Source organism: Leiobunum rupestre, chromosome 2 (assembly GCF_980474605.1).
Source record: "Leiobunum rupestre chromosome 2, qqLeiRupe1.1.hap1, whole genome shotgun sequence".
Classification (NCBI taxonomy): domain Eukaryota; kingdom Metazoa; phylum Arthropoda; class Arachnida; order Opiliones; family Sclerosomatidae; genus Leiobunum; species Leiobunum rupestre.
In genome coordinates, this window is record NC_143385.1 from 19,261,831 (window position 1) to 19,333,919 (window position 72,089).

Below are 72,089 nucleotides of genomic sequence, written 5' to 3' on the forward strand. Positions count from 1 at the left end.
ATTAAACGCCGATATTGTAAGAGTTTTTTTAGTATAATTTTAATGAATAATTTTTTTAAATATTAAAGGCTTGACGGCACTGTTCTAATTGAATTAAAAATAAAAACCTTAAATTTAATGCGTTAGTAAAAATTAGTTATTTATTTTAAATTAATAACTAATTTTTACTTACGCATTAAATTCGAGGTTTTTTATTTTTAATTCAATCAAGTAGCGTAAGGTGTTTCAACTTAAATGTATACTGTTCTAATTGTAAAAAACCACGAAGTTAAAGAGGTGAAGAAAGACTATGCATCGTGGGATTTGAGGGAAAACGAACCAAATTATTTCCATAAGTATTCAACAAGAAGAAAAAGGTTCTACTTCCTTAAGTTAATCCAAATACGCGGAAGAAATTCTGAAGACGTTCGGAATGAGTGACGCGAGGGGTGTAATATAAATTGGGAAAACAGGAAAAACAGCCGGAAGTAACATACGATGGTGTAACCACTTGCTAATTCCGGTGTACACTTTGGTTTGTATGACCATAATGACCAAATAATACCAAATGCATTACGGAAATATCACCTTTTATCATATATCTTATTATCGTGTAATACGTATAACAGAAATGTATTGTATATTACACAAATGTATTGTGAATAACACAGATTTAATGAGTTTCAAACCAATATTAAAGTAAACTCCTGTGTATTAAATATACCTTAAAATACTTAATTTTCTTTGATTAAACCAATAATTAAGTTCTAACCTGTATCGAGTTGGTAATAAATTGCTTGAACCTTTTGCGAAAGTTATTGCGTATACAGCGAACGTTGTCAGGTTGTATTGTTTCACTCTTGTTTTTCCAATATTTTACAAATATTGCAATTTATAATGTTCAGAAATATTTTTGGCAAGGGATAAACATTGCCGGATAGGCGATGAAAGGACGCCCGAAACGGATTATTCTCGAGTGAAATTGAAGGGCCATTACTTGTGCATTATATAGTATGCGAGAAAAACAAGGGTTGCCATGATAGTTAAAAAGGAATACTGGGACACCATGTTGTACATTCGGGATTCTAATGCAGATAAATTTGGGAAAAATTATACAATTTATCACATACCATATATTTCGATATGGCACTATTTGAATTAAAATAAACAGGAATTGTTGAACAGGAATTAATTAAATTTGTTTTGTTAAATCAGTTTTATTTTATTAATTCACAGTTTTGTTTTGTTGAGGAGCTGTTATGATTATTTTTACCCCTTCTTTGGAGACTTCTGAAACATCACTGAGCTTTAGAGAAATCATATTTCCGTTTTGGGACGGTCTCTCGCTTTTCAGCTGGAGGGATATAATTTTTCAATAATTATTGCTTGATGATTGACTATTTTTGATGGTCTTTTTAGCATTTTTGATAGTGGAGTGTGTAGTATCACAATTATTTGTGGTTCTACTTCCACCGTCCTTAAATATAATGAATAGTTCATCGCTCAGTCCACTGCATTCATTTGAATTTACATTCTTTGCTTCTTTTTCCTGTTCATCAAACGCTGATGAAATAGCCCTTTACTAACATTGTAAATTTTCATTGGTTTAACAAATAAAAATTTAAATTGAATTGTTATAAACTCATTGCTCCATGCGAGGATAAATTTCCATTGCACTTCTTTAAAGAAACACCTGCGAATTTTCCTTAATTCATAAGTACAAGACAACCAAATATCATCCATTTCACCCCTTTGTTCTTCTTTGAAATTCATCTGAGCCCATAAAAAAAATTCTTTCAATGATTCAAGTTGGAATTAACTGAACAATTTCACGAACCTGAATAATTTTATGTCCATAATTTTTAACTCTAGAATCGTTTATAACAGAATGACATAACTAATTCATTTTTTAAAAATATGGAACTAATGATTCTTTGGAAGTAAGTCTTCCCCGATCCCTCATTTTTATTCTAGAAAATAAAACTTCCACTTTCTTATCTTCAGTTTGATAAAGTTCCTTCGTCTTTTGCTGAAAAAGGCTTCTGCTACAAAGAACATCAATAAAAACTTGGAGAAGGCTTCGATGATTTGCCCTTTTGAATCACAGCTATCTTCCATGGCTTTATTTAGAATAAATAATTACTTTAAAAATTATTATTGTATAAATAAACGAAAGCTAATGTTAATTACCTAAAAATTTTAACCCAGTCCCTATTTTAGAGCCTTTTTGAAAACCAATCCAACAACTGTCCCTAAAGCCATCTGCTACCTCAATATCAATTAAAAAAATCCTTTTGGCTTTTTCGTCTCTGGAACGGACCCTCAGCCGCAAAAATTTAAAATGGATTATTGAGGCCATGTAAGTCCTCAACGATTGCTTTATTACTTAATCTCCTAAGCTTAACGGTTGGAGAGTTATTGACATCAGTACGGAATCAAGAAATGTACGGTTAACGTTTTGTGGGAAAATATCGAAAAATATATAAGGGCACCAATGTTGAGCTTATATATCCTAGTAATTGATGAATCATCTACCGTTCTACAATTTCGGTAGAGTAGCAGGTAATCACAAATATGGGCACTGCCAAAGTATCGCCTCCAAAATCAATATTGAGCTATGAAACGATTGACGTACCATTTGCAATTTTAATCGTAACGGTTGAGGATTTATGCTTTAAACTCCGCTTCTTCTATTAAAATTATTAAAATTTTTAAAAGTTTACACTACAGTAGGCACATGATTAACTTCAAGTGCACAATAATAATATTCGGCTATCGTTGGTGGGCGACCAATTTAATCCAAACAGAAACAGTTGAAGATTTATGAAAACCGTGGTGGTTGTAACTAAATGCTATAAAAAAAGCATACCAATAGAAACGAATGACTTAATCACGATTTTTTCTTGGTTTAAATGCGTCAAGTAATAAAAACTTCTATAGGCAGTTGAAACGCCATCTACTCTTTCCATGTACACGTTAAATTGTGTTAGCTTAACCACTTTCTTTTGGTTAGCGTAGTTAGTCGCTCTGTAAAACAAATTTGCAAGTTAAGCACCCGCCGAAAATATCGAAAGCTAAACGAAAAACGGTCAAAAATGGGCCCCTTTGCGTTCAGTGACAGAAATAAAGGAAATATTCTTAAAGAATATATTCAACTTTTTAACAGAAATTTTAATATTTCAAATAGCGATGGAATTTAGTTATATAATAAAATTTCAGGTTTTGAAGATCGATCAAATTTAGTATTATACTATTTTATCTAAGAAAACACAAATTAACAAACCGTCTTGTCTTGAACTTCGCTTAATATTTGCGCTCCTCCGTAGGATTATACAAGACCGGTCTTTTATTTGCACTTTATTCTAGTTTGCCATCCTGTTTCGAAGAAAAATCCAAAGTTGCCTATATCATTAGAGTCATATTGAAACTAAAACCAGTTGCCAAAACAAAATAGTACCTCTCCTCATACGAATGAGAGCTCATCGAAGGCCGCCTATACACATCTTACCAACTGTAGGCGTTAAAAATAAAGGGGCTAACATAACCTAACGAGAAACGCCTAAAATGCATTAACGATACAGTGAAATGTTTTACAGTGTTTAACTGCAATGTTATGAAAATAAATGGAAAATAGTTAAGATTATACTTCGCTTATGTTCAAATCGTTCTAATGTCTATAAATTTCTTAGCATAGTGCGAGTTTCCGGTTTTGGGATTGTAAGACATTCAGCTTCTCAATCTATAAACGCGGGTGCAATTCTCAGTAGATGCATTGCGATCTTATGTAGCAAATTTCGTAACAATCAGCAAAAAATAGTAACTTGCAATGGCGTAACACAAATAAGTGGGGTTATAAGCACTTACGCCTCACAACAAGAGGAGCCGGGATCGATACCAGTTTGTGGCATTGTGTTAAAACTAGTAAGAACTCCTTATGCGTAGAGTTTACAAGTTATCGACACACTGGCTTATTGGGTTTTCCCAGAGTTCTTCAGTTTCCACTTTCCATAAATACTTCTATATCCCCATGCTTCACCCCAAAGGTTTTTTATAACATTTTAATCTTAAATTTGCCGCAGCTGCAAAGGACATTTAGATATGTGTCTTATATTTTATGACATGAAATGCAAGAAATAAAATCAAATATAATATACATGGAGTCCACTAAAAACGATCCAGGGCGAATATCTCAGCAACCGTTTTCGGTAGCAATTTAAATTTTGTTATGTTACGTAGCTCGTGCAGGGGGCCAAAGAAGAATGATAACCTCGATGACCTAGAACCATGTCCTCAAGGTCATCCCAAAACTATCTCGAGAACCGTAAATGTTAGAAAGTTGGTTCCAATTAGAAAAGTGTTCCCCGTCACGTTTAATGTCTACATAGCGTGAAAATGATCGGATTCGATCAATAGTAAGTCGAGAAACCTTTTATCAAAATCACAAAGGTCGTAAAAGGGAAAATTGCAAGACAGCGCTAATAACTCCAAAATAAGTCCTGCTACAAAATCGAAATTTGCTAGACAATCGCAACCTAGTAGGAGATTTTATGACCTTGAACCATGTCTTCAAGGTCATACTAAAATGATCTCGATAACCATTAGGTATAGATGAACATTTCCAATAAGAAAGTTGTTCTTCGTCACATTTGATGTATCAGTAACATGAAAAAAGTTCAAAATTATAATTAATATCGGAATTTTTGCTCTCAACCTAATGGTTCTCGAGATAATTTTAGAATAACCTTGATGACATGGTCAAGGTCATACAATTTTCCGAACATTAAAATCTCCTACCATGATGCGATTGTCTAGCAAATTTCGATAATGTAGCACGACTTGTTCTGAAGTTATTTGCGCTGTCTTGCAATTTTCCCTTTTACGACCTTTGTGATTTCAAATGGTAAAATGTTTCTCGACTTACAATTGGTCGAATCCGATCATGTTCACACTATGTAGACACAAAACGTGACGGGGAACACTTTTTTATTTGGAACCAACTTTCTAACACTTACGGTTCTCGTGATAGTTTTTGGATGTCCTTGAAGACATGGTTCAAGGTCATCGAGATTATCTTTTTTCTTTGGCCCCTGCACAAGCTATACATAACCAAAAAAATTCCTAGAGAAAACTGTTTCTGAAATATTCGCCCTGGATCGTTTTTTAGTGGACACCCTGTATAGTTTTAGGGATGGGTCTTTCAGAAAATAGGAAATTAGGGTCTTTAATCGTTATAAGTGCATAAACATGTTTCGAAGACCATTTTACTTATGAGTCCGACGCCCGATTAAGCCTTTTGTGGAAAGAAAGCTTATCGGTTTGACAGTTTCAAGCACCAACCAAATGGCCTTTGAATTGGACGCAACAGAAACGACAATCACCCGAAATATGATTGGAAAACAAGATTTGGTAAATTAAGGACTAAACAGTTATCAACGACGTTGTCCGGGTAAATGCCACTTACGATGTTGGTGTTCTTTATTAGCATTTTTCCGAAGGTCACAATTTTGCGAGATATTCAGGGGAGCTCTCTTAGCATAAGTTAAGTAGAACGTCTTCTGAAATATTCGATGAATCCACGGCGGTTTTAGTGGAAAAAACGTAATAAACGTTAAGGCGCCTTAGAACATCCTCTACTTGAACAAAGGAAATCACTACACGTGTAAATGATCCCATTTCAGTACTTACAACGTAATTAGTTTTCTCTAGCAAGAGATGGCGAAATTCTTAGAGAGTGGAATGGAAATAAGTTCGAAAAAAGAGTTTCTTGTGAAATATGAATTTGGTTTTCCAAGTTCATAGCCAGATAACTTTGAATGTAATGACAATCGAAGAAACTGAAAATAAATTTTATTGTTCACTTCATATATTCCCTGCTCCTCAGCAGGGCCGGCGGATTATGTGGGTATGGTGGGTAGAAGTACTCACCCGGAATTGATGTCATCAAAGTCGGTACTGTGGGGATAGAGCCACGGCCATTGTCACAGAATAGCTATGTTTCCACTCTCATCGAAAAGGTTTTACAAAGAATAAAAGAGCCATGCCGCCTACAAAATAATGTGCACAATTTTCCCGGGACTACGTATTTTTCCTATCCCCTCCTTCATGAAGTTAGAACCGGCCACAATTAAAAATTCGTCACTGAGAGAAGAACCGCTTTCCCAGTTTTTCCCCACCTTCTTCTTCGCCCGATTGTAGGAGTGAGTCCGAGTAACGTTGTGCAGTGAAAATTCAGTTCCTGGTAAGTGGTCAGTGACACTTTTCAGTATAAAAATTAGTATTATATAGGCATTTCTTTATATGTAGGATAACCCAATACCCCCCCCCCCCTCGTCTGACTACCCACCCGAGATTAACACGATCCGCCGGCCCTGCTCCTCAGGCTTCCAAATTTAGGTTAATTGTTATACAAAGCGTAGTGACCTGTTAGTTCGGATGGAATGAATGGCTTGGCATCACCGTCCTAGGTATTCTTACCCTTCTATCGTAATTAAAATAAACTGACAGTCTTAAGATGACCAGTGCCTAAGTTGGTGCATTTACTATTAGCCCGTTTAATTTTATGGGTAATTCTTAAACACGAATCGAAGTTCTAATTTCTAAATATTTTTCATATGAAGCAACGTTGTTTCTCGTTTGTTCTAAAACAAAAAATTCTATCAAAAATGTAACCGAGAAGATACAAATACATTGGTTACCTTATAACCTTTGAGCCATTTGATTTTACCAAATATTTAGGAAATAACTAATAACGCCGAAAATAATTTTATTCTTCGAATATTTAATACGGTAAAAAAATGAATTTTAACAAGAATTACTCCTGTAATGTGCGAAAAGGAGGCACACTCGTGAAACTCGCATTTGACAAAACTTAATTTTGCATTTTGTGGCGATGCTGGTAACAACCTGTTCAGGCACCGGGGTAAAGCTTAACATATCAAAAATGTTACCCTTTGAATTGTATAGTCAAAGTCTTTCTTTTAACCTAAACTAACCTTCTTTTAATAATGCAATTTTATTAAATTTAAGGTTATTAGCTTCCGTAGTACTGAACCTTGTGTTAAATTTAATAAAGAACATTTGTTGTATAAATATTCTTTATGTTTAAGCACCTTTTTTAAATTGCATTGTAACGTAATTTTATGATTAACCCCTGCGAGCGACCTCTACTGGACTGTTGTTATTTATAATTTTCGATCCTTATAAGGTCATATTTTGGAACCGTCGATGACGTACGCATTCCTCTGGAGACACGAGGGCTATGACTCTTTCGTTTTCAAGTCGAAACAAAGGTTAGACGGCGATAATCTGTTGACGCGCGATGAGGTCGTCTAAAGATTGTGTACAATCCGACGCCTTCCTCGTTTTCTCCCAAATAAAATCTGTTGACGCGAAAGGATTGTGACCTGCGATGGTCTTATAGTGTAAATTTTGTAATTTGTTGCAGTATTAAATAATGTTCTTCTTAATTAATCGTCCTCAATTATTTCTAAATTCACTTCACGAACCGCTGCGTTAAGTTCCGTATTTTTACGCTTTTTTCAGTCGCTGTAAAATACATTGTGTTTAAAACTTGGCTCTCCCTTAACCCGGGATAATTATTAACATTTTCGGTGCCAAAACCCGGGGTAATTATTAACATTTTTGGTGCCGAAACCCAGGATAATTATTAACATTTTTGGTGCCGAAACCCGGGATAATTATTAACATTTTTGTTGCCGAAACCCGGGATAATTATTAACATTTTCGGTGCCGAAACCCGCGATAATTATGAACATTTTTGTTGCCGAAACCCAGGATAATTATTAACATGTTTGTTGCCGAAACCCGGGATAATTATTAAAATTTTTGTTGCCGAAACCCGGGATAAATATTAACATTTTTGGTGCCGAAACCCGGGAATCGTAGTGAGTTTTGGATTTATTCGGTTTGCAGCTTTGTGGAACATAATCGCGAAACCAGGGCGGAAACGGAACTCAAGAAATAATTAAAATTGCGAGAAAAACTAAAGGTGGGAATTACGAACTCGGTAGATGCGATAAAAAGTGAACTAAATTTGGCGAGTCCTAACGCGGAATATTTGGAGGATCATGTGGGACTACTTAATACTCGAGAAAAAAAGCTTATGGATTACGACGACAAAATTCAAGAGCTATTGTCCTTGGACGCGAAAACTATAGATGCGAAATTTGCCATAGATTATCACGATGATCTATTGCTTCATAAGAACCGAGCCATCCGATGAACAACAAAACACCAAGGCCAACGAGAGAATCAACAGATAAACCAGAACGTCCTCAATACCTTAAAAAAAAATATCCCATCGACATTTTAATCGGCGCTGATTTTATGGGGGAAATTGCAACTGGAAAACCAGAAAGGTTAGAGAAAGCATTAATCGCGTTGGTAACCACATTTCGGTGGACGGTTCAAGGACCAACTTAATTATTAGTGGATACAAAAAGCGAAGATTCAGTAGCTGTCGATGCAGTTATTTTTATGGAAATTAGCGTCGAGGAATCAGAAATTAATAAACAATTGAGTGCGTTTTGGGAACTCGAAACCATAGGCATCTACGATACCGGCGCTGAAGAAGACAACTACGTTATGGATCAATCAATTGATTTTAAAGAGGGGTGGTATGAGGTGGCGTTACCTTGGAAGGAAAGGCACGACCAGTTGGGCGATAATTTGTATGTAGCGACTAAGAGAACCCAAACACTAATCCAAAAATTACGGAACAAACCTGAAATATTCAATAGTTATCACGATATAATCCTGACGCAGCTGCGATCTGGGATAATTGAAGAGGTTCCGGAAGTTAAGGAAAGCGAAGCTAAAACTAATAACGAAGTGTTATACTACGCACCACACCACGCTGTGGTCCGAGAAGCTAGTAGTTCCACTCGTATTAGGGTAGTCAATGACCTCTCCCCCCACGCGAAGGGAGTTTCCTCGTTGAATGATTGTCTAAAATCAGGCCCGAGCCTTCTTAAAGATCTATTTGAAATCGTCTGCAGATTCACGGAGAGAAAAATTGCTATAACAGGGGACATCGAGGAAGCGCTTCCCCAGAAGTGTCTCAGACAAAAATTTATCGAATTTCGAGGGTACCCTTCGGGGCTTCAGCGAGTTCGTTCCTTCTTAGCGCAACTATTCAGCATCATGCTAAAAAAATTAATCGAATCAAACCCCATTGCGAGCGAAGCCCTACTCAATGATCTATCTATGGATGACTTGGTATCTTGCGAAGACAGCGTTAAGGAAGTCTATAACCTAGCTACGGAAACAGATTATATTTTGAAATGAAACTATTTAAAACGTTAGCTTAAATGACAATGGTTTTAAAGCTTTTGCAATGGATAAACATTTTGGAAATCCTTAAGGTAACTACAACCAAGGGGAAATAGGGGAGAGTGTAGCTCTTAAAACAAAAATTACCTTTCCATTCGCTTGTTACCTTGTTTGAGGAACTCAATCTTTTCAAACTCCCCCCCGCAAGCGAGAACCAATAAAGATGCGCGTAAGTCATGGCACCCCAACGTCATTCTTCTCGGGAATATAGTGCTGACCGAGGTAGTTTGGGATACGTGTATCTCTCGTTTTCTACGAATAGCACTCTAAAGTATAAGATATTTAACCCTTGGTTTCATGGCTTTTAATATTTACGTATTTACAGCTATCTTAACAAGCATGGTAGATATTTCTACTACTACCAGTTTTTAAAGTCACTCGTCTTTTATAAAGAATTGACAGTTTACCAAAACCCAGGAATATACGTTCCTGTAAATTGAATGGCGTCATAAAAAAAGTCGGTGCTCACAAGTGAGCTGTTGACTTTGGTGGTGAACTTGATTTCGTCAACGTCATAAGTCGTTGAGAAATCCACGACTTTAAATATTGCGAAAGTTTCCGAGATAGCCGAATCCACGCATCGCCGATCACAACTTGGCAAAATGGGTTAAGCTGTTCTATTCGACACTGGAACCTAAAACACTTTACTGTACAGTTCTATTCTCATGCTTCGCTTCAGTTATTACTTTTAAAGCACCCCCCTAGTTTTTACTAGTGAACAGGCGGTATTGTCATTAAAGGTATGTTCGATTTATAAGATAAAACGGGTTTTTTTTTCCAATAAATATGAACATCCTAAATTTGAATATACAAAAATAATTTTTATTAAATTTTTATTTTGCTATGTAGGATTGTTGGCGTAACCTTCTAATGATAAAAAAGTCACGTGACAGGCGTGAAGCGATTTAGTTATTGAAACAAAATTTGGCTTCTAAAGATCTCGGTCTGTTGTCTCTTTCAGACATAGTCCTAACATTTTTTTAAAATACTCAGCGATTCACGGATTATTATTTAATTTATATATTGCGAAGGAGTTCTTAGATATTACCCGTTAGCCTCAAAGACTGACCAGGGTAGTTGGTGACGTGTTATGCAAGAGCGAAACTATTTTTTTTTTAAATTTTGACGAAAGTTTATAAAACAATACACGACCAAACTTTATATAGACACAACCACCGTCGGAAATTCAAAGCCAAAATAAAAATGTTCGTGATTTCGAATCGTTTATAATAACAAAAAAAAAAACAATTTTTGTAGTTTTCTCTAGATTAATAATCATACGAATTGACGAGTGTTAACTAAAAATATAAAGCACCCTGTTCACCTCATGATTTCTCTTAAAGTAGCCACGCCCCTTAGCTTTCCACAGCCAAAGGTCTCTCAGAATCAGAAACCAGGTAGAGAAAATGACGGAAAGCAGTACAGCTTATTCACAGCTAACGTGAGTTCATACTTGAGAGCGAAAGAGCTCTTACGCTGCTCCTCGAAATTATTTAAAACTTCAACAACTGGGTGATTTTACCTGGAGAACCGATGCACAGCGAATCTCATTCTTTCGCTTTATTCCGGGCTGCTGAGAGCGGGACCGGTCCCCAGTTAAATATCAATTCCAAACCCCAAGAGAGCGTTACTACTGGAGCAGCGAAAGGTTTGGCTAAAGAAAAAGTGGCAAATAGATGACACGCCCGACACTGTGTTGCCCCTTCAGATACTAATGGGCAGTCTTCAAATACATTTTATTACTGAGATGCAGCCTTATTTATAGGATATAGCGGGAAATTTACATTTTTCGAGGTAGCTTGGATCGTTTTAATTTTTGTTTCGTTTTTACACTTGTGAATTTTAAAGTAATGTATATTTAAAGGTTTATAGTTATTCAACGAACATTTATATTTTAAAAAATACTTATTTGAGTTGAAATACAAAATTTTAACTAGGAGTGATAAAGGAATATAACTGACAGTTACTTTGCCTGTTGTCTCTTAATTAGTTTAGGTTTCCTTAAGTTGTTAATAATTTAAAAAAATTAAATTGTTAATTAATAATTTAGAGATCATAATGAACCGAATCCGATCGACACGAAAACTTGGTGGTGTTCACTTTCTTAATGTACTCCAGTGTAATGAGGTAAATCCCACAAAATATCTGGATGGGCTACGTAGCGTCAGTTGCGCCAAATAAAAACTCGGAGGAAATAAGGTAAGCTAACCCGATTCTTGAACTGAAGCTAAAGGGCCATCGCGTTATTAAAGAGAAATCAATTGAGTGAACACAACGAGTTACTGTTTATATGGTGCTTGTTTAAAAAATGGAAATTTTTCACCTTTACGACAGCAACAAGCGTTCCCCATGGCGTTCCCTTTTAACCAGGTAGCTTTTTTTGACATATAAAGGCTTGGCAAAAACACGACGTTCTGTATGCACGTGAAACGATTCCATTATTTCCATAAGCACTATATAAAAAATATCTCGTGTGTCTTGGCTCTCGGAAATTGTACTTCTTGGTGATTTCCTGAGAGGATGAATTACTGTGACAAAGACTATATGTGAATAATTTTGCGACGTGTATCGCTGCGAGTTTACCTCGAATTTTAGTGAATGTATGGGCGCTTTAGAGTTAAAAAGCACGACGGATGGATATTCGCGTACTTAGCCATACAGCTTTCTTTTCTGTCAAACTCGGCCAGCCGAAGTTTGAAAATTAAAATCTTCACCTGAAAACGGAATCTCTTTCACGGGGAAGAGCTCAGTTATTCACGTCGAAAATATCTGATCACGACTAATTACAAATAATACAATGTAATAACATACGACCACAGTTAATACAAGGGTTTAAGCGATTACAGAGCTAGTACAAAGCGATTTCAGGGCGATTACAGCGACTACTTAACGATTACGCTTACTAAAAGTTGAGTACAAAGTGATTACATAATCATTTTCAGTGGCGTAAATAGCGCCCCCACAGACCCCACGTCGCGGGGGGGGGGGCGAGAACTAGGGGCCCCCAAACGTTTATGATTAAAACCGGTGCTATTTAAAAGCCCCCGAGTCTTTTTTCGCCGGGGGGGGGGGGGACCCCGGATATCCTAGTACACCAATTACAGGAAGTGGCTAGCCCCTTGGTGCAAATGTGGGAAACTTTATGCGATTAGTTACACAGATTTTTCGTTTGATTTCAATTTCGGTATTTTTACATCAGACTTCACAGACGAGGTACAGCAGTTTGTTCCAAACATTTTCCAAGGCTTGTCGCAACCACGAAGAAGGCTTCAAAGGGGTTCTCAGCGTAGAGCTGGCCTACATTACAGACAAGAACTTCTTCAAAAAGAGGCCATTTCTGCTGAATCCGGATCGACACTTTCACTCGGTAGCGGAAGCCTTGTACTGCATTTACGTTGGAGCGGGAATTCCGAAAAATTTCACGTATTTCCGGGACTTCAATTCAGTGTAAGTGGCCCTCTAACTTCCTTATTTACAATAAACTTTTGTGAAAAAGATTATTAAATCGGGCTTACCACTTAATAAAAATCTGTACGCCTTTACCCGAAACATGAAATTTAATGCAACCTGCTAAAACCGTAATCAGTTACTTAATTTCTTTTGCACTGTCATAGCTACAGGCTTGTCCACCGGCTACAGCCCATTTTATAAAGTAGAATGTTTTACGGTCGATAGACGAAATTTTCGCGCTGTTGACTTAAACCATTACTACCATCATTTAATTAATTGGGACGTGTGCGCCTTGCCAACTTAGAGGTCAAGACGAAACGTTCAAAGAAGATTGTGCTAAATTACTCATTGTGTAAACACAGAAAAACCTTTACAAAGGGGCGCAAATTTGAAACATTATTTAAATATCATAATTCTAACTTTGAAAGGTGTTTTCATTAAACCAAATGTCTCGTCGAAATGAAAATACCCACCCAACCCTTAGAACAATTCCGTAAAATTTCATCCACTAGTCTGTGGTTTAAGCTATATTCTTATTAAATTTGGTGGTTTAGACTTTGAAAAACAGACAGATATTCGAGTCGCGTCCATGGGGCAGATAACTTTGTTAGAGGGTGTCCTAATAAACATGATTTAATCATTTTTAATCTTTGTACAGCAAAAGCTACAGATATAATTTTAATCCTAATAATCATTGGAGTGAGGTGCCCCTTGGTTGGGTCGCCTTTCCGCCCCAAATTTGTAGCTCCCTCTCCCAAAAAGCCCAAATATTCCAATGAAAACACGGTGCTACTGCTGCCAGTTCAACTACTACACGCATATCGTGCTATCGCCCAGTGCGGATTTGGTAAGGAGTGAAATAGGGATATGAAATGCAATTACTGCATCCGCAATAGATAGGTTAAGAAAACCTTCGAAAACGAGTACGGATAACATATAAGGGTGCAGTTTGTTCAAATCTACCATTTCCTATCACATTTCTAGAACATGCTCACTCTATCATGTAACTTAAATCTCCTTTTTTTAAATTTTAGAATAATTCGTATCAGAGAATCAGGGATTTTGTACAAATGGCAAGAAGAGTCGATGCTAAACTTGGCGGAAGATGAACAGCAGCTGAAAAGTGACGGTTACATTGGATTTTGGGATTTATTAACTTTATTTTACTACATTATCGCAAACTTTGTTATTTCAACATGTGTCGTTGTTTATGAATGGTACAAAACTTAAATAAGGGAAGATAATGTCTTGAATTGCGGGGTGAGGCAAATTTCTTATAGCGTAACTAAGACCCCGCTCAGCAGTCTTTTCCTATCATTAGGACTATTTTCTTGAAAATGTTTGATTGGACTCTTAATCATCGCTGTTTCTGCCCACGGCCAACTTTGATCTCTCGCGGTACAGCGGTCATCTCATTCGTTGACGTTTCTATGTTAACCTATGAGCAAAAATGTGTATGACGTGAGCACCACTAGCGAATTATTATTTTTAGAATAGTTTTTACATTGAAGTCAATATAACAACCAAGCGTGTCGCTGAACTCCTACACTTTATAGTACAGTTTATAGGGGAAAATCCTTGCTCGCGGAATTTCGACGAATGTGTTGGCCACTGTAGCGCGAGATATCAAAGTTGGCCGTGTCCTGCTGAACCGTTACTTACGCTCACATATTTTCAATATTTCTCGTACATCCGCTATTGATTGACAGGGATGTCATCAAAGTGTGCTTCTTATATAGAAGCTGCAAATAGGTTATACTTAACTACTAAGTGCTTACATGGTGATCTCGACAAAGTGTTTTTCTCAAAAAATAGCATAAATGTGAAAACTACTTTTCACTTACTGAAGATCGCCAATTAGAACATCCCCATGGCCAAAAATATGCTGCCAGTCTCAAACTTTCTTCCATTATTTATTTTTATCGTCCCTGAAGATAAAACAAAAAGTATTTAACTTCGAAAAAAATTCCTTTACTGTACAAGCGTAAAAGGTGCAACATAAACCGAAACTAATTATTTAAATAAACCTAATACAAATGGATGTATTATTCGTGGAAAGGTTTTTCTTGTTATCCTTCAAACATGATATTTCGAATATGAACACCTTGTGACCATGAGTCATGGAATCTGTAAATTAACCTATCACTTCCGTTATTATAAAGTGGACGAACGAGGAAATATCTGAACAAGATCATCAAGATGTCCGGCTTTCCAGTTACTCCCCATTGCACTTGCTATTGGTCCCTTTGTTGCGTGCTCTTCATTGAAATTTTATCAGGATGGATGTTAACATGGTGAAACCCTCTTCAAGCAAAAAGTTGATCCTAGAAGGTCAAAACAAATATTTATTATTAAATGTTTTTGCGTGTAAGTCTTGAAACATTCCAAACACAATAGTAGAGGGAAAGTAAGGGCGAGACATCGATCCCGGGTTCGGGTTTGGGTTCGGGATCGAAATCCGGGATTTAAGGGATGAAATGGGGGTAAAATCGTCAAAAAGTCAATGTATTTATGATATTTCTCGCGACGATTTGTTTTTTCGTATATCAACATATTGTGTCCAGGCCAACTTGTTCATTTATCTACGCTTATCTCGAAAGATACTTGAACGTATATCTTATCAAGTTTTATCGTACGTAATAAGATAAAATGATGTAAAAATTGATAACCTAGGCGACGCGTGCGTAGATTACCCCGGGGGACGCGGTTAATTTGAATTTAAGAGTGTTTTGACGTCATGGAATATTCGTTGTTAAAGTAGAATGGAAATATTTTTAAACTTCATTTTAATATCATTGTAGTACTTAAATATGCTTGGCACTTGAACCAATCTCACGAGTATTTCTTAAAACGAATATCTCGATCGCGTTTTATCGTACGAAATAAGTGGAAATTATGTAAGTTGTATGATTAATAACCTAGGCAGGAAGATAGCGCGCGCGTGCGCGGATTACCTGGGAGGCGCGGATTGCCCGGGCGCGCGGTTAATTTGAATTTAAAACATGGATTCCCTCTCCGAAATAATTCATGTACCCAAAATTGGACCGCAAGTTTTTTTCTTTTAGGGGAATCTCTATGGGAGTTTAACATTACAATAAAGCTAATAGGTCCAGTTTGGGGTACTTTTGGTCCGAAATGGGGTACATAGGGCCGAAAATGGTGACTTTGGTCGTTTTAAGGGTACTTTTGGTCTATTTTGGTCCATTTTTGGGTACATCAGAAAAGCAGTTGGAAAAACGAAGAGCCTTTTTTTCCACCCATCTCCAAACTCCAAAAATTTATTGCTATAATTTATTTATCCCTTCCGTAGGTATAAAATAAGATAAAAACCACTTACCTATATTTTAATTACGGTAAATTAAAAATACTTAATAAGTGTACTAAGTTACGTTTAAAAGAACCTTTTGTAACAATTCCAATATGTAAATATAGGTATAAGGATTGAAAAAATACTTAAAGTGGTTTTACTGATAAAATCTAAAGGAATTTAACTTTAAAGGGTATCTTAGATTATTGTTTTTAATTTTATTCAAGTTGAAAACGTATTAAGAGTCCTTCAAAGTACTATAAAAGGATTTTATTTACGAACTTAATTCATATTTTCTTCAAACTTTCAATTCGCTTTTATTACTATTTAAATACGGTAAAATATAATTCTTATACACAAATATAGTCAGAAAGATACTATAAAACACTAAAATTAAAATTAAATTAAATTTGTGTGGATAAGATTTGTAAATATCATTTTGAAACTAATAACTTTCACGCTTTATTTAAGTCAAGCCAATAAAAACAATTACCTATATTTTAAATACGGTAAAATATAAATACATTTCCGATATGTAAATAGGTAGAATAACACTATGAAAAGTTCCTTTTTCTTCTTTTAATACGACAACACACAACTCTGATACGCAAATATAAAAAGAAAATATAAAAACAAATTTACTCTACGTTCGATACATTAAAATACATTTCCGATACACAAATATAGATAAAGAAATACTATAAAATGTAAAAAGGTAGAAAAATACTACACATTAACCATTATGAATTTAAGCTTACAACATCCTTCACGTATAGAGCATAACATATATGTTCAGAGTTAACTTGTTTCCTCGTTATCTTTATCGCATGTGTTTTAAATAGCGTATGGAATAAGTTAAGAATGTACTGAAATGGTGTATGTTTAAACTTCGTAGAATAAAGAGTAAAACATATGTTCAGAGTTGGCTTGATTACCAAAGCGAATAACTCAGAGACGTTTCCGGTGTAGTCACGTAGGAAGAAAAATACTACAACACTCTCTATACTCTACATTCAACACGTTAAAATATACTTCCGAAATGCCAATATAGGTAGTAAAATACTACAAAATCTCTATACTTTACCTTCAATACGTTAAATTACATTCCAATATGTAAATATAGGAGGAAAAATACTACAAAAGCCTCTTTTCTTGGCGTTCAATATGTTAAAAAAGATTTCTGAAATGCAAATGTAGGTAGTAAATACTACAAAATCTCTATACTCTACCTTCAATACGTTAAATTACATTCCAATATGTAAATATAGGTAGTAAATACTACAAAAGCCTCTTTTCTTGACGTTCAATATGTTAAAATAGATTTCTGAAATGCAAATATAGGTAGTAAATACTACAAAAGCCTCTTTTCTTGGCGTTCAATATGTTAAAATAGATTTCTGAAATGCAAATATAGGTAGTAATTACTACAAAAGCCTCTTACTCTACGTTCAATACGTTAAATTAATGATATGCCTCCGATCGAATCGTTCATTTTTTCCTATTTAAATATACGCATTTAAATTAGAATTGCTTCTAGTGTTCGGCAGTCGATTAATTTTTATCCACAAATTTTCCGATTTATTTAAAAAACGTTGGTAAAAAGAATAACATTTTAACTTATTTAATTGTGTTTTTTACCCAACCAAGCATTTATTTGAATAAAAGTGGTATTTATTTAAATAACAAATAGTTAAATAAAAATTGTTAAATGTTTAAATAATCGAAAGTGAACAAGCCTGATGGTGCCCCGAGCCTCCGTCGACGTCTGAAATGTGAAATGGGGCACCGACGGGGCTGGCGCGGACGCTGGGGCACGGGCGCCACCCGCGTCTCAATGTCTGACTATCATCTCGCAGTTCCATACTGGGCTATTTGACCATCAAAATGACCAAATACACGTATATTTGAACATTTCCTTGACTACATGACTGAAAAATGGTTTAAAGCTCCATCTACTTGGTTACAAAATTTGTTAAATACTTGGCTTAAAGGCCATCTAAATTAAAGTTAGAAGAAGCTAGACAAAGATAAATTGTTCTGAAAAATAAAATTAAAGATATAAAAACTAACCAATAGTATTTCGAATACCAAATAATTCGACGTATTTGTTTTTGAAATAACTAAATAGTTTGCATATTTGTCAAAAAAAAAACTAAAAAAGTAATTGAAATTACTATTAATTTTACTTGCAATAGTAAAATACTAAACCAAATGTATAATTTATATTTTATTTTATTTAATAAATTTAAACTATAATACTAAACTTTTTCAAAAAAAACTTTTACAAACAAAATTTAAAATACACATTTTTAAAATTTAACTACACCAGCTCCAAGTCAGCTAGCGACTTTTTTTTTTAAGTAACTACTAACTACAAATAAAATCAAAGGATCTGCTATATTTTTCATGCTTTGCAAACAATTCATTAAAATCTCGAGTTTTTAAATATATGTAAAACACGAAGGAGCAGATCTTTTATCACAAATTTTCAAAAATTATATTTAATTTATTTTATAATAATATAGAGAACTCAAAAATTAAAAAACGAAAAATCAAAAAAAAATTACTTACTTCAACCTTTCTCCCAGTTATTAGTTTCGTTTTAAATTTGGTTTACGTTTTAGTTTTACTTTGCTATTCTAGAAAATTCCAAAATTCCTTTAGAGTTTATCAGTAAAACCACTTACTTTAAGTATTTTTTTTAATTAGTTCGGTCTAATAGTAGATTACGCACCTATAATCCAGGATGTTTTCATTTAAATTCAAATTATAACGAATTGAAAGTTTGAAGAAAATATTAATTTAGTTTGTAAATGAAATCCTTTTATAGTACTCTGAAGGGCTCTTAATACGTTTTGAACTTCCAAGTATTTAAATAAGAATTGCTTCACTAAATTATGCATTTGTACTTTAAATAATACCTGATTTTGAAATTATATTAGAATAATTATATTGTTAAACTTCTTTCATTTTTAAAAATGTAGTGAAAAATGAAAGATATTTTAATTAAAACATTTCTTAATTTCTTTATTACCTAAAAATATTTACAATATTTACAATTTTTATATTGTTTAACTTCTTTCATTTTTAAAAATGTAATTGCTTGACTTAAATAAAGCGTGAAAATTATTAGTTTCAAATGATATTTACAAATCTTATCAACTCTAAAGTCCATTTTTCAGGTATTAGTAAGTATTTCATACAAACTAACTTCTAAAATATGGATTTAGTTCGTAAATAAAATTCTTTTAAATTACTTTGAAGGACTCTTTATACGTTTTGAACTTGAATAATATTAAAAACAATAATCTAAGATACCTTTAAAGTTAAATTCCTTTAGTTTATCAGTAAAACCACTTACTTTAAGTATTTTTTAATCCGTTCGGTCTAATAGTAGATTACGCACCTATAATCCATGATGTTTTTATTTAAATTCGAATTATAACGAATTGAAAGTTTGAAGAAAATATTAATTTAGTTTGTAAATGAAATCCTTTTATAGTACTCTGAAGGGCTCTTAATACGTTTTGAACTTCCAAAATAAATTAATGTACTAAGTTACGTTTAAAAGAACCTTTTGTAACAATTCCAATATATATATATATATATATATATATATATATATATATATATATATATATATATATATATATATAAAACCGTGATAAATAGTAAAACCCACTTATTTTTCAATAAATACATTTCAGATACACAAATTAATTAAATAAAAGTATTTAAATAAGAATTGCTTCACTAAATTATGCATCTGTACTTTAAATAATACCTGATTTTGAAATTATATTAGAATAATTAAATTGTTAAACTTCTTTCATTTTTAAAAATGTAGTAGAAAATGAAAGATATTTTAATTAAAACATTTCTTAATTTCTTTATTACCTAAAAATATTTACAATATTTACAATATTTGCAAATTTTTATATTGTTTAACTTCTTTCATTTTTAAAAATGTAATTGCTTGACTTAAATAAAGCGTGAAAATTATTAGTTTCAAATGATATTTACAAATCTTATCAACTCTAAAGTCTGTTTGTTTTATTTAAAAAATAGGCTTGTTCACTTTCGATTATATAAACATTTAACAATTTTTATTTAACTATTGGTTATTTAAATAAATACCACTTTTATTCAAATAAATGCTTGGTTGGGTAAAAAACACAATTAAATAAGTTAAAATGTTATTCTTTTTACCAACGTTTTTTAAATAAATCGGAAAATTTGTGGATAAAAATGAATCGACTGCCGAACACTAGAAGCAATTCTAATTTAAATGCGTATATTTAAATAGGATAAAATGAACGATTCGATCGGAGGCATATCATTAATTTAACGTATTGAACGTAGAGTAAGAGGCTTTCGTAGTAATTACTACCTATATTTGCATTTCAGAAATCTATTTTAACATATTGAACGCCAAGAAAAGAGGCTTTTGTAGTATTTACTACCTATATTTGCATTTCAGAAATCTATTTTAACATATTGAACGTCAAGAAAAGAGGCTTTTGTAGTATTTTCTACCTATATTTACATATTGGAATGTAATTTAACGTATTGAAGGTAAAGTATAGAGATTTTGTAGTATTTTACTACCTATATTGTCATTTCGGAAGTATATTTTAACGTGTTGAATGTAGAGTATAGAGAGTGTTGTAGTATTTTTCTTCCTACGTGACTACACCGGAAACGTCTCTGAGTTATTCGCTTTAGTAATCAAGCCGACTCTGAACATATGTTTTACTCTTTAGTCTACGAAGTTTAAACATACACCAGTTCAGTACATTCTTAACTTATTCCATACGCTATTTAAAACACATGCGATAAAGATAACGAGGAAACAAGTTAACTCTGAACATATATGTTATGCTCTATACGTGAAGGATGTTGTAAGCTTAAATTCACAATGGTTAATGTGTAGTGCTTTTCTGATGTACCCAAAAATGGACCAAAATAGACCAAAAGTACCCTTAAAACGACCAAAGTCACCATTTTCGGCCCTATGTACCCCATTTCGGACCAAAAGTACCCCAAACTGGACCTATTAGCTTTATTGTAATGTTAAACTCCCATAGAGATTCCCCTAAAAGAAAAAAACTTGCGGTCCAATTTTGGTTACATGAATTATTTCGGAGAGGGAATCCATGTTTTAAATTCAAATTAACCGCGCGCCCGGGCAATCCGCGCCTCCCAGGTAATCCGCGCACGCGCGCGCTATCTTCCTGCCTAGGTTATTAATCATACAACTTACATAATTTCCACTTATTTCGTACGATAAAACGCGATCGAGATATTCGTTTTAAGAAATACTCGTGAGATTGGTTCAAGTGTCAAGCGTACTACAATGATATTAAAATGAAGTTTAAAAATATTTCCATTCTACTTTAACAACGAATATTCCATGACGTCAAAACACTCTTAAATTCAAATTAACCGCGTCCCCCGGGGTAATCTGCGCACGCGTCGCCTAGGTTATCAATTTTTACATCATTTCAACTTATTCCGTACGATAAAACTTGATAAGATATACGTTCAAGTATCTTTCGAGATAAGCGTAGATAAATGAACAAGTTGGCCTGGACACAATATGTTGATATACGAAAAAACAAATCGTCGCGAGAAATATCATAAATACATTGACTTTTCGATGATTTTACCCCCATTTCATCCCTTAAATCCCGGATTTCGATCCCGAACCCAAACCCGAACCCGGGATCGATGTCTCGCCCTTACTTTCCCTCTACTCACAATATTTTTAAGTATATATTAAATATCTATTAAACCAAAGCTAGGAACGACTAGGAATATACCAAATAGGGTAGAGATAATTAGCAAAGCGACACAATCATTGATCCTTAAATTTGAGCCTTGAAACTGTAACTGTAAACTGAGAAAATTTTAAATTGTAAAGGAGTACGGGTGTATAGTTCAGAATTATATATATTCTAATGGAAATATTTAAAATTTATTTTAAATATTTCCATGGATATAAAATAGGGCTGTGGGATAAAAAACTTCGAAAGAAAAAGACATACTACGATCGAGCTAAATTATTTTTCCTGATCAGGCACCATATTTTTGAAACGATTACTTCTGGCATTGATTTTCCGGAATTTTTCAACATTTATAAATTCTTAAAGTGAATAATGCAATTTAAGAGGGAAAACGGGAAAAGTGAGGGAAATTTAATTAAGGGACATTTTAATAGCAATGAAAGTCATGATCTAAATATCCAATGCAACTTTTGAGGATATGTTTTTGCAAAATTATTGAAATATAAGTAATTTTGTTATAAATAAAATATTAAATTTGGATTCATTGTCAGAATTATTCTTAATATTTTAAAAAAATTGTATTAAAACGCGAAAAACGGGATTTTTCATTTAATGAAATTATCGCCAGAGGAAAATTTTAGATACCAAATCTGGAAGCCATATGCTGTCGTAACAGTATTCTGCAGAATTTTTGTTTCAAACTACTACTCGCAAAATGTTATAACCTTAATTAATATGCTGTTTTATATGTTAAATAAAAAATTTGTAAAAATACATAAGAAATTAAACGATCAAAGGAGTTTGCAACTTTCTATGTAAGCTAATTCTCTTAATAAATTTAATAAACAGACATTTACTAAATTCTATCTATCCAAGTCTGCACTTATCATTTTTAACTTTTGGTTTAACATCAGTATCTAAATTTGGCACTCATCATGAAAAACTGAAGGTCAAATACCCGCTGGTAGTAAAAAAGAGTGACATTGGAGTTACATTAAAATGGCCACATTTATTTTTAGAAAGGCCTTATGAAATGTGTGCAGTTACACAGCAATAGCCTGTTTGAATTGTTAAAGGGACTTTCAAGAAAGACCTAGTCGAATTGAAATAAGTCATTCAGTCGTAACTTATAGTTCACAATGAACGGCAACGGAATAACATATTTTAAATTGACTAGCGAATCTCTTGAAAGTGTCTTCAATAAAAAAAATCATGACTTATCTTTTCTAAGCTAAAGGATAAGACACATGGCTCTCCTTGCACTTGCAGGCTCTCTCTATAGGTAGAGAATATCAACTCTTGATTGTGAAAAAAGAGGCTATAGCTGCACTTAAATTTTCTGTTAACTTTAATAACATTCTTGATTAAGTTGATTGCAGATCTCTTTTCTTCGTGACTTTTTACTAGTTTAGTTCTATAATTCGTTTCAGCAATATAAATGCTGTAATTTTACACGTAATCCTTTAAAATTTAAAATTTTCTCAGTTTACTGTTACAGTTTAAAGGCTCAAATTTAAGGAAAGAGTTTTAAAAAATATAAAAGGTGAGAAAATCGATGGAAATTATTTTAGAAATATATTTTGCTTTTTAAAATAATTCCAAAACATAACTCTTTAATTCTAAAGCATTTCCAAAATCTGTGCCTTCATAGTTCTAAGCTACTCCCCTTAAATCAACCTTTTGACTGCTTCGATAAAAGCATTTTTTATTTAATAGCTGCCCCTTATGCTCTGCCTCACAGGGCATATTTTCCTAAAATTCATAATTGAAAATAAAAGCCACAAGTTAGAAAATAAATAGGTTTTTTAAATATATTTTGAACAGTCATTTTAATATTATTGAATGCAATTTAATATACAGGGTGTTAACTAAAACGATACAAAGCCAATTACTCAAAATGTGTTTATGTAAGAATTTGAAATTTGCAGGGGAACAAATGTCAATGGAAATTTCAATGACCTTGAAACAGGTCTTCAAGGTCATTGATATATTATCTCGAGAACCATTAGAATAAGAAGAATGGTTGCAATTACAAATGTGTTCTACGTTTAATTTTAAGTCTAACCAGCTTGGATCCGATTTAATTTGACCACTGGGAAGCCGATAAATAATACACCAAAATCCGTAAGGTCATGTGTGGTATTCTAATCAAGACACGACATTTAAGAACTTTTAAATCAAAAACTACCAGATCTAACGGATCAAAATTATCGTGACACTCTAAACTGAGTGGGTAGTTCGAAATTTTGTATTTTATGGTGACCTTGAAACACTAGTTCAAGGTCATTCAAAATTTATCTAGAGTATCATTAGGAATAGGAGAATGGTTCCAATTAGAAAAATTCCCGCCAAGGTTTTCAAGTCAAATAACCTTTTAACCGAGGTAAATAAACTAACAAAACTCCAAAATAAACGTTAATTAATTGATTTAAGACGTACCAAGTATTTTTAGTAAGTTTTTTTATTTAAAATGTTTTAAACACAAAGAAACGAAATAAGTACTTGAAATAAATAAGCAACTAATACACGAGCCCAAGCATGCGTAGTAGCCAATGGAGGAATTTTTTAACACTTTATAAAATAAGTCAAGAATTTAAGCAAGCTTGAAACATTACATTAACATTGTTATGTTCATTATTATTTGAAAGTTAATCTTCAGTTTTTCATTATTTATTTAAATTATTTGTAAATAATTCTTACGTTAATTAGTTGCTTATTTATTTCAAATACTTATTTAGTTTCTTTCGTTTTTAAAACATTTAAACTTTAAAAAATAATAAAAATACTTGGTACGTCTTAAATCAATTAATAAACGTTTATTTTGGAGTTTTATTGGTTTATTTACTTCGGGTAAAAGGTAATTTCACTCAGTGGGGGACTGGGTCTAATATTTTGGGCTGCCAGAACACAAATGGCCACAGCTTTAACAACTATAACGCTATCATGTTTGAGGGGCCCACTTTATTAACGGTCCTTGGGTCATCATAAAATACAAAATTTCGAACTACCCACTCATTTTAGAGTGTCACGACAATTTTGATCCATTAGATCTGGTAGTTTTCGATTTAAAAGTTCTTAAATGTCGAGTCTTCATATTAGATCGGGTCAAAGCTGTTTAGACTTAAAATTAAACGTAGAACACATTTCTATTTAGAACCACCATTCCTCTAATCCTAACGGTTCTCGAGCTAAAATTTGAATGACCTTGAAGACCTGGTTCAAGGTCATAGTAATTTTATTTGTTATTTGTCCCCTTGCACTCTCTATGTAACCTGGAAAATTCAAATTCTTACATAAAACACATTTTGAGTAATTGGCTCTGAATCGTTTTTTAGTTAAAACCCTGTATTGCATATTATTTTAAATATTTTACCTAACCAATTATCATCATCATTTTCCATGTTATATCAAATTGAGTTTTATTTCCCATTAGGATTTAGAAAACAAGATAAAGGTGTATAACTCGTTCTAGTGAGCAAGTGAAATATATGCTAATTTTGGTAAATCTTTCAATCAAAACAGACCATTGATGTGATAGAGTATTATGTTACTATGTTTTTCATTGATTCAAAGATAGTGTTTATGGGTAGCATAGCATGATTTGTAAAGAGCTTTTAATCGTTTACTTTTATCTCAATTATGTATCAAGAGTTTTCCAACTCTGCCGAGCTTTCAAATAAAAACCAACCATGTGTTATTTATATTTACCAATTTAACTTGAAATTTATATTTACTAAGGTAATGTGTAATTTATATTTAGCAAGGTAACGTGCAATTTATATTTACCAAGGTAACGTGCAAATTATATTTACTCTTAGTAAATATCATTTGCACGTTACCTTGGTAAATATAAATTGCACTTTACCTTAAGGTAAAGTGCAATTTATCTTTACCAAAGTAACGTGTACTTGATATTTACCAAGGCAAAGTGTAATTTATAGTCACAAATGAAACGTGTAATTTATAGCTACAAAGGCAACGTGAAATTTATAGCCACAAGGCAATATACATAGAACGGGGTACAGTTACACAAACATTGTAAATGAAAATAGCCACTTAGGCAATTTAAATGTTTACTAATTTTTTTTAAAGCTAAAAAAATTTCTAACGCACTTAATGTAAGTAAGCACATTTCTCAACAGTACTTGAATGGTGGGTCTCTAGCCCTGTTCTGGCTGTACTACCTTACAAATGTATGGCTCGTACACTACTGATCTTCAAATAACTATAATTTCCGGCTACTCACTCTTTAAGCTTTTGAATAATTAAGACCTATTTACATAGACGATTAAGTTTGAATGCCCAAAACGTTTATTGTTATAAAAAAATATTCAAATATTTACTATACTTCATTACTGTAAATGAAATTCCCAAAATTAGCTGGGTAAAAAAAATTGTGGAAGATATAAAACGAAATTAATTTTAAACTAAATTTCACTTTGCACAAAATTCTTTCTGGTAGTACGAAGTACGTAATTTTTAACCTGGAATATTTGAACGGGATCTACGGGCTAATTTCCCTACGAAGCAAAGGCTTAACGGTTAAATTTTAATTACGATTAAACTGCAATTAAATTAAATACGATAATGATAATTTTTACGTAAAAAATACTTCCTTGCCTATAAATAATGAAATTTAAATAAAGATACCATAAGAAATGGTTTATTATTTCTAGTGTAAAGTTAATTCGAAGACCGGAAAAAAATTGATTTTTGTATTTTTCCGCGAAACTGTCTACGAGCTGATCAGTTGGCCTTCCATGTCAAAAATCGTACAATAACTCAATACCGTACAAAGCTTCTTATCTACAGTCGACTAACCTTCATTAAATGACGGGATTCCAATACGTTTTTCGCTGAAGTTGACAGTAGCAACAAAGCCGTTTGGCTATCTCTGTACTGTACACCAACGCTGATAAATTAATATTAATTGTACTGCTAGTCAATTATTGTTGAAAGTAAGAATAATGCCGCTAGGCATCCACAATACTGAATCTTGGGCATGAAAAAAGCTTACTTGAAAATAAAGTCTAAATGTTTTAGCTACCCGACTATGGATTTTCCAGCGCTTTGCTTCATTAAATTTCGCCATAGGAAAGTGGGCTGAGGTCTTAGATGACTTGCTCTATCGAGCAAGTTAATGAGCGAACTACATGTGGTCCCTCATTCTACTTTGTCTACTACTAACTTCTGTTTTGAAGACAGGGTGAGTGGCCTCCTGTGGCCTTTCCACACCTGGAATCGCGGAGAATAAAATATTAATTGGTGGAAGAAGTCTTTCGTATTCCTTTTTCCACAGTGGTTGACCTGATTTTAAAGGTGCTCAAGTGCGTGTTTCTTAGAGAGTGCTTGTCTCTATTAAAGCTTCTGAATTAACCTATGCGCCCTTTAAATTATGCCTAATAAGAAATATTTGTATTTAATTTTTTGTGTAAAATATTATATTTTAGCAAAAGTATAATACAATTATGTAAACAGTGTAGTACGGGTGTTAATAAAATAAAAGGTATATACCGGTACTACAAGCGGAGCATAAAAGTCATTACGCCTACTACAACGGTGGTCTCATCCCTTACGCCAGCATCCACCGCCCGGACAATTGACAATACAGTCCTAGGCAGTAGAACCCTACTTGTGACGGTCTCAGCCTCAACGCTAGCTACTCAGTAGGGATTGCAATCCAGCAGGGTTTTCAATACAGCTGGATTTTTGCTGGACCGACATCAATCCAGCTGGATCCAACGCGGATCCAGCAATTTATATATTTTTCAAAAAACAAAAGAATTTTATCAAAAATGCACGCCAAAATATACCTCTCCTCGGAAGTTTTCCGTGGATAACTAACAGGAGTTTTTTGGAAAGGCGATACTAGCGTCACCTGGCGGTCGTACTGTACTAAATAGCGTGACAAATTTAAACATATCCTGTTATTCCTCCATGGTATGTCTACGATATTATTTATTTGCAATTAGTAGACGTGGCAGTCATTGGCTCAGCTGTAAAAGATCGGTTTTGCCCTGATGAACCTTTTACAAAGTTCATGAAACTGCCAACGCGGTGAATACATTTTGTTAACAGTCACTCCAAAAAATTGTAAAATCCTTGGATCCAGCAGACCGAAAAATGTGCTGGATCCAGCTGGATTGCTGGATGAGGGATCCAGCAATTGCAATCCCTACTACTCAGCCCGTAAAAAGACGCAGAATTGGGGCGAGTGGTTAGCACTTTCGCCTCGCAGCAAGAGGAGTCGGGGTCGATCCCAGCTTGTGTCACTAGGTGAAAACTTGGAACAACTCCTTCTGCGTTGAGTTTACACGTTCTTTCCCCACTGGTTTAAGGGGTTTTCCCCCGAGGTCTTCGGTTTCCACTTCCATAAAAACTTGTCGAGGGTTAACGGTAAAAGTGAGTGTAGGGAGCTGTTGGCTTGAAGGGCTTGCATTGTAACCCGACCACCTAAATTAAAGGCTTTAACAGTCGCTTGATGACTTAGGCCTAAGGTGGTGCCTTACGTATTAGCCTAGCAGATTATTGCTTCGCGCACAGCGGAGTGATAGAGATTAAATGATCTTGCCCCTCTAGCCGACACCTTACCTGTGTTGGTAGAGAGACAAACCCTTCAGAAATGGTTTTGAAAGGAGAACGACAGGCACACTGCAACCCACGTAAACCCGTATACAGCTGGTAACAGAGATCCCGGTGTGGCTCCAAGAGTACCAGAAACAGGTTCACAGCTCATCCTACGGAGACCTGCTGCCCCACATCAAGTTTCCGGTCCCTTCCGGACTGAAGTCGGAGATGGAGATAGGACTATTTGATCACGGATAACATATCCCAGTGTACCATCGTCCTTATGGGTTACAAGAGCCGAACCCTGACTCCCCGGTAAAGCCACCAGATATGGCATACGGTACCTGTTAAGGGCCTGTAACCAAGTAATATAGAAGTGATAAAATTTTGAAAATAGTTCACTATCAGCGCTGTGAAAATGAGGGGCTATGAATCTAAAATCACCGGGGCTTGCCAAACAGTTATGCATATTGGGTGTCATGCACTTCCCCTTGAAGAATTTAGCAATAGGGCCAACGATAACGTGGTTTTGCCCAGGCTCAGCAACGTCATTGCAGAGTCCAAGTTCCAGAATTACTTGGATACTTTACTTTTTATTAAAATGAACGCCTCTATTAGCTACAAATGGTAAATGCGTAATCTTGCAGAATATTAAATGAATTTCATGGTATATATTCCTTTGATTTTAGCTGATATTTAAGCTTTTATATCAAGATTTGGATTGGTATCACCAAGAATATTGATACTTCACAAGAATGATTGCATTGATATAAGCTCCATGGTTCCGTAGGTTGGCGGAAGGAATAACGACACGGGCGTGTGCTAAAATCGATGTGGAAGATGTCAGTTTCCGCGAATCAATGAAATAGCGGAATGATTGGGTTTTAGGGGATCGGAGGAATGAGGTTTACTGTTCGAGCATATGTTAAATTGAGAAAATTGCTTAAAATCTGCAAATCTGGGGAAAATCGGTTTGTAGTTGATTTTTGCGTGATCAGCGCTTGTCATCATAGTGACGTAAGAAGTTACTGAGAGATGTTATTTCTAGCGTTAAAAGGAACCACCTATGGACTGCAATGCAAAATATGATAAAATTAGCGAATAAGTAGATTAGTCCATTATGAAAAGGGATAAAAATGCTAAACCCTTAACAAATTTGAAGAAATTTAAAAACTTACAAATAGCTCGTACAGATAGGTCTTCGAGCAAACCAAATGACCAAACATCTTTTATGTAAAAAAACAAAATAAAATAAAGTCACTTTCACCATTTCATCTGAGCTGTCTTAGAAAATGTGTTGCCCATATTCCTTTTCCATACGACTGTTCAAACTTTTGGCTTGACTTTTCTTTGATAATATTTTATTTCTCCCACCTCCACGGTCCAATTGGTGCTTCAACCACATTTTGATAACCGTATCAATGTCATATGTTTTGGTTTTTCGAAATCCACTCATTTCTTGAAGAGCAGCTGTAATTAATTACAGTTCGTAAAAAACAAGTGGATACAAATTATTTTTTTGTTCAGTGTTTCAACCTACCAATAATAAAAAATTTCAATTTAAGACTAGAGAACGCAATAAACCCCTTTTCCCGCTAAAGTTCATTTCTTAAATGAAGTCATGATTTAAAGTGTGTCTTAGAACTCTTTGAACGGTATCTCCTACAGTCCATTGCCCGCAAGGGGGGGCCCCCTAAACGAAATGAAAAAATTGGAAGGTCGTTTTCCCATATGAACGAAAATCGAAAGTTGGAGTACAAACTCGTAATTTTTCAGAAAAATACCGATCATTGTCCGATGTCCTCCCGAAGTAAGACCATGATATCGGGCAATGATCGGTTTTTTAAATTTACCCGAAAAATTATGATTTCTTTTTCCTTATTCTCGAATTTCTTCTACGAGTTCGTCTACGCTTTTCGATTCCGGTGGACCATAGATATATGAAACGTATATAAAGGTCTAGATAAAATATTTCAAAGGGAGTTAATAAGGAGGTGACAGCTAGCAGAAACGCGTAATTTCTGCAGGCTATCCTTATAAGGCGCTTTCTATCGGTAAGAAAGCTCGTGCTATCGTCGCGAGAGCCATTGTCTCCTGCTTGAAAATTATACTAAAAGTCACCAACAGATGGTGTCTAAAGCCTGCGGAAAGGTCAATCACTTAGTACTAAAATGCTAAGAGAGCTCGCGCTCTTGGTCACGTGCTTTCCTCGGTGTCTGCTAGGTGTCAATTCCGTATTTTATGTTAGGCTTAGACGCCCCGATATTTATCTAGACCTTTATATACATTTCTCATATCTATGCGGTGGACTCTGCGCTCGACTCTGCGCTTATTTAAGTTCCTGCTTGACATTTTCTCTTTTGTTTTAAAAAATTAGGTAACGCAGGGAAAGCGACGTAGAATATTCTAGGTTTAAACAAAACTTATTTTGTTTCACTTACCCTGGATAGAAATTAACTGATAGAGCCTATATTTAACTTAAATATAATTTCATTTTTAAACTAACAGATAATAAACTCTAGTAACTGATTATAAATAAACGAAGAAGCAAAAACCATATGAAATCCAGTAAATATATTATCTTTTTCAAAATAATAATATATTTACCGAACCTCTTATGGTTTATGGCTAACTCATTCGTTTTTTTTATAATTGACACTAGTAAATTATTAGAGTGCAATATTTGTTAGTTAAAAGATGAAATTACTCAATACATTAAAGTAAATAAAAGGGAAAATTAGTTTTGTTTAAACTCAATACAAAATAAAATCACCGTCACGTACTCTGCTTTATTACAATTATAGAAAAAGTACGAAATTCGACTCGTTTTCGGTTCGGTAGTTGGTACTCTTCAGAGTCTTCAACGTGAAGGAAAAATTGTTATCCGAGGTACTTTTTGGTTGAAAAATCAAGTTGAAATTATGATTTTCATAATGACTGCTTAAAACGCGCTAAAAGTGGTACTTTACTGAATTATTTCGTAAAAAAATCGAAAACTATTTGTTCAAATGACTAAAGCAATGGTGAGGCCGAGGCTGCGGAAACCGAGGCTACGGACGACGCAGTGACTAATTTGGATTATGTTTCAAATACCAATCCGACGATTGAGGATCTCCTGAAATAAGATAGTAAGTCTTTAGCTATTGACTATTCTGGCGATATTGCAATATTGAAAGAACGAAAATTAAATTCTGAGGAAGATTTGGATATATTGAAAAGGGTGTGGAAACCTGAACCAAATTTTAAATTTCCCGCAACGTCCGCTGCGAGTCATAATCGAAGTTTTCAATATAATTGATTTAAAAAATTTTAATGGCTTTTGTATTCCAAAGTTTAAAACATTGCGTATTGTAGATATTGCGTTTTTTTTGCTCCTATTAATGTTGGAAAAAACCCATCCGAAGATCCAGGTCAGTTAGTTACGCAAGGTTAACAACTGGAAAAGAGCTTTTGAAAAATTTAATAATCATCAACACGCGCAATATCATATAACGGCCGTTTTGACGTACGAAAAGCTTCGCGATATACGAGACGGACACTGTACTTCAATTGATCGACAAATTGATTTCAGGGTGACCATTCTTCCTTTATTTTATAATTTTTCCTATATTTCAATGCTTTCCTTTATTTTCCTATAATTTAACCAATTTTCCTATATTTTCCTATAATTAGATATTATTTTGTATTTCGTGCGGTTTTTACGAATTCCCCGCGTGCCTAGTTCGCTTTTTGTAATACAGATGTACTTAATGCCTTTGATAAAATGTAAACTGCTTCTCTAAAGAACTGCACTGAACGGAATTAAGAATATCGTAGTCTGCTTAATTAGAGTTTCTTTTATATTAACACAAATTTAAATTTTATTTATGCAAATTTTCCTATATGTTACTATATTATCAAAGTTAATACTCCTATATGTTCCTGTTTTTTTTTAAAGAAAATACTCCTATACTCTCCTATAAATCGACTGTTGAATTTCCTATATTCCTATAAATTTTTTGGGGTTTTTCAGTGGTCACCCTGTGATTTAAGCAGTGCATCTCAAGCAACAACTAATAGAAAACGATTAGAACCGATAATTAAAACAGTAATTTTATGCGGTCGGCAAAATATTTCCCTAAGAGGTCATCGTGATTATGGTGAATTTTCAATTGAAAACGAACCAGTTGCCAATGAAGGTAATTTTCGAGCTTTGTTAAGAGCAAGAGTCGATGCGGGTGACGAAAACCTTATCGAACATTTCAAGTATGGTGGTAAAAACACAACGTGCATCAGCTGGAACATTCAAAACCAAATAATAAATGCGTGTTACGATGTAATTTTGAACCGTTTGGTTATGAAAATTAATTCAGTGAAATGTTTTACCATTCTTGCGGATGAAACTTGCGACATATCTACAACGGAACAATTTTCATTGTGTGTGAGATATATAGACGAAGAAAACGACATCAGAATTTGTTAACAATTTTTACAGTTTGTTCCTGTAACTAGTACAGGTAAAAACTTATCTGATAAAATATTAGAAAGCTTTACCGATTATGGAATCGATTTGTCGTATCTACGTGGGCAAGGGTACGACAGAGCAGCGTCAATGAGTGGAAAGTTTAATGGTGTTCAGTCTCACATATCAGCGATTTACCCACAAGCGTTGTATGTTCACTGCGCGTCCCACAGTTTAAATTTGGCAATATGAAATGCCGTTTCGGTGACCCAAATACGAAATTGCATCGGCATAATTGAAAAAGTGTACAATTTTTTTAATACCCCAAAAAGACAAGACGCATTGTTTCAAAATATTTATAAATATACACCTGAATCTAAGAGGCAGAAACTACGTCGAGTGTGCCCGACTAGCTGGCTAGAAAGACACGAAGCAATTATTACTATGGTAGAGTTGTATGATGCTGTAATACAGTCTTGAAGCAATATCGTCTTCTTGGGACGATGAAGACTCGACCTCTAACTCAAAACTTTTGATTAATTCTTTGTGCGAATTTAGCTTTATGATATCTTTATATACCATACAAAAAGTATTTGCGTATACATTACCATTGTCTAAAATAATGCAAAAATTTGATAGTGACCTGTTAAATGCCCTAAGTTTTGCTGATGACGTTGTGGATCAAATAAGTATTCTTCGTGAATCACCGGAATCTTCGTTTAAAGAAATTTACGATGAAGCGTGTTTAAAAGCTAATAACTTCAATTTCGATATTAAAAAGCCAAGGACTACATCGAAACAAACATTGAGATCCAATGTTCCATCGGATTCCGTCAAAAAATATTTTAGGAGGACTACTTTTTTACCATTTTTGGAACTTAATTATTAAGTAAACTCCAGGAACGTTTCAAGCGACACCGGAGCATTTTAAAAAACTTTTTAACTCTTCTCCCTAAAGAAAATATCTTAGCAGAATGTGAAATAAATAAATTTCTTGAGCTTTGCGAATTTTACGAACGTGATTTGTCTACTACGAATTCAGCGGTGTTAATAGCAGAAATTAAATTATGGCACAAAAAAATTGAAAACCCTGTTTCAAGCCACACCTGCAAAAACGCTATTGACGCGTTATCGAAATGCGATAAAATTATATATCCTAAAAATATTTGTAACACTTCCGGTAACATCTTGCGTTAGTGAAAAGTCATTTTCAACGTTACGTCTTTTAAAGACTAATTTAAGATCAACCATGACCCAATCTCGATTGAAAGGAATGGCTATGTTGTATATACATAGAAGTTGTCCAAGAACTTTGTAAAAAGAACCGAAAACTAGACTTTACCATCTAATAAACTTTTATAAAGATTTTAGGCTTTGTCTTTCATTAAATGTCTTCAAATTATTTCAACTTAGTTTACTAGACCAATCAGGCCCCCCCACCCTAAAAAATCCTGGGTGCGCCACTGCTACAGTTTTTTCGCCCATTGAAGCAAGATGTGAAATCAATGTGTAAAATTGTATATCTTCAGTTCACCTGTGCCAAAAGATAAGATTTATTACCGATTTAAATCTCTGAGGCCAGAAAACTTCGTGTAGACAGTGCGCCGGAACATTTCATCTTTAGCACAGCAAACTGTTTCAATGAAATTATATGTAAAATTATTGATACATAATTCAATTTTAAGATACAATTCACATGATGAATGCAAATTGGAATTAGCAGTAGCTTTAGCTGTATTTTTCTGGTTAGAACGTTTCCCGATCGGACATAAAATTTACTTTGGTATGCTATAAATTTGAGAGCTCTAATAAGAGTACTATATTAGAAGATCATTTTGGTAAATATTTTAGTACCTAGTGAATGACTTGAGTGTGGAGTGTTGAAAATGTTTTGAGTTGCATTTCCACACTTCACGTTTTCTAGATTTTTGATAATATTTGCTTGAGATCATATTGATCTAAATTTTTTAAACTAAATTGAAGTAGTTTGCCGTTTTCGACTTGTCTGAGAGTCGACCAGGTCTTATTACAGTAACTCAGCCGACCCCGAAATGCGTAGTCGTTTTCTAGTTGGCTCATTGTCGAGAAGGTCTTATAATAGTATCTCAGCGGACAAATGAAATGGTTGGCCGTTTTTGAGTTGGCTCAGAGTCGACAAGGTCTTATTAAGTATCTCAGCCGACGAACGAAATGGGTTGCCGTTTTCGAGTTGGCTCAGAGTCGACAAGGTCCTATAAGAGTATCTCAGCCGACCACGGAATGGGTAGTCGTTTTCGAGTTGGCTCAGAGTCGAGAAGGTCTTATAATAGTATCTCAGCCAACCAACGAAATGGGTTGCCGTTTTCTAAATGGCTCAGAGTCGACAAGGTCTTATAGTATTTCAGCCAACCACGAAAAGGATAGTCATTTTCGAGTTGACTCTTGTAGAGAAGGTCTTATAACAGTATCTCAGTTGACCACGAAATGGTACCAGTCGTTTTCAAGTTGGCTCAGAGTCGACAAGGTCTTATAACAGTTTCCCAGCGTTATTTAGTAAAGGCTACCAAATTATAAAACCCTTTTTGAATAAATCTTTATATACAACGATAATATTTTTTTTCTCCTGAAATTTAATAGAATATGTCAGCTTACACACTCTGCAACTAGCGTCACTAACCACAAGCTTCTTTTAAACCTTGTTTAAGCTTCTGGAGAGTTCAGCATAAACAAGGCACTTGCCTGAAAAAGTGGCGTAGTCCTGTTATCCCAGACGTCTGGGACGGCCTTGTAAGGTCAATCACCAATCTCCTCACGGTTATTTCCTCCCGTTGCCGTGGCCTTGACATATATATCACCCCTGAATAATTGGTGATTGGCTAGTCCACTGAAATGTTTCATACTCTTAAAAATAAATATGGAACTTTTAAAACCTGTCTAAAAAAGAAATATCATATTATAAGCCTGTTGTTAGGCATTATATTTCAGTGTTTGGAAAATATGTGCCCTTTAAATGTAACTGATTGGTAAGTATTTGAAACATGTAAGGTGATTGTATTGACGAAAGAAAAACACTGAATTTGAACTTGAACTTCACTAACGTTTTTTTTAACGTATAACATGAAGAACACACAAAAGTGCTCTGTTTGAACGTTGGTTGTTAAATAACTGTTTCAGTTTATTTTTAACATAAACCACAAACCAGTCGTCTCTTTGGAAAAATTGCCTTTCTTTAGCATTAAACGTCTACGAAATTAGTCATACAGTCGCACTTCACAGTACTTATTCAAAAATATCGATTTATTAATAGATCCTGCTCCTATTTCTTATTATAACTTAAAGTTGAATATTACTTTTATACCATTCGAGGATCGAATTAAATTTCTCTATTCAAAATATGGACACATTGACAAAATATCAAATCAAAACTTAATTACGTGGCCTTTCCTTCCAACAGAACATTTAAAGAGGATGCCACCCCTTAAATATTTAAAGATCTCAAGTCTGGTTGTCTCTCAAACGGGTTAACGAAAATGAAGTGCCCTATTTTGTGGGATTGCGAGATGTTAGCGCAAAACCTTAAGATTAAGTCTTTCATTGAATTTTGACTCAATCCTGTATCTTGCACACTTGACGCGGAATAAGTAGTTCTGAAAATTCACCGAGTGTCACAAGCTGAAACCTGTTCCGTATCGGAAAAGCGTTAAATTGAGCCTCTTACCCTCTCCACTTTTGGCTATGTGCGAATGAATTTCCAATCTGCACAGATAAAAATTGATAAATACCAACTTTAAAAAATTGTGCACCCTATCAGAACGAGTTCGTTCATGTGTTAACCTGAAAATATACATTAAATGGAACTAAAAGGCAAGCAATCCTTCAAAAATCAAATTTTTAACAAAACTGAATTTAAGATGTCGTTCAAACTTCCAAAGCACTTGGCTGGACCTTAGTAAAATCAATCTATAAATGCAGAGCTATGGGCATCGGTGCGGAATCAAGAAAGTTTTGATTGAGGTGTCATTTACAATTTTGGCGGTGACGTTTAAAGAGTTATACTTTTAACCCCGCTACTAGTACTAAAATAGCTAAAAATCTATAAAATGCACACTAAAATAGGTACCAGACCAAATTCAAAGTTAATGATCGCTCAAAAATATTGCAACCATTTTTAACCAATCATTAGATGACTTATATAGAACGTGGTGGTGGTGGTTAAGTTCGATGTAAAAAACAAGTTGAATCGAATAGCTTTATCACGATTAATTGGTGGCTGAGCTCTCATTATGAGCCAAGACACATAGAAACAAATGTAGAAAGTTTTAACGGCGTCTACACTTTCCCTGTACACGTTAAACTATACGAGATTTATCACTTTATCTTCGTTGGCATAGAAAGTAGAAATTTGCAAGTGTGTTAAATGTAAAGCATGCGCCAAAAATATCGAAAACTTAACGAAGCAAGTTGAAAAACCAAAAAAGTACCTCTCCTCGGACGAATGCGAATTCGTCGAAGGTCGCCTATCCAGCCAAATGGGTTATTAATAAAGCGGCTAATATTACTTAAGGATAATGTATTAATGAAATCACGATAAAGTTAAAAAAATAACAGCAATAAACTGTAATGACGTGGAAATTATGGAAATATTTCGTAATTTTAATCGTTCCTTAACACAATGTAGACATAACTGGCTTATACTCGAAAAAAATTTTTGAATAATATTTGCAATGCGAGCTAAAACGTCTTAAAACAGGTGCCTTCTATCAAATTGAAGCGGTATCGATTCGTGTCCGGCATGAATGTAGTCTTTGCCACCCAAGCTAAGGTTTATTTTTCGCTTATATTTTGTAGGCTCGTTTTCCTGAAATGCTCTATTCCGATGGATTAATAGTTAAACACACGCCTTCCATTCAGGTGAATCGGGTTCGAATCCCTACCGCAGCTTTTGGGTTTTACAATAAAGCTCAATTTATAACTGTAGGATACAGTTTTAATCGGTTTAAAACGATTTAGCACGGTTCATGCAACTCCTACGAAAGCAAGGAAAAGTGTGGACAAGGCTTAAGACCTATACCGTAAACACTTAATTGGTGGAAGCCCTGCTACTAGGCTCAGCTGATATTTCAGTTAAATAGACTGGTTTATGATTTGTGTGAGTCAAAAATGTTAGGCATTTTCAGATTTCTATACACTTAAAACCTATCTTTAGTATCCTAAACAATTTTTGTCCCTTCTTGGAGTAATAAAAGACAGCCAGCTAGCGAAATCATTTTCTTCCTTAGCGTAGCTTAGCTTTTCACAATTTTAAAATATATTTTGTAACTAATTGTAAGCCGCTTTTTATCTGCTGGATAAAATTAAAAAGATAGCAAGAAAAATAGAAGACTTGCTGGTATTCAAAAGTAACAATTCGTTATACGCGAAGACATAAATACATTTTTACGTTCTTTGTTTATAAAATTTTGCGTAATGTTTAGATTGTTTATGACAAAGATACTACGAAATGTTTATCAGAAAATTTTTTTGTATCGTGAGTTCTAAGGTTAAGTTAGCTTTTAAGAATAAACTGTATAATCTATGAATTATAAATAAAATGAAATAAAAGAAAAAAAATTTGGGAATCCTGTAAAAACTATTCTTTTATAATCGAATATTTAAAACTTGAAACTATTTTAGAAAATAACAAATATACAATAATTATGCAGAAGCCTTTTAATAAGTTCTTTATTGTTTAATTCCTATATCTGATTTCGGATATTTGTAAACAAGATAGAAATGTTTTTGGTGAAAAATGCCATAGCAGATCCAATTGGAACACGTTGTTTATGGCACAAAATCACAAGGGAGAGCATTTCCGAGTTGAAACAAAGGTGGAAACACCTACGCGTTGCCGGGAGTAGTGGCGTACTCCTGTAATCCCAAGCGTCTGGGAGGCAGAGTTTGTGGATGGCGGTGTGAGGATGACCACTAATATCCCAACGGGTAGTTGTCATACTTCCACCACGAGTGTCCCGTCCCTATCCCCAAGAATCCCCCCGTTGACTTGGCCGTAACACATGTCTCAAACCTGATTAATCAGATGGACGAGCGGACTGAATTGTCTCACCCGTTACAATCGCTCATAACGAGCTAAAAAAAAACACGCACGCGTTTTCTACTCTATCAATATAAACATAGTTAATAAACTATCATTATTGTGAACCTTGCAAAATATGCACTACTGAAGTGTATAAAGATACGAAAATAATTGTGGAAGTTTGATGATTAGGGTGTTTGCGTGTTTTGAAGTAAAGAACTAATAGCGAAACACTTTAATAAAGTTGTGCTAGGATCAATATTATCATATGCCTGAAAACTATTTCGTGCAGGCTATTGTTCACGTTCAGATTATTTTTTCTTTCAACGTTCATTTTCAAGAAGTAGCTAATGAAGACGAATAAATTAAGTTTCCATTTGAATCTAATGATATAGGCCACTTCGGAAATTACTTCGAAACAAAGCTCACGCTAAAAAAGCGGCATGCGAGAAGAAAAGTATCATTAAAAGACTTGCCTTTTATAATCCAACAACGAAGCGCCACGCTTAAGCCAAGTGGAAGACGAGACGACAGGTTTGTAAATTTTGGTTTTCTTACAAAAAATAAAAGTTATAATTTCAATTTGATCGATCTTCAAAACGTAAAATTTTATTTTATAATCAATATCTATAAACTTTTCGACCAAAATTGAGATTTCAGTTCAAAAGTTGAAAATAGTATACTTCTAATATTTTTTTGGTTTCGTCCCTGCTGATATGTTTCTTGTGTGCACGTAAATGGTTCAATTTAGCGGAAAGGCTCATTCTCTTCCGAAAAATAACCTATTCCAAATTATTTATTATTTTTAAACGGTTAAAGGAGTTACCAATGTAAGATAATTCTCTTAATGAATTTATAAAACATACATTTACTAAATTCTGTCTATACATCAGTATTTAAATTTGGCACTCATGAAAAACTGCAGTTACAATGCAGTAGCCTGTTTAAATTGTTAAAGGGACTTTCAAAAAAGACCTGGTCGAATTGAAATACGTCATTCAGTCGTAACTTAGGGTTCACAATGAACGGCAACTGAGTTACGGATTTTAAATTGACTAGAGGGTCTCTTGAAAGTCTCTTTAATAAAAGAAAATTCATGACTTATCTTTTCTAAGCTAAAGGACAAGACACATGGCTCTCCTTGCACTTGTAGGCTCAGGTAGAGAATATCATCTGTTATTGTGAAAATTGAGGATATAGCTGCACCCAAAATTTCTGTTAACTTTACTAACATTCTTGATTAAATTGATTGAAAATCTATTTATTGATGACTTTTTTGTCTATAATGAGTTTCAACAATTTAAATGCCCTAATTTTACACGTTATCCTTTACAATTTAAAATTTTCTCAGTTTACAGTTACAGTTTCAAGGTTCAAATTTAAAGGAAGGGATTTAAAATATCTAAAAGGTGAGAGAAATCGATGGAAATTATTTTATAAATATATCTTGCTTTTTAAAATAATTCCAAAAAATAACTCTTTAATTCTAAAACATTTCCAATATCTGTGCCTTCATAGATCCCAACTTCTCCCCCTTAAATCAACCTTCCATCGGCTTTGATTAAAGTTTTTTTTATTTAATAGTTGTCCCTTTGCTCTGCCTCACAGGGCATATTTTACCTAAAATTTATAATTGGAAATAAAAGCATATGTTAGAAAATAAATAGGTTTTATTTTAAATAGATTTTGAACCGACATTTTAATATTATTGAATGTAATTTAATATATTGAATATTATTTTAAATATTTTTCCTAACCAATTATCATCATAATTTCCCACTGTTATGTCAAATTGAGTTTTAATTGCCCATTAGGATTTAGATAACAAGATGTAGGTGTATAACTGGTTCTAGTGAGCAATTGAAATATATGCTTATTTTGGTAAAACTTTCAATAAAAAACAGACCTTTGATGAGATAGTGTATTATATTAATATGTTTTTCATTGATTCAAAGATAGTGTATATGGGTAGCATAGCATGATTTGTGCAGAGCTTTTAATCGTTTACTTTTATCTCCACCATGTATCAAGAGTTTTACAACTCTGCCGAGCTTTCAAATAAAAAACCAACCATGTTTTATTTATATTTACCAAGGGAACGTGTAATTTATATTCACCAATGCAATCTGTAATTTATAGCCGCAAATGCAAAGTGTTATTTATAGCCGCAAATGCGCCGTGTAATTTATAGCGACAAATGCGCCGTGTAATTTATAGCCGCAAATGCGCCGTGTAATTTATAGCCGCAAATGCAACGTGTAATTTATAGCCACAAGACAATATAAATAGAACGGGGTACAGTACACAGACATTGTTAATGAAAATAGCCATTAAGGCAATTAATATGAGTATATATTATAATTCAAATCGAAAAAAATCTAACGCACTTAATGTAAGTAAGCACATTTCTCAACAGTACTTGAATGGTGGGTCTCCAGCCCTGTTCTGGCTGTACTACCTTACAAATGTATGGCTCGTACACTACTGATCCTCAAATAACTATAATTTCCGGCTACTCACTCGTTAAGCTTTTGAATAATTAAGACGCCTTTACATAGAGGATTAAGTGCCCAGAATGTTTATTGTTATGAAAAATTATTCAAAGATTAACCATACTTCATTACTGTTATTAAAATTCCCAAAATTATTTACACAATGCTAGATGTATACACCTGAATTAAAATTCAATAATAATTTTTTTTTAATTCTGTAAAAAATCAGCTGGGTAAAAAAACTTATGGGAGAGATAAAAAAAATTAACCTTAAACTAAATTTCACTTTCCACAAAATTATTTCTGGTTCTACTAAATACATTATTTTTAACCTACAATATATGAACGGCTACGGTCTAATTTTCCCTACGAAGCAAAGGCTTAACGGTTAAATGTTAATTACTATTAACTGCAGTGAAATTAATTACGATAATGTTAATTTTTACCTTAAAATATTTTATTACGTATAAATAATGAGATTTTAATAAAGTTTCCATAAAAAATTATTTATTATTTCTTTTGTTAATTGCGAAAAACAACGGTAACTCGAAGACGGACAAAATAAAATAAAATTGTTTTATTTTCAGACTTAACTTGTTCTGCAACTGAGGTTACTTGCTTTTGCCGATGACTCCCATTTTTTTATTTATTTTAAATGTAATATTTAAACCAGCTGATTTAAAAATACTCATAGATTTAGAGAATAGAGTTAGTTTTGGAAAATATAAGCGTAAAGTATTATTACAGTTGAATTAATCATGTAAAGAATTTGAAACTACAGTACATTAAACTTTCTTTAATAGATTTTTTAAATCCCCTTTACTTATTTAACGGTTCAATCAGAGAACCATTAACCTAGATCTTGTACTGAATTAAAATAACTCGTAAATAAGCAATATCAAGGTAAGGAAGGTCTATAAAAACCCGAGCATTTGGGCCAAAGCGGAAATTACGCCGCAACTGCAGTTTGTTGGAATTTGTTTTATAAAAAGTTGGTAAGCCAAAATATACCTCTCCTCGGAAGAGTTTTTAATTTTCACTGAAGCGTAACTCTATTCGTGGTTTTGCGGTAGAACGCTCACCTGTCGAGCAAGAGGGCTCGGGTTCGAATCCCGGCCGATTAAAAAATTATACTTCACCCAATGACAAAAAGAAGGCGCTTTTGTAAAAACATTTTCCCTGATTCTAAGAAACTGGGTACGCAGTGATTACCCTTTGCCCCGAAAATGCGAACGCGTTCGCAGGCCTGACCCACAGACAGATAGACCCACCCACAGACAGACACGGTGGTTGTATAACCCCTCCTAGGGTACAAAGTCCCCTCGGAGAGGTAAAAACGAAATTTACGGATTTATAATTTTTACTTATGCGGTTTGATTGTAAATCAAATGCATTTTAAATGTGAAATCTGTGGTTTGATTGGAAATTGAATGCAATACAAATGTAAAATCTGTGGTTTCAATAGAAATTGAATACATTTTAAATTTGAAACCTACGGTTTGATTGCTAATTGAATGAATTATAAATGTTTAATCTTTGGTTTGAATAGAATTTGAAAGCATTATAAATGAGAAATCTACGGTTTCATTGAAATTGAAAGCATTTTAAATGTTAAATCTACGGTTTGATTGAAAAGTCTTTGGTTTCAGAAATGTAAAAATTACGGTAGTTCCTCAGTCTAAATTATAATAATACAAGACCATTATTTTAAATCACTAACGCACGAACAAAATATAACTTTTATTATTAGGATATAGCTGGTATGCTTTAAAACTCATTTTCTGAGAAATGTAAAATATGAAGGTAGATGGTATAAAATATTAACTCTGAGTGAATTGAGTGAAACCACTTTGGTGCCAAGACTTGAAGGCTTCGGGATCGTATCGAGCAGGCAATTTAAGGCACTTTAGGGTTTTAGACAAGGGCTTCAAACGCTTAACTGATTTAGATCGTAAATATTCGGATCAGGTTGATCTGTTACAATTCCTCAAACGACATTGATTTCTTATGGTAACACCTTCATTATCTTATACAACCGATATGAACCGATCGCCTATATTTAATTTCTTAAGATTCCGTTAGATTTGACTTATACGTTTAATATCGAAGAAATAAAAAAAATTTTGCAGTTTTAAAATAACGAAATAAATTGAATCGAGGGATAGATAAAATTGATAACTTTAGGGCATCCGAAATCAGCTCTCTTTATGTCTGTCAGTTTACATCGAATTCAGATTAATTTCCGAACTTTGAGACACTGGGTTCTTTTAGTTTTAGATTTGGTTAGGTTCCATTTAAATTCCCCGCCAATGCGTTAAATCTTTCAGTTTACTTTCGTGGGTGCCTCTCAATTGACAAAAATCCATTCCGTTTACAGTCAACGTATTCTCGTTTAAACGTTATCGTGGTTTAATTTGTCAAACAGTCTTAATCACTAGGTAATTGTACACATTAATATTTCGTTAGATGAAAGAGTACAAAAAAGACGAAAACCTAATCAGTTTCTTTATTTTTCAGAAAATTAAAACCTATTAAAAAAATGCCGAGCGAAATCGACTGCTGTAATTACACCGAGCTAAAGATAGCGCATGTCGTCGTAAGTATTTACAATAATATAAGGGCAACTAAGCATAGCTCTAGCCATCTTTACATGAGAGCGTTGGTAGAACCTACACGTTCATGAAGTTTGTTTTTAAGTTGGTTACGCCGGCATTCATTTCGACGGCTTAATTAAATTAAAATTTTTCCCTGAGTGAAACGAGCACCACGTCGACCCGTTTTGTCAGTGCCAGTGGCGTACCTAGACCCTTTGAGCCCCAGGGCGGGTCACGAATTTGCCGCCCCTCCCAATTTCCAAAAGGGCCAAAACGCAATGTAAAGTATATAATATAATATAATATTATATTACTGTAAATAAGCGTACAATATTGTGCAAGTTAAACATTATGGTACGACCATGGACATTGTATCTTTAAAGATACAGCGTCCATGGTACGACCAAAATTTTATCCTAAGAATATTGTTTTGTACAATAATTATTGTACATCTGGCAACGCTGATTTCAAGGCAGTCTAACAATGTAAGTTAAAGTGAAGTAGAGTAGAACTCGTAATTCGTTAAGATGTGATAAACGTATTTAAACCGAACAAAATTGTTTGCACTCGTTTCGATTTTCGTGCTATAAAGGTTTTAAAATTATATTTCCACATCATAGCGTATGTAGACACGTATTATACGTGTCTACGTATAATTATACGGTATAATTAGTATTTAGTAAGAATTAAAACGGATGATATATAACGGTATATTAGTATTTATTTATGTCGTCTTGTGTGGTCGTGCACACTACTACATCATAAAAATATGGAACGTTTGAAGTTTTGGTTTCACTTTAGATCAGTGTTGCCAGATGGTGGGAAATTTCCCATATTGTTGCAATTTTTTTGGTTAATTTTGGATCTGTTGGAAAATGATAATTTCTTTTCAAAAACGTTGATTTTGTGGGAATTTTAATTTCCGCGGGTATTTATCCCATGTTTTTTTTTAAATTTGACTATCAACAGAAAGCCCAAAATTATCTAGAGCTTGATATTTTCGTGAATCTTGTGATTCCATAAATAATATAAAGGAGGTGCCTCCTAATACTGCAATCAATCAATGCATAAGCCTAACAACCAAAATGTTTAAACATTGCAATTTCAATAAAATTTAATTTGAAAAAGTTAATTTTTCAAAAATTTGAAAATTATGGCATGTTTTCCTTGGGGGGGGGGGGGGGCTAAATATTGGTTTGGGAATTTGTGGGAAATTTACTAGCCAGCAATGGGAATTTCAACTTTCAAACACTGGCAACACTGCTTTAGATTATATATCGATAATATTTTTAGATTTTAGATTTTAAACCAAGGGTTAATTCAAGATTAATAAACTTGGTTAACAATTTATTATATGTGTTTTCAATGTCATGTAAAATTAATGAAGTAAAAACAAATACAGAAAAAAAAAGAACTTACAAACTTAAAAGTCAAATTTTTTTCTTGAGTGAAAAAGCCCGCCCTTAGAAAGTGCTGCCCGGGCGGACTGAAACCCCCCCCCCCTAGGTCAGCGAGTTTGTTAATCGCTCGTGGTAAGAAGTTTTGGTGATAGATAATTCTTCTAATTTCAATAAATATTAATTGGTGTAGTGTGCTGTTCTAGAGAGTGATTAATTGGAGCTATTTTGAAAAACTGTTTAAAATACCGTTTGGAGAATTGAATGAAAAACTCTTTCAGAAAACGGACAAAAAAAAATTCAATCAGAACCAATTAAGTTTTATCTGTAACCGACTTTTTTGGAAACACATTATTGACAGTCAGGCTAAAGCGTACCATTATTTTGATTTGAAAAAAGTGCAGTCACTTGAATACACAAATAAATTCCCTCTCACTGTCCGATTTTTCTGATTAAACATTTCTCTGACATATGTTTTTTAAAGATTTGTACTGAAACAAACTGACTTTATATTCGAAACAGTTCCCCTTCGGCAGTTGAGTAACAAAATCAAATTTCTTCTAACTGTAAAGCAAAAGTTTTCAGTGCATTTAATTTTAAAGTGAATAACTTCATTATAATTTTTACCTCATTTTCAAGGATTTGTATTTTATGTTATCAATCTAGCGAAATGTTAAAGTAAATAACAACGCTATAGCGTAGCGCAAAAAGTTCTTTCAGATGCGTGGAAAACTGAATTTAAAACATTAAATGTTATTCATAACTAATGCATGGCGCCACCAATGCGTCACAAATGGCAAATGTGGGGGATATGAAATGGCGGCTCCTTTCGAAGACGCTTTAACTTTTAAGACGGTAAAAGGTGCTCTTGAGATGTTTCGGTAAATATTTATTATTAAATCTTTAGATTTATTGGTTTTTAACGCTGTAAGTTCGTACGAATTTTTAAGTTCTGACCTAATTATATTCCTTACGATTGCGAAATGTTGAAAATGACGAAAATTTTATTGCGTACGATGCAGGAATGTTCGTTGTTGATAAAGGCAAAATCGAAAACTAAAGCCAGAATAGCTCAATAAATTAAAGTTGTTTTTCTTCGGAGTTAAATATTTAAAACTATTTCAACTTCACAGAATCCATCTGTTCGACTAGAATTGGACCAAAATAATTACGTCGTCAATACGGAAGGCTACGAAGCTCTATTCTTCTCCACGTTAATGCGCTATTTTAATGTCAGGTTTGTATCACTAATTCACTATTAAGTGTTCTATACGATAAATCGCTGAATTATTGGTTAACAGAATTTGCTTTCTCAGGATTAAAGTTCAATTCCCGTTGGATAAACAGTTCGGATCTAAAAATGATTTGGGAGAGTGGACTGGGATGATTGCCATGCTCCTCAGAAACGTAAGAAATAAGTTGCTTTTGTATTTAACGGGAATCTCTATAAGTTTTAAGTAAACATTACCGTCATTAAGTGAGGTAAATGCTATTTGCTTTGAACTGCGATGTTATGTACTACGAGTTACATATTCGGTGCCGACCACGTTCTCGGAGCAAAAAAACGCTTCCTAAAATTAACTTCACATTAATATATCCAAGGAAAGCTAACTAAGAAATTAAAGAGGTTAATTGTTTAATATAGTTTAAACTGTAAATAAATTTAATGTTTACTAATTAAGCGAATTATTATGTGGCTGATTTAGGTCTTAATACTTCCTTTTACCGAATAATTAGCTATGGAATGTAAAAACCGCAAACCCAAAGCAAAAACCTTAAATACTTTATCAATAAATTTAAATGGTCTAACGTAAGTTAGGTGTTCCGATTTTTTTCCCACAAGCCCTGGATCCTCTTGCTGCAAGGGGAAAGAGCTAGCCAATCACCACCCTAAATGAAAATGTGCTCAGAGCTGGATCAAATTGTATATTGATTTAAAACATAATAAACCACGACAATTTTTTGGAACTCATCTGTTCTTAAAAAACAATGGATTTCACTTTAACTGAAACCACACTAAGACGTTACAATTTCATCAAACAAAATTATTTTATCGTTAAAAAAGCCCTTAGGAACGAATCTTAAATAACAGATTTCATTTCTTTTAAAATTATCCTGATAATAGGTCCGTGGCGAACACTTGCAAGAGGATTTTATTTAATTGTTTTATTATTAAATGTAGGAATCGGACTTGGCGTTTTCGTGCATATCGGAAATTTACGAAAGATTTCGAGTCGTCGATTACTCAACACCTTATGATGTTGACGAAATCAAGTTCGCCACCAAAGCCAACAGTTTCATTTTGAGCACGGGCCTATTTTTTGTGACACCGTTTAATTTAGAGGTTCGTTTATTTCTAGCCTTGTTTAAACGGCCAATTCTTTATAAATTCTTTATTTATACGAGTGGTATAAATTTCTGCCATGCTTATGTAAATTGCTGTAGGTAGTGTTCTAAGGGTGATTTAAAAAGGAGTTTAATCAAAACTTTATAAAATAAGGTATTTTATAAAATAACCCTAAAGTAAGAGAAATAAATTAAATTAAATAAATGTTTATATTATTTCAGATAATTGTTACATCAAGTATTTGCAAAATTGGAATTCATTGCAAAGCTTTGAAAAAGATGCTAAAAACCATTCATTTTTAATCTTTATATATTATAAACGCTTCTTGGAATGCTAGTTTTTCTGATAAGTACTTTATTTTTAAGTTTATTTCCTTTTTTTAGGTGTGGTTACTTGTGATCATTTACATATCTGTTTACGAGTTCACGAGATTAAAAATGGATAAAATAATAATTGTTTTCAAGGAAAAATCAAACCAAAAACTAAACGGAGGTAGTATTGATTAATGTTTAAATAATCTCATGCCTTAATTTTAAATTTAAGCAGATAACACTTTTTTAAAAAAAAGAAGCTGAAATTATTTTACCCATCAAAAATTAAGTGTGTTAAACTTTTGGTAGAAATGCTTCACGGTTCATGGTTCTACCTGCATATATTTCTCCATTAATGTAAATCACTGTGAAATTGGTGTTTTGTCTTGAAACGTAAATTAAAGGATTGCGGGTTCGGAGAAAGATAGATCTGTTCTACATTAATTTTGATTCCAATTTATTCACCTTTTAACTTAATTAAAAAAACGCAAAAATAATACAATGTTTGTCAAATTAACGGACTCCCGAGCCTCCTGGTCTATCGCGAGATGATGGGAAAAGACCCGATGGCATGTCTCTGGTCCCTTGGGCAGGTAGCAAATCCCTGGCGTGGGATTTCACCTGCACTGACCCTCTAGCGCCATCGTATTTGGGATCTTCTTCGTCAGCCCTCTCTGGGCAGCCACCCAGACTGAAACAAGAAGAAATCCAAGAACGAGGGCCTAGAAAATCGATACCTATTCAGAGCCGTTGCCATCGAAACTCTGGGTTCTTAGAATTTTAAATTTGGTACTTTTTGAGTAAAATGGCTCGATCAATAATCTTAGTAAAGATTTACATAAAAAAGTAATAGTAGGCTTATATAATTGAAGAAGTTGTGAGTTTTATGATAACGTTTCCGACGGTATATGTCCTGATATGCAGTTGAAAATGTTGGAAATTTGAAAAAGTATAACTTCGACTAAATATCCGTCCCTAAAGAGGCCCTTTGCGGCATAAGGGGAAATAGATCTGGCTTGAAGAATTTGGAAAAAATGTCCACTGCTTTACCCAAACTTGCTATGGCTGAATGCTCCTTGAAAAAATACGGCAAGAGGTTTTGTCTGTTGATCTACATGTAACTGAATTTGGCTGTAAAATCTGTCATATTTTGCGCCCTACGATGATTTATTCTTCATTAGTGTATTCGTCGAAGGCGGTTACTAGATTCACGGCAATAACGTTTGTTCCGGGTAAGCCATGGCATGTACGAAACACCTTAAGACCACTTAAACGCATTCACTTGAACTGTGAGCAATTTTACTGTTGTGACTGAGCGCTGTTAATTGAGACCCATTGAGAGAGGGAATCACAAGAGGCTAAATACAATCGCTATTCAAGTAGTTGAAAAGGCAACAAACCTTTTTATCGTTTAAACAAAAGATTTCCTTGTCCGTCGTCGTATATACATATTAGGCGTAAACAAAGAAATTAAACGTAGTGTTTTTCTAATGTTAGCAGATATTTTAGTGCTGTTATTTAGATAATAGAGTTGGCTACCATTTGTACATGTCCCATACAGTTACCAGCTAACATTCGTTCCCCACTCGTGGGAAATTTAGTTATCAAAAATAAACATATTTTTCGAAGGTCAGAAAGGCTTCCTAGCTGAACAGTGTGCATCAAGTGCAAACGATCGAGAAGCTCACGATGCCCAAAACGCATGCTCGTTTCTTTGGAATCAAGTGTCTGCTTATGTGTGGTAGGGAAATACTTGATTATTGATGAAACACATCAATCTCTTTGATATGCCTGATCATTTTAAAAAAGCAAAAGGGCGAAAAAAATTGCATTTTTGAGGATGTAACAAACAGTTTGATTCTCAAAAGGCGATAGTTATTATCATCAAATGTTGCGTCAATAACACGTACTGAGAAGTTAGCTCTATTAATTTGAAATAAACAGTAACAAATTAATTCAAATTGGAAAAATATATCGATAGATAAGATCTGGGAATGCACCATGAAAACCCTCTTAATCAGTATCATAAGCAAAGCATACTTCCTTAAAGTTTCGGCTCTAGATCACATAAGAAAAAGTTTCTAAGATACCCAGAATTGTTTCTTCATCGAATTTCTTTGGATAGTTTAAAGTTTTCTTCAAAAACTTACCCAATTGAACATAACTTATCGTTCGACGGTTGAAATGAGAACAATGAGTGACTGATTTGCTAAGGTTTAAGATTAGGTGCTTCTCAGATGTGCCGTTAAAAGGAGTCCGAAAGTATCTCGTGCCAGTGGCTGTACGACATGTACACGAACATGTTTTATTAAACTTCTGGGAATACTTCTGAAAAACATGTCTAATACAAATATAGTTTTTAAAAAAGGCTTATTAAAAATATCAAGTGTTTTTGAATGAAACAATGATGTTATTTTAATCAATTAAGCACTTTTTATTCTTATGCAATACAATACCTGCTCAACGTATTTTTGAATTTCTATCTTGATTTGATGTTCTTTGTTTTTTTTAATTTGACAACACGTCATACCTGGGGCAGACACTGCACTCAGTTTGCTTCAAGTTTCCTGTCTGCTGTTGGAAGTTTTCCTGATACCTTTCTATTGCGCAATGCTTACATCAAATGTGAGTAGCGTGTCATCAGCCGCTCCCTTGGACACTTGGGAACAATTGGAACAGGAAGCTAGTTTGGGAACCATTCGGGTTGTTTCTGATCAAGATGGATATCTCTACGATCATATCGTCGTAAGCAATTTCGTTATCAGGGTCAACTAATATATTAATCAAATAAGATCATTTTGCATAACAAATCTTTAATTAATGGAATAATTTTTACGTCATGTAATCGAAATTTTCTTGGAGAAAATAAGTAGTGGTAAAGGATGGAAAATGATAGTCGGACCGCTAAAATATCAAGGATATTCACTTTCTTTTAAGCATATTTCTTACTAAAGATTCAGTACGATGGAAGCTAACAACCTTAAGTAGTAAGGTCGACTTCGAAGGAAAACAATAGAATTGCTTTACTAAAAGAAGGTAAGTTGAGCGTAAAAATAGGCTTTGACCATATAAGTCAAAGTGTAATATTTTTGACATGGTAAGCTTTAAACCGGCGCCTGCACAGGCTGCTACTAGTTCCGATGCCAAATGCAAAATTAAATTTTGTCAAATTCCCGTTTCACGGGTGAACATCGATTTCGCACCTTACCCCTTTAGTTATAGTTCATTTTTATTGAAATATTTTTATTTTAACTTATTAAATATTTTTTGAACAAAATAATTTTCAACGTTATTTGCCATTTCCTCAATATTTGGAAAAGCAAATTGCTTAAGCGTTATTATTCAACCAATGTTTTCGATTCAAATAACCGATTTTTCTGAGCATAATTTGTATCTTCTTCAGTTTTGAAATAATTATTTTATCTTATTTATAGAACAAACGAGAAACAATGGTGCTTCATATAAATAAATTATTTGAAGATAAGAACTTTGAGTCGTGTTTAAGAATTATCCATTGAATTAAACAGGCTAACAACAAATGCACAAACTTAAGTAAAGATCCTTAGTTTAAATTAGATTGAAGGGTAACAATACGTATTAAGGTGATGCCCAGTCATTCATGCTACCCAAACTCACGGGTCACTAAATTCAGTATAACAATTAATCTCAATTTGGAAGCCCAGGGAGCAGGAAACATTTGAAGTCAATGTTATTAGGGAAATCTTCTCAAGAAAATTTATTTTCAGTCTCTGCGACGCTCATCGTCTTTTGCTAATATTGCAAAAATTGTCGAAAATGAGAAACAAGACCAGTTCCAAGGTATCGATTACTACGTAAAAAAAGTGTCAGAAACGCCCAACTTCGCTTACATTCAAAGCAATATGGCCATAAAGATAGCCTGCTCTCATTGGAACTTGGAAGACAAAATTCATATTTCACAAGAACCTCTTTTCTTCGATCTTATCTCCATTCCACTCTCTAAGAATTTCGCCTTCTGTTGCCAGAGAAAACTAAACTCGTTGTAAGTACTGAAATGGGATTATTTACAAGCGTAGTGATTTCCTGTGATCAAGTAGAGGATATTTAAAGGCGGTTTAACGTATATTTCGTTTGGCCGCTAGAAACGCTGTGGTTTTACTTATAGGTGAAAGTATGTAAATAGGGTAGCGCGGACGTTTTCCTTAGCCTAGGGGAAGATAATTCATTTGGCCAAGATTCTGCTTAACAGCCCCCCAGTAGCAATTTTCGCCTGCCCGACGGCGCCGATTTTCGGTTGGGCCGACTGTCTGACGGCGACTATTTCGTGGCCAAAATACAGTCGGGAAACTACTCTTTTGACTGGTACTTTGTCTGCCCGAATTACAGTCCGTGAGACTATTTTTACCGCAAAGAAACTACTTTCCGACTAACAATGGGTAGGTATTATATTGCAATGATACCCGACTCCATTTCGGATTCATACCAGACCCCGTTTTGAAGACGCACCCGACACCATAACGGATTAATACCCGACCCCATTTCGCAACCATACCCGACCCCGATTAGGATTAATTCCCGACCAAATAACTTATTCATACCCGACTCTGATTCGGATCCTTACGCGACTCCGATTAGGATCAGTGTCTCTTTCAGGCATCTCTCCGGGGGGGCGAATCCCCCTCCTAAAAAGTCTACCACCCCCCCCCCCCCCCGGAGCTACCCCTTTTTCCGACGCCACTGCCAGGCGTGCAGGGAGCGCTACGCACGCCACTGGATACAAGCACCCCCGAATGTCTGGGAAACCTCTCCGAAGAAAATTTTCTGAAAGAAACACTGATTAGGATCCTTACCCGACTTCGATTAGGATCCTTACCCGACCCCGTTTCGGATACCCACCTGACCCCGTTACGGAGTCATACCCGACACCACTTCTTCGGAATATTAAGATGTCTCTAGACGTATAATTCTGGTATGAACCTATAAAAACGTATTATATTAATACACCCCGAATTTAAACAGTGCATTATTTCTTAAAAATATATTTATTGAGAAATAGTTTATAAAATTTATATAACTGTATATTGATCATTAAGATCGGACTAGAATTTTTTTAATTCTGTTCAGATTTCCAACATTTCTCCTAGTTTTCACTTCAATAGGAACTTACACTTCAAATTTTCAAATTACTATTTGAACGCTTTCAGAACAAGTGTAAAAGCACTTAAGTAACAAAGAAAAGCATAATTTCACTACGTCGTTTTGAACATTTTAGAAGTTTAAAACATTAACAATCTTTTAATTTCAATGTGTTCTTTTTTACTTGAATTTTAAGTTAAATAAAACAGTTACACTTTTCAAATAGAAAACATTTACTACAAATCCAAGATTCATATAAAATATGAATCAATTAGACTAAACCTTTTCAGTTAGATTTAGCAAAATATTACACAAAATAAAAACGCTAGGAGTATTTTTATAATTCGATTAAATGAATAACGAAACTCGCCCAACTAATATAATTCTTACTCCTTAGAGCCTAGCTTAATAAAATCGTGTATGCCTTAAAGCAGACGAATGAAACCTAAAAGAAGAAAAGTTTAGAAAACTTCTAAAAATTCTTATAAGTGGCTAATTGAGCAACAGGTTGAAAAAACTATAAATACATTCTGTCTTTAATAACTCAATAAGACGGACAGTTGGAAATATATTCACAACAAGTAAAAATAGTCTATTTGCGATGTGACTATTTCTCCCACACCTGAACGCTGAATATTCGGTCCGTCCCTATGTCGCTGAAATAGTCTTTAAACAATCGTTTAATCAATTCGATACCGAAACCAAGGAGGATAGAAACTTCGAAAGGAAGACGAAGTAGCAGGCATGAACGCACCAGTATCCTTGTAAAAAGTTTAGCGTGTGCTCGGCGGGAAAAATTCGGAAAAATGGCGGCAGCACGTAGCGCAAGGTAGGTAAAATTTATATTAGAAAAGGTTGCCTCAAAAAGGGGGTTTTGGTTTACGCGTCTTCTGATTCTAGGTCTGTTACTCAGTCTGCGCTTCTACATCACTGGTTCGGAAAATGCTAGCTTTCTCAAAGTTACAGGTGACGTCACCTGGTTCGGCCAATATGCATTTTTTCGTACATGAGACCTCCTTGGCGTAGCGGCCGTCATCTTGTCGCCTTTTACACGTCTTACAAGGATGATGGCGCGTTAATTCCCCATTAGAATAAATAAACTGGACCTTGACCAACGGGGTCTCGAAGGAGAAACGGTTTGAAAGAATTATTAGATTGCCTCAAAAATTTGTCTGTTGCTGACGTCACTCAGATGAGATCCCATTGATTTTTAATAGGATCTCATCTCAGTGACATCATGATTTTCGTTAGCAACGAAGTAGCCAGCCTTAGCCCTTAGCAACCGCAGCGTATCGAGGCAACATTTTATTACTAAAATTTACTAACCTTGGACCAGTGAACGCCATCTGCTACATTAGAATATCGTGTTTTAACTTTTAACCGTTTTCAATAGGGTGAATTTAAATTGAAGTGTACAAACTTAAAACTTAGTATTTTACAAATTACTAACAAAAATATAAAACACCTCGAATTAACTAACCCCCCTCCGATTTAATATATAAACTACTCCGATAAATTTTTAAACTGGTAATTTGCCCACTGCCACCGCCTTATTTCCCACGCTGCTAGGTGGCGCAGCGACGCTGTAGTTAAAGTGTCTGCTAAGGGGGTACACTGCGTATCAGTCGTCTGTTAAGCCTATGCTTAAGCATTACTATAGTGATTGTTATGAAATAATTATTTTATATTTCGGTCAGTAGACGGCTACAATTCGTAGAATTTACTCTACGCACGGAGAAGCAGAAAATAACATTGTAGACGTTTAAGAATAGAGATAGGCCCTTTGTAAATCTCTTGGCCAGCCTTTAGCTAACTAAATTAAAAATAAGATGTTTTCGACCAAAGTCGACCAACTGTTGGCTGTATAAACCTAATTGAGTCTATTAGAGACCTTTAATGTCGGTAATCATGCCCAAAACAAGTATACCGCCGACAGTTATTTGAACAGTCGGCCAATTGTAATTTTACCGTCTACAAAGAGATCTTTAATGCAATGGAAATTATGTAACTGGCGAAGGCGAGTGTGACTGAAACGTAATACAAACGCAATATAAAAAAATAAGTGCTGTATCCTTGAGTGTGAGCTTGAATCTCATTGGTGCAGATTACATAATTTTTCCATAAATCCGAAACATTTAAAAAGTAATCAATAACAAATAAGGTTATTATTAGTTTTTATTAAACTGTTGGATTTAAGGTAAAAACCTGCGAATTTGCTGGCCTAAAACTTAATATTTCAGACTACAACTTTATAAAATATAAAATGTTTAATAAAAATAATTAATGGCTTTATTGGTAAATGATATCCCGTTAAATACTAGTCTTAAACCATTCCATCTTAATTAAAATTAAAAAAACCATGTTTTACGAGTTTCAATAAAAAATATTGGTCACAAAAGCTAGTTTGACAAATATATGAAAGATTGTTTCGAGGAAAGATGCTAATATGAGATATATTCCAAAGGGGATGTACTCAGATATTAAGTCATTTACAACCATTGCATTAAAATGGATGTCGCAGGTTCGATATTACACCATCACTTAAGGAGATGGACCCAGGTAGGATGTGTCAAAAGAGCTAGGGTGTCACAAGGTACACTATATATGTGGGTAATGCCAATAAGGAAAAAGCTCTTCGATTGATATCACTTGGTACGATAACACTTACGGCTATGCCATTAGGTACAGTATCACCATTGGTGAGGTCACTAGGTAAGATATCACTTAAGACTTATGCCAATAGTTACGTAATCGCTTATGGACATGAAACGAGGAAGGATAAGAATTAAGTTATAATTTCACTTTAAACAACATCACTAAAGTTGATGTCACTAGTTACGATGAAACTAAGGCAAATGTCAGTAGGAATGATATCACTAAGGAGGATGCCAATAAGTACGATATCGCTTAATAAGATTTTCAAAGTGAAATGTTTCTATCTACGGTGTCACTAGATAAATAATCACTATGGTTGATATAAAAAGAAACGATGTCTTTTAGGTCATTTTCACTAATTCCGATGACTATATAATTAAACTGATGGAGATTCGACCTTGTCATTCTTTAATTTAGGTTGGTGGCTATTTTCAGGCGACCGCAAGCGGCCGTTGTTGTGAGGGGTATCCGTGATAAACTATTTTTAGTCATATCTGCTCGGGGGTATCTAAAGTGACTTTTTGGCAAGAGGTAGCCCGAGTTCCTCCACACATATCCTTATCTCACTCTCCTTTCTTTTCGCCGTAGCTGCTTGGGGATGGACCGAGGTCCGTTCATTTCCAAGTATTCCCTCGCGAGCCTGAATTGAGAGTTTCCAATTTTCGCAGTATTGAGAAACTCCGCATTGTATTATTTTTGTGTTTTATTTCAAATATGTCAGCTTTTACAAAAGTAAAGAGTTGATTTATTGGAGACGCTTCTTTTGCGCCTTTGATGTGTTTCGCTTGTGGGACCCCAATTATAAAAGTCAGCGTCATGACTTTATGGTTTTCATTGGTTGGGGTCCAGTCAAATATACCGGGACACAAGTCCCATGAGAAGGAAATGTTTTTTCGCCAAACAAGATTCCTTGAAGCGGCGTAGTAACAAAACCACGGACTCGGGAGAACACTAGACACACTTGTCAGGACGCACTTATGAGACTTCAAACTGGGCCTAAGGCGTGAACACCAAACTCCCAGTATTTCCGAGTCACAAACACCGCTATGGCCTTACGAGTCCCCACCTTGTATGGTTGACCGCGATCACGAAACCCACCGTTCTAACTAAAAATGTCCGTTTCGCAGTGTGTGCTAAGGAAGCATCCTGATAGGGACCAGCTGGACTCCTGACCATATGGACCAGTATTTAGTGTAACTTTGCTAATTTTGGCCATTCAGTCACTGGAATTTTGCGGTGATGGGAATTATACCCGTTTTAACTCAACGGGGAGTGATTTTAATCGAGTGGACCTTGAGTGGTCGTATTGCAAATATTATAGAAGTATAGCTTAGTCTTTTGAAAAACGTTACCTGTAAAATGTGTTTTATTACTAAGAGTAATTCTTTTAATGCGTTAGTTTATATACCAGAGTGACTGAGATAAATCATATCAACTCGGCCAGGAATCGAATCTACAACTTTTTTCTTACCGGTCCAATACCATTACCTTTGGACTACCGAGGGCACGAGTGAACAGACCACGGACATCCAATTTATGATTGACTCTATTGGGTTCGCTTGAGGGGTTTATTTTATGCCGTTGTTGACCGTTTTAAAGATGACTCGGAAATTCTTCATATATATTCATATTATGTGTGTAAGCCAAAAAAAATTGTCTTTAGTATCCTATACAATATCTGTTCCTTCTTGGCGTAGTAAAATACCCCCGGTTAGCTTTATAATTCAACTGCTCAGCGTAACTGAGTTTGCCATATTACTAAAATATATTTTGTTTTATAGCATAAGCCATGTTGTATCTTCTGGATTATTTAAAAAATACAGCAAGAAAAATTTAAAAGTTGCTGATATTCAAAACGAACAATATATTTTACAAGAAGACATAAATATATTGTTACGCTCTTTGTTTATATCCTTTAGCGTAATATTTATATTGTTTTTGTGTAATTTTCTACGAAATGCTAAACATCGAAATTTTGTAATTCGTGGTTTTAGAAGTAAAGTTAACAGTCTTAAAAATTTTCTGTACAATCTGTAAGTTATAAATAAAAAGAAAAGAGGAAAAACTATTTGAGAATGCCGTGAAAACTAGTCCTTTTTGTTCGAATATTTTAATTTTGAACATTAATTCACATATTAAAAATAGAAAATAATCATGTTTCAGCCATATGTATATTAAATATAATTACCTTTATAAGATAGAAAACCGGTTTGGGAGAAAAATGCATTTGTCTATTTATGGCACAAAACTACCAAATAATAATTTTTCCGGCCTTAAAGAAGTTGGCAAGCCAAAATATAACTATCCTCGGACGAATTGTCCCTAGTGGTATTAACACAGACAGACAGACAGACACGGTGATTGTATAACACTTTCATTAAAGTATTGCTTGAAACAATTTTAACACATGACAGAGAAAGTTTTCGGGTATTCTTTAGAAATTAAAGAACTGTGGATTTGTTCAAAGTTCACTTACAAGAACTGACAATTGAAGCAGGATATTTTACAACTCCGAGTGAGCTTGTTTACGGAGACTGATTCCCTTTGCTCTGTCTGTCTGGGTGGGTGGGTGGGTGAGTGCGTGTGTCACGGTGATTCCATTTGACAGAGTTCGCAGTTGTCAACCTGGGGCCAAGTGTTATAATGGTGTTCGCAGTTTCCACAGACGTAAAAAAGGCAAATTTTTAATCCGCTTCAATCTCGAGAACCAGTATTGCTGTCGCGTTAGGTGTAATCGTTTAGTGTATTGGAGTGTGTTTGTGCTGTGCTGTTGTAAGTTACAGTTTTTTGTCGTTTCAAACGGCCGGTGTGTTGCTGGTTAGCAAAAACGTCTTTTCATTGATAGGCTAGTGTTTTGCAACAAAGCCTCCGCCCCCTCGCACGGTTCCAAAAATGTATAGGCATAAGATCGAATTTAATCTAATGGAAAATTTAAATCAAATTTCCATTTAAGTTTGCAATAGATCCGTCGAGAATGAAATCCGGGTCTTAAGATTGATAGGTTAATGTTTTTTAAATTGCAAAGAAAATTGAAGTCAAAAGAACGATTTTATTATAAGCGAAAACTTCTATCTTGAGTGGAAAAGAATAAATTCGTTTCGGATGGGAATAGAGGTCGGGGACGGTTAATCATTATCCATGATTAAATCGATTTTTTTTCGGGAATAAAATGTAAACAAAGAAATTTACCGGTTAATATTTCGGAAAATGATTAAAAAACATGTATTATTCGTAAAATTAATTTTACAAATTTACCAAAAAATTCATCAGATAATACAGAAATATAAATTACTTGATCAAAACGTTTTACTAATAATTTTGAGAGCTTTATCTATTGAATAAAAGTTAACCATCCCCGACCTCTAGATGGGAATCGATCCCGGTTACATTGCATGGTAGGCACCTGATTTAAGCCTGAGCCACCAACTCTGATCGTTTCAATAAAAATGATTTTAAATTTCAATTTTTATTAAAAATTAAGTTGGAATTTATCTACTGATATTAAGATGAGAATAAAAATGATTATATTTGCCCCTAATTTAATCTCATTAGAGTGTTTTGTTAGCCCGTAAATTTTTACCCCCTCGGCTGGTTAGATGTGAATAGGTGACGTGTGATGATGTCGTATTTTTACGAGAAGATGTACTATTTTGTTTTGACAACTGGTTTTAGTTTCTATTTGACTCTAGTGAAATAGGCATTGTTGTATTTTTCTTCGAAACGGGGTGGCAATCTAGGAATAAATTGCAAATAAAAGAGCAGTCTTGAAAAATCCTTTGGAGAAGTGCAATCTTTAACAAAGTCGGAGATGTAACGACCGGTTTGTTAATTTTTTTTCTAACATCACATTAAATAAAATAGTCTAATCAAGAATGTATTTATTTATACCTAGGTCTAATGCTAAAATTGTTGGATCTTTAAAACCTAAAATTTTATTTAATTGCTAAATTTAATTCACTATTTTTACAAAAATTAAAATTTTAGTTACAATAATCAATTCATTCTTTCAGAATAAATTTATTTTATTTCTTTCACCCAACGTGAAGGAGCCCAATATTGTATTAGTTTCACGTACTGTGTCCGCCATCGCCGCCGGTGCTTAAACGATTTCTCGCGGTACATTAGAGGTACAAAAGACACATGATACGTCAATCGATGGGAAATATCATGCACTCGTCGGCATTTTTAACTTCGGTCTGGTCGGTGCACCGGTGGTGAGACATTTTAGCATTTAAGTGGTTTTTGGAGATTTTCGAATTAAAATGTACATAATTTTTACATTACAACCGACTTGATTGAATATTATTTTATAAGCTAGTACTGAATGTTTGTGAACTACTTTTTCTACTTCATACAGATATTTTAATTTTTAGAGAGATTTCTAACTTATTCGCGGGATCCCGCAACCCGCGTACGCACAATTGTGATATATTTGTTTTTCGTACCAATTGATACAACTTGATTAAGAATGATCAGGTAAATTTAAAATTTCGTGTTGTCTAAAAATTAATTTAAAATACGGTTTCTCCAAAACCAGGTAATTCTTAAAATTCGGTGTGTCTAAAATTTTAATTAAATTACCATGTTTGTGTTACGCTACCTTTTTTCAAAATAAGGTAACTAGAAAAACTCAAGTTTTTCTCAAAATTAATATAAATTACGGTTTTCGTGTTTCGCTAAATTATTTCTAATTCCAGGTAACTCGAAAACTTCAATTTCGATAAAATTACTCTTGGGTTTATTTCGTACACGATGATTGAAAATTTGTTCCAATTTCCAATTAATATTTTAAAAATATTGTAATGTATTTATATGTAGCTTGTTTCGTTTAGCTTTCGATATTTCTGCGACGAGCTTAACATTTGAAGACTTTCAAATTGCGTTTACATATCGACCTATTTTGCTAATGAATAGAAAGCGGTTGAGCTTGCACAATCTAACGTGTACAGTGAAAGCGTAGATGGCGTTACGACTGTCTACATTTATTTTATCATTTGACCAATTGAAACCATGACAAAATCGCGATTAAGTAATTTTTTTCGATTGTTGTGTACCTTTTTACAAACAACTAATTCAACGCTGCCGTGCTTGTAATAAATCTTCAACCGTTAGTATTAAAACGGTAGCCGGACAACTATAGCTGAATATTATTGTCGGCAATCAGGGCCCTTTAAGTTCATTATGTGCCTACATATGTGTGAGTTTTCAAGATTATAGAACGATTGGCGTTCGGGTCATAAACTTTCAAACGTTACGGTTAAAATAGCAAATGACAAGCCAATAGTTAAAGCATAACCGAATTTTCATAGCTCAATATTGATTTTTGGGTCGATACTTTGTTTGTGCCTATATTTGTGATTTCATGGTACTCTACTAAGCTCCTCAACCGAAAAATGTAGAATGGTAGTTGATTCATCAATTAATATAAAAGCTCCGCCTTGGTGCTCTTATATCATATTTTTCGATATTTGGTCCGCAAAACGTCAACAGTTCTTTTGTTAATTACACACCGATTTCAATAACTTAGGAGACTAAGTAATTAAACAATCGTTGAGGGTAAACAATAGTTAATTTCAAATTGTGTCTGTCAAATCCAATTGATTTATTTTCACCTAGCTTTGGGCTTTCAAGTAAAAATGTTGGTTTTACTAAGGTCAAGCCAAGCGCTTTAGAAGTTCGAGAAAGGTGTGACCATCTGGTGTTTGAGATTATCAGTCTGATATTTCAATCAAAAGACGGCAACAGCCAGATTCTCTCTGATCCCCCTTGGTTCTCCCAATCCCTAGACTTCCTCCCTCCCCCCGATCACCAGAATTTCCAATCACCAGATTCTCTCTGCTTTCCCCATTCTCCAGAATTTGATTTCCCCTAGCAGCCTTTTGGGGGATTGATTTCCCCGGTTTCCCCTCAAACCCCATAGTTATTTGACATTTAATTTGTTTATATTAGCATTTTTGTGTACATGTTAGTAGTTATTATCAGATATTCCGTAAGATGGTATAACGGCTGTTTCCGATTGGGGCGAAAATTTAGGGAAAAAATCGTGCCGATTTTTTTGTAAGAGAGAGATCTACAGTTCTTTTGATATTCGCCACTCCCGCGCAAATAAATTAAACGAGAATCATTCGTTTGCCGTATATTGAAATTTATATTGGTTCGGATAGGAGTACTGATATCTTGTGAGAGTAGGATTAAACAATGAGTAAGATAATGGTTAAGTCGTTTTATTTCATATTAGCTTCGTTCATTCACTTGTGACACGGGGTCAAATTAACAATAATATGCAACTGAAGCATCCGTTCATGTGATTTGGTCTAACACATAGAACGGTTGCTGGAGTACATTCAAAAAATGTGTTTGTTAGCCAGCCCAGTGTTGAGGTTTAACACGTGGGATCAGGCTCAAATTGTAATTAAACACTTAAATACCCTTTCTTTTGATAAACTAACTCGTTGGACAATCTCTGCCAACCCTATTATTCGGGGGATTTGCTTTCGTTTACAGTTTACCTTTCAAGGTCACTCACCGTTTATATATATCTACTTGATTTAATGGGGCCAAAATTAACACAATAGAATCATAAAATGTTAACAGTCCCAAAAATCATTGATTTATCACAATAGAAATTAGAAAAATTGTTCTCACATATTTTGTGGCACAATTTCCGTCTTCTGCACTTTTTCTCGCACACACTTCTCGAAACACGCGGTCGTTCTTTCTACAATTCAGTTCCGATTCAACACATGACACACCGTTAAGCCGAAAAATTATAACAATATAGATCAGTCCCGACACGAAAACGCGCCCTCCGCACAAATTAAACTCTTTATTTGTCGCACTATGGATACCGAGGAACTTCGTCGGGTCGCGGCTTTCGTCTATCGTCCGGACTTCAGACTGCCACTACAATCCGTTGTTCTTCGGTTTTTAAACAAATTTTATTGTTTTTTATGGTTTAACCGAGTTTTTTTCCACCACGTGGGATCTAATATCTCCCAGATGTCGCTAGCTTCGCGATTTTTAGTGAGTTATACGGTGGCGCGGGAAATTCGAAAATTGTTTAAAAATTAGATATTTTTCGCCCAAAATATGGCTAGGTCGTTACAATGGTTAGCTTGTACATTGCACTATGAAAACAAATCACAGTAAGTTAACAGGTTAATTTATTATCTACGAGTAAATTGGTAAAATCTTGTAGTACTTACGAAGGTGATTTAAAACAGCCAAAATAAGATTTTACTTTATGGTACAAGTTAAATTGATCAGGGTACAAAAATAAACTCTCAAAAGGTTTACCATATAACAATTAAAAAGTTTTTTTTTAAGGTTTTTAACATTAGCTTAGAACATGCTTTCGATTACATTTTTTTACTCGTTTACAAATTCTCATTGTAACCGAATAAAATGAAGTTTTGTTTAACTCACTGATTTCGCGAGCTCGCAGATCCAGAACATGGCAATAAACTGAGTTCAATTTTGTTTTGTTTGCCGTGGCGACGATGGATACTTTTTTTCCGTGGTAGACGATGATGTTCGGTGTTACAGACGATGCTCCGGTTTGCGTTGCGGCGAAAGGTTCTTCCCAAAGAGAGAGTAGATTAGTGAAAGCCCTAGAGTTCAGGAACAGAATATTTTTGTATTTTTTTTTGAAGAAAATAACTTTTAACTTGGATTCGTCGAAACCGAAAGAAATGTACACTGATCCTCCTAACTTTATTTTTATGTTGATACGTCTTTCTTGAGCCTTGCGTATGGATACGGTATGGGCCTCGGCTATTGAAAAAATGTTAATTTTGTACTAAAAAGATTTAAGAATTCTTACCAATATAACGTTTTTCCATTTTTACGGTATAAGATGGGAGCAAAGCTGACGCACTTTTTTAGTTCAGTGTCTCGGAAAGAAATGACGCCAGGGTTAATAATAAGCTAGTTTCTTGACACTAGAGAATAAAATCACTTGATATTAATATCTAAACTGCAACTAAAGATTGATTCCCATTTGTTTACGACTACACTAACGTCATTTCTCAAAAATTAATATCTAAAGTGGACCCCATTGTTTGACGTCGTATAAATAACCCACTTTAATATTTAAAGTGGAAAAACCCATTGTTTGTCGTCATATAATTTTCCCCCAGTTTAATATCTAAAGTGGAAAAACCCATTGTTTGACGTCATATTATTTTCCCTCAGTTTAATATCTAAAATGGTAGGTAAGTTTATTTTGTTTTATTTTATCATTAAATACTTTTGGAGATAGGTATAATTTTCAAAGTAAATATACATTTAAATTTAAGATTTACAGTACCCGAAATTATTTTAATTGACACTCCTGAGGTAATTGATTTAGTTGATAACCAAGAGAACCCTGAAGTACCCTTAGTGTTGAAGATAACCGACGAAGATTGTATTCCAACACAGCGGGAAAGATAACACAACCACGGAGAGATGTTTTTTTTCTTTACCTCTCCGCTTTATTGTCATATTTGTTTTTTAATTTTTTTCCCGCTCGGGTTTTAATATAAAAACCTTTTACACTGCGTATCAGTGTGTCACTAATTAACCAGCTTTCAATCATGTAACTTGTTCTCATTGTTTTAATAAATTAAACCAGTCTATCGTTTATTCGAGTTCCTTGATCATCACTGCGAAGCGCTGCTGCTATAAAACTTCAACACTTAGACATAGTCAAATTACCCGATTTAACTGATAGCCAAGACCCTACTCCTCCCTTAGCTACGGTAAGCGATTCACAATTGTAAAATTTTAAAAAATGACAATGGTACGAGCATATCTTAGTTAACAGGTTATGGGCCCAGCACGCTCCCACTGCGCCACTCCGCTGATTATGATGATCAACTTAACTGGTTACCTAGCTGTCTTCATCTTATCCTGTTTCACAGCGTTCTGATTGCTGCCACGATGGATGGTCTTCTACGCCATGACGTCGAGAAACTGTCTGGTCCAGAGAATTGGCGAAGCTGGAAAAGACAAGTATGTGACGTCTTGACGATACGAAGCGTCTACAACATTGTCAATGGAAGTCGTACGGAACCAGTACGAACCGATGAGACAGAGGCAGCATTTTCTGCAGCCCTAGAGAAATACCAAGTTGCAATCAGTACAGTCCGTACTGTCATCTGGTCGGCGTTATCCCGGAAGGTCCAGAACATGATTGCTGATTGTGAAACACCAAGGGAAATGTGGAGTAAACTACTGGAAATTTTCGAACAAAAGTCGTCCAACCGGCTTCGAAAATTACTCGCCCAACTGATAAAAACGACGAAAGCTCCTGAAGATGACATGGCCACCCATCTTGCACAAATGCGTTTCCTATGGTCAGACATCCTGACGACAGTGAAGTTGGAAAAGGACGTTTCATTTGATGACTGTATTCTGATCGCCTGCATTTTTGAGTCATTACCTCAAGACGAATACCAAGAGTTTGGTATGCTCTGGGATACATTGCCTAAAGAAAAGCAGACGGTCGCGGAGTTGGAGCGCCTACTGATAGGCCGTTCAACACGTGATGGAAACGCCTTTGAAGAGTCTTCTGGTCTTCTAGCTCGTCGTGATGGTAGAAGAAATGTCAATTCCACTGGAAATAGCTCAAGAGGAAATCGACCGAGATGTTTCAAATGCAAGAAGTTAGGACATCTCTCGAGGGATTGCACAGGAGGGAAGAAACCAACCGGAAATCTAAGAACTGGGGAAAACAAAAGCAACACTGGCGCCGACAATGGCGGTGGTCTTTATGCGGCAAATGGCCTTGTTGCTCATACTACGGCAGACACTGTCTGGTATTTTGATTCCGGAGCTACGCAGCACATCACCAATGACGCTACGAAGTTCATTCAGTTCACGAGGTTTGACAGTCCAGCCACTCTACAAGTTGGGAACAAAGCTCAGATGACAGCGGACGGCGAGGGTGACATTCGCGTACGTTTTAATGATGGAAAGTCCGTTCGTCACGAGATTATCCACAACGTTTGGCACATCAGCGATTTTGCATGCAATGTATTTTCTCTAAAAAGCGCCATGAAACGAAACTCCAACTTGGAATTACAAGCCACTGCCTTCTCCTGCGGCCTGTATGAGAAAATAAAGGGAAGAAAGCATCTACGTCTTCCTGGGAAAGTCGAATCACTGTTCCGGGTAGATATGACTGTGGAGCAGCCGTCGAGTTCCTTATATCTTGCCACTGGTCCAAGAAACGAGAAAAAGGTGGACCTCCAAGTCTTTCACGAAAGACTAGGCCATCAAGATAAACGACATGTAGCGGCTACTCTGAAGAAACTCGGTTACGAGATTATCAATCAGGAGACTGATAAGCTATGCGAAGGATGTATCTTTGGAAAAATGACTCGTCACAGCTTTGGCACTCGGTTAGATAAAGCCACGAAGCCAGGAGAAAGAATTCATTCAGATCTCTGGGGGCCATCACCGACTCCATCAATGAAGGGCAAGCTCTACTATCTTCTCTTCAAGGACGAGTATTCCGGCATTCGTATCACATATTTCTTGGCGAAGAAATCTGAAGTCGTGGATCGTTTCAAGTAATTTCTCGCATTTTGCAAGAACCATGAGCATACCGTACGAGAACTTATCACGGATAACGGGACCGAGTACGTCAACGATGAGTTTCGCCGAATAACGACACAAGAAGTCGGCCTGAAGCATTGAACCTCAATGCCATACACTCCTGAGCAAAATGGAGTAGCTGAACGTGAGAATCGAACAATCATGGAGTCTGTACGTGCAATGCTGTATTCGAAACCCGATCTACCTCCAAAGCTGTGGGCTGAAGCTGTCAACACGACGACGTATATTCTAAATTGCACAGCCCCAACTTGCATCAAAGGGAAGACACCGTACGAACTTTGGACTGGAAAGCCGAATCCATCAGTCAAGCATTTGCGCATTTTTCGAACCGATTGTTACGTTCATGTGCCAAAGGAGAAGCGAAGGAAGCTGTCTAAGAAAGCTTTGAAAGGCATTCTCGTTGGCTATGAAGATAATATGGATGGATATGGAGTCTACGTTCCAGAGCTAAATGACGTCATCCGATCTCGAGGTGTCAAGTTCGATCCTGAGAAATGTATACTCGAAACCAAACCTGGAGAATGGATGGATGTCTCTAGTCAGGGAGAGCAGAGTTCCGACGATTCGGTTCCCGAAGACGTGACATCCAGATCCGTCGATGATTCCGAGGACGTGACATCCAGATCCGTCGAATCACCAACTGCAGTCACCGGACTCGCACTTCAAGATCGTTCAAAACTGAGGGCAAAAGGGCACACTTGCTGTACCTGCATGCCTGTAGACAAAGTTTTCCTGATCGGTGATGATCTTCCAAAGACAGCCGAAGCAGCTCGTTCAAGCGCCGAATCCATGAAATGGCAAACGGCAATGTCTGAAGAGCTCTCTTCAATGAAGGAACACCAAGTTTACGAATTGGTCAATCCTCCTCCGGGCCGGAAATACATTGGAAATAGATGGATCTTTCGTACAAAGACAAACGAAGACGGTACGATTTCCAAGTATAAGGCCAGACTCGTAGCCAAGGGATATGCACAGCGAGAAGGGATCGATTATGAAGAGACTTTCGCTCCGGTTGCCCGTTTTGAGACCATGAGAATATTCCTCAGCATCGTTGCTCAGAAAAAATGACATTTAAAGCAATTTGATGTAAGGACAGCCTTTCTTCATGGAAACTTGTCCGAGGAGATTTTCATGCGCTAACCAGAAGGATTTGATGACAGTAGCGGCAAAGTCTGGAGGCTTAAAAAGAGTCTGTAGGGGCTTAAACAATCACCACGCTAATGGTACGAGCGAATTGATCGAGTTCTACAAGATTTAGGTTTCAAACGTGCTGATGGTGATCATTGCCTCTACGTTTTTTCATCTGGAAGGACATTGCTTATCCTAATCCTCTACGTCGACGATGGTCTCATTGCCGGAACTACAGCTACAGATGTTGATGCATTCCTCCGTCAATTCACTGATGAATTCGAGATTACCACAGTAGCCGCCTCAACATATCATAGTCTCAAGGCCGACTTCACGGAAGATGGCTCAATTTCCCTTCATCAGAGCGCTTATCTCGAGAAGGTCTTGGAAACATTCCATATGCTTGACTGTAAAGCTGTAAAAACACCAGCCTCTATGCCAGATACCAGCGAAGATGGGCAGAAGACATTCGAAGCTCAAACGATGTTCGCCTCAGCCATTGGAAGCCTTCGGTATGCTGCAATGGGTACACGTCCTGACATCGAGTTCGCCGTAAATCGTATATCGCAGGCTATGGCAAACCCAACAGTTGCAGACTGGAACGCCGTAAGACGCATTTTTCGTTATCTACGAGGAACGACAACCCTGGGTCTCTTGTTCAAATCGTATGATAAATCGGAACTTGTCCCCTACTGCGACGCCGATTATGCCGGATGTAAAAAGACCGGACGCTCAACCTCGGGAATTGTCTGCCTGATGGGATCAACGCCAATTACATGGGCAAGTCGAAAGCAACGGTCCGTTGCATTATCTACTACCGAGGCTGAATTGGTTGCCGCCACAGAAGCAGCGAAAGATATTTTCTGGATCAAAGCCATCAAAAGGTCCTTGGGCATTGAAAGAGAAAATGAGATTCCAGTTCTGCGCATTGACAACGCAGGAGCTATCAAATTGATTCGGAATCCAGAATTTCATCGTCGTACAAAGCATATCAACGTCCGTCAATTCTACGTGAGAGAACTTGTGATCAACGGTCAGATTGATGTCACTTACGTGCCAAGTGAAGAGCAGTTGGCAGATATTTTCACGAAGCCATTATGTGCCGAGATATTCACACGCCTTCGCCAAAGCCTGAATCTCCACGCATTTAACCATATCTTCGTCGAGGGAGAGTGTTGAAGATAACCGACGAAGATTGTTTTCCAACACAGCGGGAAAGATAACAAAAACACGGAGAGATGTTTTTTTACTTTACCTCTCCGCTTTATTGTCATATTCGTTTTTTAAATTTTTTCTCGCTCGGGTTTTAATAAAAAAACCTTTTACACTGCGTATCAGTGTGTCACTAATTTACCAGCTTTCAATCATGTAATTTGTTATCATTATTTTCATAATTTAAACCAGTTTATCGTTTATTCGAGTTCCTTGATCATCACTGCGAAGCGCTGCTGCTATAAAACTTCAACACTTAGACATAGTCAAATTACCCGATTTAACTGATAGCCAAGACCCTACTCCTCCCTTAGCTACGGTAAGCGATTCACAATTGTAAAATTTTAAAAAATGACAATGGTACGAGCATATCTTAGTTAATATCAAGTAGCCCGTCAATTCAGTACGCCTCCTATCGTGAATTTACCTTCTCTACTTTTAAGGCCTAGTTAAATCCCACCTGGCGAATAACCTAATTCGCTTTCGAATACTTTATGGACGTGTACGCTTCCTCTCCGTTTTTAGTATCGCATAACTCTTCCGACGTAGATTGGAATGATTGGTCAATACCTAGTATGAATAGCCTTCAGCGCTTGACGGATAAAGTTGAAGTTGCCCGAAGGGACGCGAAGGAACTTGCCGACGCTGCCGCTAGGGCGACAGAAATGTTCGTGGAAGCTAACGCGTTATTGGCAGCCCGCATGGCTAATATTGACCCCATAGCGGTCGCTGGCCCCTCAAGAGTTCTGTTAAAATATTGCCTAATAATGTTCAAAATGTTGGACTGTTGGGACACTGTTTAAATGTCAAGATAGAAAATAATATCGAAAACGGCATTTATACGTTGATGGAAACACTGTTTGCTTCCCGATATGGTTTCGGTTTCGATTGTTAACGTCAGCATAACCGGCTTTCAAATAAACATCGGTTTACAAACTTAAATAAGACTAAAGATGCGGTTACGACTAACGAAGATAGGTAATAACTATGGAAAACACTTTCTCAGATATTCAAGATATTCTAATGATATGGGGTATCTTCAAGATAGTCACAAACGTAGAACAAGACATTATTTCTTCAGAAACCCGAGCCAAGCAACGTAGCGAAGATAATAGAATGAAGATTGACAATTAAGAAGTTCTAATAAAACGTTATTATTTTGCAATAACAGGTATTATAGATAGCGATAATGAAAACAAAGCTGGGTTAGTTAAAAAGGTGGAAGATTTGTTGTTACAAAAATTAATGTTAATATAACTCCCATTCTGGTCTATCGCAAGGGGCCTTATATCCCAGCTAAAACTCGGTCAATTGTCTATAAAGCCGATTCATAAGATGGTAAAATGCCATTTCTTACTAAAAATATTAAGTTAATGGGTACACATATCTGGGTCCCTTAAGTTGTCCCCCCCCCCCCTTTGACTCTAGACGAAGACGCAATAACTTATAATTTTCGTCTCATTTTGCTCCATAACACAACACTAAAATTAAATTTTGCTCTACAGTAGTTTTGGCTATAAATTAATTTCAATTGCGGGGCCAACTTCATAACTAGCCCCCCTTAATCTCACTTATTTCAAAAACTAATTAGTGCATTAGATTCGTCTCATTTTGCTTCATCATACAACCCTACAATTAAATTTTGCTGTAGAAATAGGTTTTGAAATAATTTCATTTTAATTGGGTGAGCAACTTCATAACTAGCCCCCCTAAATCTCACTCATTTCAAAAACTAGTAAGTGCATTAGATTCGTCTCATTTTGCTCCATTATACAACACTACAATTGAATTTTGCTCTACAATAGTTTTTGAAATAAATTAATTTTAATTGGGGGGGGGGGGCAACTTCATAACTAGCCCCCCTTTAATCTCACTCATTTTAAAAACTAGTAAGTGCATTAGATTCGTCTCATTTTGCTCCATCATACAACCCTACAATTAAATTTTGCTCTAGAAATGGGTTTTGAAATAGTTTAATTTTAATTGGGGGGGGGGACTTCATAACTAGCCCCCTAAATCTCACTCATTTCAAAAACAAATTAGTGCTTAAGATTCGTCTCATTTTGCTACATCATACAACCCTACAAATAAATTTTGCTCTAGAATTAGGTTTTGAAATAATTTAATTTTAATTGGGGGGGGCAACTTCATAACTAGCCCCCCTAAATCTCACTCATTTCAAAAACTAGTAAGTGCATTAGATACGTCTCAGTTTGCTCCATTATACAACACTACAATTAAATTTTGCTCTACAATAGTTTTTGAAATAAATTAATTTTAATTGGGGGGGCCAACTTCATAACTAGCCCCCCTAAATCTCACTCATTTCAAAAACAAATTAGTGCATTAGATTTGTCTCATTTTGCTCCATCATACAAGCCTAGAATTTAATTTTTCTCTAGAAATAGGTGAGCGGAAATAGGTTTTGAAATAATTTAATTTTAATTTAGGGGGGGACTTCATAACTAGCCCCCCTAAATCTCACTCATTTTAAAAACCCAATCCTCCGAGGTGACCAGTTTGCACGGACCCTCTCCGTTAGCCTGAGCCAAAGCTCAGTTTCTTGGTGGAGATAGGACCATCCACTGGGAGCTTACATCTCCCAGTGCGCGACCGCCATTATGGGTTACAAGAGCTGGATCCTGACTCCCCGGTAAAGACACTAGTTATTGCACACTCTAACCTAGTAGGGCCAAGACCAAACGACCGGTATTCCTGGACGTACTTTCGGCTCAAATATTGCCATAATTCACGAAACCATACAATATATCATGAAACACAATTTACCATTGGCCATCGTCTCGTTGGACCAAACGAAGGCCTTCGACCGTGTAAACCATAATTATTTATTTAAGATCTAAATTCGTGTTGGACGGAGATGCAGTCGCGGGCTTTATAAAGATGATCTACATATCAGCGGAAGCAAGAGTGAAGCTGAACAACGTACTAACAGCCAAGATAAAAATCTTAAAGGCCTAGGTTTTCTTCTGTATGTCCCCCTTTAATTTAGGCCAACATGTTCAGCGGTTGGCCTACCACCAGGGTATTTGTACTACACTAAGTTAATTTAAAGGGGGACAGGCAGAAAAAAACCTAGGCTTTTAAAGGGCGTACGACAAGGTGACCCCTTGTAATCATACCTTTTCAACTTGTCCACGGAGCCATTACTCTGCCACTAGAGAGCAAAATTGAAAAGCTATTCTATAAACCTACCATTCCTCTCTAGACCTTTATCAGTTTCGTCGTTTGCGGACGACTTGAATAGTTTTGTCACCTTGAACGAAGGTTTTTCAGCTATAAAAA

The 72,089-nt window shown here is 35.1% G+C and overlaps 1 protein-coding gene across 1 annotated transcript; it reads left to right on the forward strand.

Annotated features, from left to right (window-relative positions):
• Positions 1–43,964: 43,964 nt before the first annotated feature.
• Positions 43,965–48,451, forward strand: LOC149956299 (putative glutamate receptor). The gene is made up of 6 exons (XM_090166834.1): positions 43,965–44,021; positions 46,550–46,653; positions 46,733–46,823; positions 47,599–47,760; positions 48,147–48,255; positions 48,384–48,451. The coding sequence occupies exons 1-6, from the start codon at positions 43,965–43,967 to the stop codon at positions 48,428–48,430; spliced, it is 570 nt and encodes a 189-aa protein (XP_090022960.1). The 3' UTR covers positions 48,431–48,451.
• Positions 48,452–72,089: the final 23,638 nt, after the last annotated feature.

Bases quoted from the DNA above. Each gene is read 5' to 3' on its own strand.
- LOC149956299 (XM_090166834.1), top strand. From the start codon at position 43,965: ATGCCGAGCGAAATCGACTGCTGTAATTACACCGAGCTAAAGATAGCG. The intron at 44,022-46,549 runs GTAAGTATTTAC...TCAACTTCACAG, and splicing joins TAAAGATAGCGCATGTCGTC to AATCCATCTGTTCGACTAGA. The intron at 48,256-48,383 runs GTAGTATTGATT...AACTTTTGGTAG, and splicing joins AAACCAAAAACTAAACGGAG to AAATGCTTCACGGTTCATGG.